At 47.4% G+C, this 72,089-nt stretch overlaps 1 protein-coding gene across 2 annotated transcripts; it reads left to right on the top strand.

Annotated features, from left to right (window-relative positions):
• Positions 1-23,097: 23,097 nt before the first annotated feature.
• On the top strand, positions 23,098-48,324 carry LOC138680702 (uncharacterized). 2 transcript variants are annotated; one of them, XM_069768002.1, is made up of 5 exons: positions 23,098-23,326; positions 27,113-27,271; positions 30,488-30,652; positions 31,872-32,030; positions 48,085-48,324. In XM_069768002.1, exons 1-5 carry the CDS (start codon positions 23,324-23,326, stop codon positions 48,247-48,249), a joined length of 651 nt encoding a protein of 216 aa, XP_069624103.1. In that variant the 5' UTR covers positions 23,098-23,323; the 3' UTR covers positions 48,250-48,324. The 2 variants fall into 2 exon arrangements, with proteins under 2 accessions (XP_069624103.1, XP_069624098.1); XM_069767997.1 differs by having other exon boundaries at positions 23,170-23,326; positions 30,494-30,652.
• The last annotated feature ends 23,765 nt before the right edge of the window (positions 48,325-72,089 follow it).

The raw sequence follows: 72,089 nt of genomic DNA, 5'->3' as shown, positions 1-72,089 counted from the left end.
CCCTAATCCTCTCCAACCACACTAAAGGCAGCCGTGGATTGCGCCTAACGCTCCCTATGCAACTCGGCACGGCCTGAGAAACTAGCTAGCCTGAGGATAGAAAATAAGCCTACCTTTCCTCAGAGAAATACCTCAAAGGAAAAGGCAGCCCCCACATATAATGACTGTGAGTTAAGATGAAAAGACAAACGTAGAGATGAAATAGATTTAGCAAAGTGAGGCCCAACTTTCTGAACAGAGCGAGGATAGGAAAGGTAACTTTGCGGTCAACACAAAACCCTACAAAAACCACGCAAAGGGGGCAAAAAGACCCTCCGTACCGAACTAACGGCACGGAGGTACACCCTCTGCGTCCCAGAGCTTCCAGCAAGCAGAAAAAAACAAATTGACAAGCAGGACAGAAAAAAACAGCAAACAAATAGCAAAGAGGAACTTAGCTATGCAGAGCAGCAGGCCACAGGAACGATCCAGGAGGAAACAGGTCCAATACTAGAACATTGACTGGAGGCCAGGATCAAAGCACTAGGTGGAGTTAAATAGAGCAGCACCTAACGACTTCACCACATCACTTGAGGAAGGAAACTCAGAAGCCGCAGTACCACTTTCCTCCACCAACGGAAGCTCACAGAGAGAACCAGCCGAAGTACCACTTGTGACCACAGGAGGGAGCTCTGCCACAGAATTCACAACAGCTGATACCCCATATGTGGGGGTAAACCACTGTTTGGGTGCATGGCAGAGCTCGGAAGGGAAGGAGCACCATTTGAGATGGAACATCATGTTGCGTTTGGAGAGCCCCTGATGTGCCTAAACATTGAAACCCCCACAAGTGACACCATTTTGGAAAGTAGACCCCCTAAGGATCTTATCTAGATGTGTTGTGAGAGCTTTGAACCTCCAAGTATTTCATTACAGTTTATAACGCAGAGCCGTGAAAATAAAACATCATTTTTGTCCCACAAAAATTTTTTTTAACCCCCTAAATTTTTATTTTCCCAAGGGTAACAAGAGAAATTGGACCCCAGAAGTTGTTGTCCAATTTGTGCAGAGTACGCTGATACCCCATATGTTGGGGTAAACCCCTATTTGGGCGCACGGGAGAGCTTGGAAGGGAAGGAGCACTGTTTTACTTTTTCAACGCAGAATTGGCTGGAATTGAGATCGGATGCCATGTCGCGTTTGGAGAGCTCTGAGGTGCTTAAACAATGGAAACCCCCAATTCTAACTGAAACCCTAATCCAAACACACCCTTAATCCCAATCACATCCCTAACCCCAACCACACCCCTAACTGCAACACACCCCTAACCCTAATCCCAACCATAACCCTAACCACACCCCTAACCCTGACACACCCCTAACCCTAATCCCAACCATAAATGTAATCCAAACCCTAACCCTAGCCCCAACCCTAACCCTAGCCCCAACCCTAGCCTTAACCCTAGCCCTAACCCTAACCCTAATGGGAAAATGGAAATAAATATATTTTTTTATTTTTTTTATTTTTCCCTAACTAAGGCGGTGATGAAGGGGGGTTTGATTTACTTTCATAGAGGTTTTTTAGCGGATTTTTATGATTGGCAGCTGTCACACACTAAAAGACGCTTTTTATTGCAAAAAATATTTTTTGGCGTTACCACATTTTGAGAGCTATAATTTTTCCATATTTTGGTGCACAGAGTCATGTGAGGTCTTGTATTTTGTGGGACGAATTGTCGTTTTTATTATTGACATTTTCGGGCACGTGACATTTTTTGATCGCTTTTTATTCGGATTTCGGTGAGGCAGTATGACCAAAAACCAGCTATTCATGAATTTCTTTTGGGGTGGGGGGGCGTTTATACCGTTCCACGTTTGGTAAACTGTATAAAGCAGTTTTATTCTTCGGGTCAGTACGATTACAGCGATACCTTATGTATCTTTTTTTATGTTTTGGCGCTTTTATACGATAAAAACTATTTTATAGAAAAAAGAATTATTTTTGCATCGCTTTATTCTGATTTTGTATGGTGGCTCATTTTTTGTGGGACAAGATGACGTTTTCAGCTGTTCCATGGTTATTTATATCTGTCTTTTTGATCGCTTGCTATTCCACTTTTTGTATGATAATAAAGGGTTGTTATTTGCCTCAGTTTTTGTTTTTTTTTATTACGGTGTTCACTGAAGGGGTTAACTAGTGGGACAGTTTTATAGGTCGGGTTGTTACGGACTCGGCGATACTAAATATGTGTACTTTTATTGTTTTGGTTTTTTTATTTATGTATTTATGATGTATTTTTGGAACAATATATATATTTTTTTATTTTTAGGAATTCTTTTTTTTACACATTTGAATATTTTTTTTTACTTTTTTACTTTGCCCTGGGGGGGGACATCACAGTAAAGTGACAGATCGCTGATCTGACACTTTGCTGTGCACTGTGTCAGATCAGCAATCTGACATGCACTGCTCCAGGCTTAGGCCGGCGTCACACACAGCGTAAAACAATACGGTCCGTATATTACGGCCGTAATACGCTGAAAAGTCCCGAAAAAAGTGGTCCGTAGCTCCTCCGTAGGCAGGGTGTGTCAGCGTTTTTTGCGCATGGCATCCTCCGTATGTAATCCGTATGGCATCCGTACTGCGTGGTTTTCTCGCAGGCTAGCAAAACCAACATACCGCTATAGAAGTGATCCATGTGTCCCAAAAAGAAAAGAAAATATATATATACTGTCTATATATATATATATATATATATATATATATGTCAGTAGACACATACATTAGAGAGAAAAGCCGGTAATTCAGTGCGGTGTACAGTAAAATCACACTGACAGCTTACAGTAGAATAGGTAGAATAAATGTGTACACGTAGAATAGGTATATATATATATGTCAGTGAGACACATATATGTATATATATTAATATTTTTTCCAGCGCTATACAGCTTGAAAGCCGGTAATTCAATTACCGGCTTTTTCTTTCTCCTTCCTAAAACCCGACATGATTTGAGACATGGTTTACATACAGTAAACCATGTCTTCTCTCCATTTTTTTTGCAGATTCCACACTACTAATGTCAGTAGTGTGTATCTGCAAAATTTGGCCGTTCTAGCTCTTAAAATAAAGGGTTAAATGGCGGAAAAAATTGGCGTGGGCTCCCGCGCAATTTTCTCCGCCAGAGTAGTAAAGCCAGTGACTGAGGGCAGATATTAATAGCCTGGAGAGGGTCCACGGTTATTGGCCCCCCCCTGGCTAAAAATATCTGCCCCCAGCCACCCCAGAACAGGCACATCTGGTATTGTAAGGTGACATTAAGCCAGATTAATAATGGAGAGGCGTCAATTATGACACCTATCCATTATTAATCCAATTGTAGTGAAGGGTTAAATAAAACACAAACACATTATTTAAAATTATTTTAATGAAATAAAAACAATGGTTGTTGCAGTATTTTATTCAACGCCCAATCCAGTCACTGAAGACCCTCGTTCTGTGAGTAAAAAAACATAATAAACCAACAATATACTTACCCTCCGCAGATCTGTAACGTCCAACGATGTAAATCCTTCTGAAGGGGTTAAAACATTTTGCAGCAAGGAGCTGTGCTAATGCAGGCTGCTCCTCGCTGCAAAACCCCAGGGAATGAGGATAAAAATAGATCAATGATCTATATTTAGCTTTATTTGCGGTGAGGCGCCCTCTGCTGGCTGTTCATAGATCGTGGGAAATTACCTAGAAAGCTCCCTGGCTTTCTAGGTAATTTCCCACGATCTATGAACAGCCAGCAGAGGGCGCCTCACCGCAAATAAAGCTAAATATAGATCATTGATCTATTTTTAGCCTCATTCCCTGGGGTTTTGCAGCGAGGAGCAGCCTGCATTAGCACAGCTCCTTGCTGCAAAATGTTTTAACCCCTTCAGAAGGATTTACATCGTTGGACGTTACAGATCTGCGGAGGGTAAGTATATTGTTGGTTTATTATGTTTTTTTACTCACAGAACGAGGGTCTTCAGTGACTGGATTGGGCGTTGAATAAAATACTGCAACAACCATTGTTTTTATTTCATTAAAATAATTTTAAATAATGTGTTTGTGTTTTATTTAACCCTTCACTACAATTGGATTAATAATGGATAGGTGTCATAATTGACGCCTCTCCATTATTAATCTGGCTTAATGTCACCTTACAATAGCAAGGTGGCATTAACCCTTCATTACCCCATATCCCACCGCTACACGGGAATGGGAAGAGAGTGGCCAAGTGCCAGAATAGGCGCATCTTCCAGATGTGCCTGTTCTGGGGTGGCTGGGGGCAGATATTTTTAGCCAGGGGGGGGGCCAATAACCGTGGACCCTCTCCAGGCTATTAATATCTGCCCTCAGTCACTGGCTTTACTACTCTGGCGGAGAAAATTGCGCGGGAGCCCACGCCAATTTTTTCCGCCATTTAACCCTTTATTTTAAGAGCTAGAACGGCCAAATTTTGCAGATACACACTACTGACATTAGTAGTGTGGAATCTGCAAAAAAAATGGAGAGAAGACATGGTTTACTGTATGTAAACCATGTCTCAAATCATGTCGGGTTTTAGGAAGGAGAAAGAAAAAGCCGGTATTGGAATTACCGGCTTTCAAGCTGTATAGCGCTGGAATAAATATTAATATATATACATATATGTGTCTCACTGACATATATATATATATATACCTATTCTACGTGTACACATTTATTCTACCTATTGGACTGTAAGCTGTCAGTGTGATTTTACTGTACACCGCACTGAATTGCCGGCTTTTCTCTCTAACAGCGCTGCGTATTTCTGGCAAGTCACACTGCTTGTCCGTGTGTAATCCGTATTTTTCACACTTCCATAGACTTTCATTGGCGTATTTCTTGCGCAGTACGGTGACAAACGCAGCATGCTGCGATTTTGTACGGCCGTAGAAAGCCGTATAATACTGATCAGTAAAATACGGCAAATAGGAGCAGGGGCATAGAGAATAATTGTGCCGTATTTTTTGCGAGTTTTACGGACGTAGATTCTGCGCTCTTACGTCCGTAAAACTCGCAAGTGTGACGCCGGCCTTACAGGCGCCTGCTTTGAGCAGGCGCTTGTAAGCCACCTCCCTGCAGGACCCGGATGCAGCCCCGCGGCCATTTTGTCTTTTTGATCGCTTGCTATTCCACTTTGTGTATGATAATAAAGGGTTGTTTTTTGCCTTGTTTTTTTTTTTATTTTTACGGTGTTCACTGAAGGGGTTAAACTAGTGGGACAGTTTTATAGGTCGTGTTGTTACGGATGTGGCGATACAAAATATATGTACTTTTATTGTTTTCTTTTTTTATTTAGATAAATTGATGTATGTCTGTGGAACAATATATATATATTTTTTTAGGAATTTTTTTTTTTTCTACACATCTGAATATTTTTTTTAAACTTTTTTACTTTGCCCCAGGAGGGGACATCGGGGGGGACATCACAGTAAAGTGACAGATCGCTGATCTGACACTTTGCTGTGCACTGTGTCAGATCAGCGATCTGACGTGCACTGCTCCAGGCTTACAGGCGCCTGCTCTGAGCAGGCGCTTTTAAGCCACCTCCCTGCAGGGCACGGATGCAGCCCCGCGGCCATTTTGGATCCGGGGCCTGCAGGGAGAAGAAGGTTGGAGACCCTCTGAGCAACGCGATCACATCGCGTTGCTCCGAGGGTCTCAGGGAAGCACGCAAGGAGCCCCCTCCCTGCGCAATGGTTCCCTATACCGCCGGAACACTGTGAGCACGGCCGATCACTATGACGTACTATCCCGTCCCTGGTAATTAAGTCCCAGGTCACCTTGACAGGATAGTGCATCAAATGGGATTAAGGGGTTAATATATTAAAATATGTGCTAGTAAATGGTAATTAGACCTACCGGTAATTGTATTTCCAGGAATCCAAACTGACAGCACCATTGGAGGACGTCCTTCTTACCCTCAGTGGGACAGGAACAACAAGCGGTTAAAAGGACCCTCCCCACTCCACCCACCAGTGATTTTCTAAGTACCACATCTGGATGGATGCAAAAAGAGAGTTTATTAACAGTCATACATCAATGTTACATCACATTAGTCTATAATACAAACTTGCAGTGGGAGGGAACTAGTAGGGCTGTCAGGATAGATTCCTGGAAATACAATTACCGGTAGGTCTAATTACCGTTTTCCAGTTCACCACCTGACAGCACTATTGGAGGAATACCAAAGGATCTTGATCTAGGGTGGGACTACTGCATGTAATACTTTTCTGCCAAAAGCTAACTGATCTGATGAGACATCTAATTTATAGTGTCTGGCAAAGGTAGAAAGACTGGTCCAAGTTGCCACCCTACAAATCTGCTCTGCTGAGGCTCCCCCCTTCTCTGCCAATGATGTAGCAATAGCTCGAGTTGAGTGGGCTCTAAGAATATCCGGAGGATCTTTCCCTTGGTCTGTATACACTAGGTTTATCATGGTTTTAATCCACCTAGCAATGGTTGATTTTTCTGCCTTACCACCTCTATTTGGACCCCCATACTGTATGAGCAAGTTAGTGTCCCGTCTTCAACCTTCCGTCGCCCCCAGGTATATTAGAACAGTCTCTCTAACGTCAAGGTTATGATTGACCCCTTCCTTCATGTTTCTAGGGTGTTGGCAGAATGAGGGAATAATTATCTCCTGATTTATATTTGTTGAGGACACTACTTTGGGGAGGAAGGCTGGGTTAAGTCTTAAGACTATTCTGTCGTCAAAGATCTGAAGATATGGATCTTGAATGGATAGAACCTGCATCTCCCCCAATCTTTTAGCTGACGTGATGGCAATTAGGAAGGCTGTTTTAAAGGAGAGGTTGGCTATGTCCATATCTTCTGATAACAAGTATGGGGTTTTACACAGGGCATTAAGGACCAAGTTTAGGTCCCAAGGAGGAGTTGATTTCCTTACAATTGGTCTCATTCTCTGTGTGGCCCTGGAGAATCTAGCTATCCAAGGATGGGAGGTTAGTGACAAATAGAAAAAGACGCTAAGTGCTGCAATCTGTACTTTTAAAGTACTAGGCCGGAGGCCCTTTGGCCCTTTTCAAAACCGAGTTGTAGTAAGTCGAGGATTCTGGGAATGTCGGGTTTTGAAGTATCCACAGGAACTTCACCTAAGAAAGAACAATACCGCTGCCAGATTTTGTTATAGATTGCTGAGGTCACCGGCTTCCTGCTTGCCTGGAGTGTGGTAATGGCATCCTCTGACAGGAATCTGGATCTTAGGGTTCGCCGTTCAGGATCCAAGCAGATAGGTGTAGAGAGTCTGGATTGCTGTGCAACACCGGTCCTTGGAGAAGAAGGTCCTGCCTTTTCAATAGTAAGATTGGTCTTTCTGTTGACATTCTGGATAGTAGAGAGAACCAGCTCCTTTTTGGCCAAAAAGGAACCACCAGGATTACTGTTGGTCTTTCGTCCCGTATCTTCCTGAGTGTCTTCGGTATCAGAGGAAGAGGCGGAAATGCCTCCCCAATGCTGAGACAAAGCGTCGACTCCTGTGGCTCCATCTAGAAGATTGAGAGAGAAAAAAAGCTCTGGTCTTCACATTTGACTTGGTGGCAAAAAGATCCACCTGAGATGTTTCCCACTGCTGGCACAGACTGCTGAATATTTCTGGATTTAATTCCCATTCTCTGGGATCTACAGGCGTTCTGCTCAAGAAGTCTGCTACTTGATTTTTGGCGCCTTCCAGGTGAACTGCCGAGATGGATTTGACAGATTTCTCCACCCATCTGAAGATCTGGTCTGCTAGGTGTTGCAGCGATGGATGTCTCGGACCTCCTTGGTGTCTTAGAAATGCTATTGCTGTCACATTGTCGGACAGTACGTGTCTGTCTCTGACTTGTGACTGGGCTTGGTATAGCACCTTCCAGATCGCATACAGCTCCCTGAAATTTGATGACTTTGCAGAAATCTGAGGACTCCACTCCCATTGGTAGTATGTCCTTCCTATATGTCCGCCCCATCCGAACTGACTGGCATCTGTGGTAACTGCGACACAGGGATTGGGTACCCATGGAACCCCCACCTTTAGGTTCTCCAGTGTGGTCCACCAGGTTAGGGATTTCTTCCCTGACGGAGAAACAATCATTTTCTTCTCCACAGAATCCTGCCTCCTGTTCCAAGATCTCAAGATTTTTTTCTGTAACCCTCGCGAGTGGAACTAGCTCCATTTCACACAGAGTATACATGCCGTCATTAAGCCCAGAATCCTCATTGCTTTTCTTATGGAGGGAGTACTCTTCCTGAATTGGTGTATGAATTAGATACACAGAGACACTTAAATTACCCAAATATCCAATAAAAAATAAAGAAATAACAAATTTATAAAGAATCTAGTAAAAAGTGCTCTGTGAGAAACGGGTGAGTACTACCCAAGCAAGGAAATAGCCCAACCAACCAGACAATGGATCCCCAGAGAAACACCATACAGGAAATAGATTAAAAAATGCCTTTATTAAATACATATGGCAACAATAAAAATGTAAAAAATATAAAAACAAGCAATAGTGCGCATAATAGAACTTGGAGACACCACATGTACTTGCTCCAATATCAATAGTAGTGGCTGACTCAACCTTACATATAAAATCGGTTTACTCAGAAATCCAAAAAATATATATGTGCAGCTCAAAAAACTGCAACAGTGTGAAAAAAGCCTTAAATGCACAGAATATGCGCCATATATATAACCAACAAAAGTGCCATGTGTCACATCACGATCAATGTAAAAATACACATATACCAACAATGTTTAAAAGTCAAAAATAAAGTGCACAGTGCAGAAAAGGAAGGGTATACCGAGTATAACCTTGAAGAGTTGCCACGTCCTAAATTATGCACCCCTACGCACGTTTCGGACTTTTGTCCTTCATCAGGGTGGTATGCACCTGATCAAGGCCTTTTGTCTGTCTTCTGGTAAAAAAGATACTCTGGCGTTGGAATCTAATATGACCCCCAAAAATTTTGTTCTGGAATTTGGGACTAGGCATGATTTTTTCCAATTCACAATCCACCCCAGGTCCTGTAGAATGGAGAGTGTAAAGCTGCAGTCTATTTTGAGAAGTTTCTCTGATCTTGCCATTATCAGAAAGTCTTCCAGATATGGCACTATGGCAATATTCTGGTTCCATAGATAGGCTACTACCTCTGACATTAGTTTGGTAAATATTCTGGGTGCTAAAGCAAGACCGAAGGGGAGACACGTGAACTGGAATTGATACATTACTCCTTTGTTCATCAGGGTGAATCTCAGAAACTTTTGGTAGGAAGCGTGTATTGGGACATGGTAGTATGCATTGCTTAAATCTAAGGTGCACATCACCATGTCTTTATCTATGAGAGGCGTTGTGGACCTTATAGATTCCATCCTGAATCTTTTGTACGTGATCCTTCTGTTCAGGGGTTTTAAATTTATAATCGTTCGGGAGTCTCCCGAAGGTTTTTTTTATTGAGAACAGGTGAGAATAATGGCCCTTGCTTCTTTCCGAGATGGGTACCGGCATGATTGCCTCTAACTAACAACTCTTGGATGTTTGTCCACATAGGGGAGTTTAAGAGAGGACAGGGTCTGGTTACTACAAATCTTTCTGGGGGACGGTTGGAGAACTCTAGTTTGTACCCCTGACCAATTACCTGCAGAATCCAAGGATTTGGGGATATTTTCTGCCAACCCCCTAGACATTTCTATAACCGACCTCCCACCTTGATGTCATTTACTTGGCTTTCCTGCACCTGTATTTGGGAAGATGGAGTCTCTACCCTTTCCACCCTTGGGATAAGACCACCTCCCCGACTTCCCTTTCCCTTTGTAGTCTGTCTTCTGACTAGGTCGGGATCTACGAAAGGGCTGAAACTTTCTTGTGTTCTCCTCAGGTAACCCTTTCTTTTTGTCCAAGGCTTTTTCTAAAATGTCATCTAGAATAGGCCCAAATGCTTTACTCCCTGAGAATGGGATTCCACACAGTTTATTTTTTGATTGGATATCCCCTGACCAAGTCTTTAGCCACATAGCTCTTCTGGCTGCGTTGGACAAAGACTTGCATCTGGCAGCGAAGCGTACAGATTCTGCTGACGCGTTCGCCATAAAGCCTGCTGCGAGTTTTAGTAACGGAAGGGATTTGAGAATAAATAATAAATAATAATAAATAATAATAATAATAAATAAATAATAAATAAGGGAACTTGGAGGTTGTAACATCATTTTATAGTGCTTATTGTATTGTTTGTTCTTTTTGTTTTTGTTTTTTTGCTACCTGATGAAGGCTGCACTGTAAAAATAGCAGCCGAAACGCGTTGTACTGTTTTTTAAAAATATTTTACAAATATATTTTATTTTTTTATTTTGAGAAAATAAATGAATTTTTATTAACATTTTTTCACTTGAAGTGGATGCATTCAAAAAATCCGAAGGTGCTTAGCGCCACATTTACTTGGAGTTTTTTTTCCCTTTGAAATAGTGATGGAGAAGGCAATGATGGGTGGGGTAACCATGTGTGGCCATTATACTGTACCCAGCATCATGTGGGGCAATAATACTGTACAAAGCATCATGTGAGCCCATTATACTGTATGGACCATCACGTGGGGCCAGTATTCTGTACGCAGCATCATGTGGGACCATTATACAGTATGGAGCATAATGTGGCCATTATACAGTATGGAGCATCATGTGGGGCCAGTATACTGTACGCAGCATCATGTGTGGCCATTATACAGTATGGAGCATCATGTGTGGCCATTATACAGTATGGAGCATCATGTGGAGCCATTATACAGTATGGAGCATCATGTGTGGTCATTATACAGTATGGAGCATCATATGGAGCCATTGTACAGTATGGAGCACTATGTGTGGCCGTTATACAGTATGCAGCATCATGGGGGCCCATTATACTGTATGGAGCATCACGTGGGGTCAGTACACTGTACGCAGCATCATTTGGGGCCACTATACAGTATGGAGCACTATGTGTGGTCATTATACAGTATGGAGCATCATGTGGGGCCATTATACAGTATGGAGCATCATGTGTGGTCATTATACAGTATGGAGCATCATGTGGGGCCATTATACAGTATGGAGCACTGTGTGGCCATATTTTTTTTTGTTTATAATTATTGTTTTTGAAACATTGTGATCAGCTGTGCTAAATGGGTGTGATTAGGGCGTGACTAGTTGTGAAATGGGTGTGGTCAGAGGTGTACCCTAAAATTAGCCATGGCGCGCTGTGCTCGCCACTACCTTTGTCCCTCTTTCCCTTCCTCAAAAGTTGGGAGGCATGGTACTGTGCAATGTATATATACAGGACAGGAGGAGTGGTACTGTGAAGTGTATATATACAGAACAAAAGTGGTACTGAGCACATGTGAGCAGACATTACTGTATTATACAGTATATGGCTCTTTATGTACAAGTTGGTGTTCACTATGGGAAGTTACAGAAGCGGTCCTCCCGCTCCTCTGTTCCTCCTGGGGGTCATTAACCAAGGGCATTGCAGTCTGTATAAACAGTGACATTTCTGAAATGCTGGATAGACTGAGCTTAAAGGTAGTGTATATCAGAGAAGCGAGTGTAGACAGGGAGCTCGATCTCATCCTTGTTGCTCGCCTGTTTGATCGATACCATTGAGTGTGGTATTCTCACTTTTACATCCGCTATTCTTGAATTGTGAAGTGCTCCTTTTTGCACAAATTTTGGAGAAAAAATGACAACAAAATTTCAAAGTTTTAGATGGCAGAAAATTGCCTGAAAAACCTTGAACTCATCTGTATGAAGGAACACTGCCACCTACAGGCCAAATGAGTGTAAAGAATAGCATAGAAAACTAGTGCTGCAAAAATGTGAGAAAAAGAGCGAATATGGTGAAAATTGTGTGGAGCAGGTTCTGCATCTGCAGGGGGCGGGCCCTGAACTGTTATGATTTTTATGGCCTAAGGTGATGAAATTCCTCCTAGATGTGCAATATCGTGTCCCAGAAGATAAATCTCCGGTTAGGACTTCATTAACCCCTTCCCGACCTGTGACGCCTATGGTTAACTCCAATTTCATCCGATCTGCAGGGACAGGGGGAGTGGTACTTTAGCCCAGGGGGGGTGGCTTTGCCCCCACGTGGCTACGATCGCTCCGATTGGCTGTTGAAAGTGCAACAGCCAATCAGAGCAATTTGTAATATTTCACCTATGAAATTTTGTGAAATATTACAATCCAGCCATGGCCGATGCTGTAATATCATCGGCCATGGCTGGAAACTGCGATCTGACCCTCCCACCGACTGACAGCGGTGATCTGCGCAGCTGTCTTTCCTCCCCTCCGTTTTGTGCTCTGCTGCCCTCCGCTGCTTTCCTCTCCCCTCCGGTGCCCTCCTCCCCCCCGCTGTCCGATCCCACCCCCCCCCCCCCCCGTCCGATCACACACCCAACCCCCCCCCCCCCCGTACCACTGGAGTCCCTCCTGGTGTCCGTCCGGCATTTTCGATTCCAAAATGGCGGGCGCATGCGCAGTACTGCCTGGCCCACAGATTCGTTACAGAGACATTTTGATCACTGTGATAGGTTATATTACAGTGATGAAAATAAAAATAATTGTAAATAAAGCCCCCCCTTATCACCCCCATAGGTAGGGAAAATAATGAAATAAATAAAATATATTTATTTTTCCACTAGAGTTAGAGTTAGAACTAGGGTTATGGTTAGGGTTAGGGCTAGGGCTGGGGTTACGGCTAGGGTTGCAATTAGGGTTAGAATTAGGCTATGTGCACACGGTGGACATTGGACGGCGGATTAGCTGCTGCGGATTCGTGGCAGATTTCAATCATGTTTACAGTACCATGTAAACCTATGGAAAACTAAATCCGCTGTGCCCATGGTGCGTAAAATACCATGTGGAAACGCTGCATTGTATTTTCTGCAAAATGTCAATTCTTTGTGCGGATTCCGCAACGTTTTACACCTGTTCCTCAATAGGAATCCGCAGGTGAAATCCGCACAAAAAACACTGGAAATCCACAGTAAATCCGCAAGCAAAACGCAGTGCATTTTACCTGTGGATTTTTCAAAAAACGGTACGGAAAAATCCGCACACGAATCCGCAACGTGGGCACATAGCCTTAGGGTTAGGGCTGGAACAAGAATTAGGGTTGGAATTAGGGTTAGGGCTGGAATTAGGGTTAAGATTAGGGTTAGGGCTGTGTTGAGGTTGGGGTTAGGCTTGTGGTTAGGGTTATGGTTAGGGTTGGGATTAGGGTTGGGATTAGGGTTGGTTGTGTGTTGGGGTTGGGATTAGGGTTGGGAATAGGATTAGGGGTGTGTTGGGGTTAGGGTTGTGGTTAGAGGTGTGTTGAGGTTAGGGTTGTGATTACGGTTATAGTTAGAGTTGGGATTAGAGTTAGGGGTGTGTTGGAGTTAGAATTGAGGGGTTTCCATTGTTTAGGCACATCAGGGGGTCTCCAATCACGACATGGTGCCACCATTGATTCCAGCCAATCTTGCATTTAAAAACTCAAATGGTGCTCCCTCCCTTCCGAGCCCCGACGTGTGCCCAAACAGTGGTTTACCCAAACATATAGGGCATAAGCGTACTCAGGAAAAATTGTACAACAACTTTGGGGTCTAATTTCTCCTGTTACCCTTGGAAAAATAGAAAAACGGGGGCAAAAAATTATTTTTGTGGGAAAAAAAGGATTTTTTATTTTCACGGCTCTGCGTTATAAAATTCTGTGAAGCACTTGGGGGTCCAAAGTGCTCACCACAAATCTAGTTAATTTCCTTGGGGGGTCTAGTTTCCAAAATGGGGTCACTTGTGGTGGGTTTCTACTGTTTAGGTAGACTTTCCATCAAAGTCTGCATTTCAAAACGTCACTACTTCCTTTCCGAGCCTCGACGTGTGCACAAACTGTGGTTTACCCCCACATATTGGGCATCAGCGTACTCAGGACCAACTGGACAACAACTATTGGGGTTCAGTTTCTCGTGTTACCCTTGTGAAAATAAAAAATTGCGGGCTAAAAAATAATTTTGGAGGAAAGAAAAATGATTTTTTATTTTCACGGCTCTGCGTTATAAACTTCTGTGAAGCACTTGGGGGCTCAAAGTGCTCACCACACATCTAGATAAGTTCCTTGGGGGCTCTAGTTTCCAAAATGGGGTCAATTGTGGGGGGTTTCTACTGTTTAGGCACATCAGGGGCTCTGCAAACGTAACATGACGCCCGCAGACCATTCCATCAAAGTCTGCATTCCAAACCATCACTACTTCCCTTTTGAGCTCTGCCATGCGCCCAAATAGTGGTTTACCCCCACATATGGGGTATGAGCGTACTCAAGACAAACTGGACAACAACTTTTGGAAAAGAAAAATGATTTTTTATTTTCATGGCTCTGCGTTATAAACTTCTGTGAACCACTTTGGGGTTCAAAGTGCTTGTCACGCACGCGCCCAGACTGGTTGGCGCGGGCATACGGGGGTGTGGCCCCACTGGACCACAGACCAAACTTCCCAGGAAGGGGCGTAACTAAGTAGCTTCCTAGGTGTTCGCTGGAGCCTCTGATGGTGAGGTCAGACTTGTGCAATAGGAAGCTACCAGGTGCCACTCCAGGGTGATGTCTGGCTGTGGCTGCTGATCCCACTAAGGAACGGAGCGGGCATGGCTGGCACTCTGGCTGACAGGCATGCACGGCTGGGACACAGGCAGGCAGACGGGTACAACAGAGACACTGGCGGGCAGGCGGACACGGCTGGCTTTCTGGTAGGCAGGCGGGTACGGCTGGAACATAGGAAGAACCGGTAGGGACCGGTCTGCAGGCAGGTATGTGAAACAGGTTGGAACCTGTTCAGACAGGAGGACTAAGTAACAAGTAGAGAAAGACCGCAAGAGCGGATGCAGAGCGAAAGCACAAGAGCTAGAACCAAGAACAGAAACGCAGGAGGCTGAGTACGAGTAGAAGGTGGAACTAAGAGAAGAGAAGGAGAAGGCAGAGCCAAGGGCGGAGACGCAAGAGGCGGAGCCAAGGGCGGAGACGCTGGAGGCGGAGCCAAGAGCGGAGACGCTGGAGGCGGAGCCAAGAGCGGAGACGCTGGAGGCGGAGCCAAGAGCGGAGACGCTGGAGGCGGAGCCAAGAGCGGAGATGCTGGAGGCGGAGCCAAGAGCGGAGACGCTGGAGGCGGAACCAAGAGCGGAGACGCTGGAGGCGGAACCAAAAGCGGAGACGCTGGAGGCGGAGCCAAGAGCAGAGACGGAGCCAAGTGCAGAAACACAGGAGGCGGAGCCAGATAGAACCGCAAAGAGCGGAGCCAGATAGAACCGCAAAGAGCGGAGCCACAGAGCAAAGCCAGAGAGTGCGAAGCAAGGTCTGAGTGCAGAGCCGCAAGAGTGCGGAGTGTAAGCAGACTGAGAACACAAGGAAAGACAAAGTAGGGAAGGAAGCCACAGACAAGGAGACCGAGAAAGACAAAGTACAGACAAGGCAATGGAACAAGACACAGGGACAAAGACACAGGGACCAGGATATTTTGCCTCCTGGAGGGCGGACTACAAGATCAAGGCAATAGCACAGAGAAAAGCCTCCAGAGAGGGAGTTACTCAGAGCAAGGCCAGGCAAACTCAGCAGCTAAACACTAACTGAGCTAACACATTACACAGGACCAGACCACAGGGTGGAGCTGCACTATATACAGGAGGCCTCTTGATAATTGGTCAGGAACTGATTAGACAGATGCACCTGATTCCTATAAGAACCAGAGAGCTCAGGCGCCGGCCCCCTATACACATAACCATGAAGCATGCACAGAGCAGAGACACAGAACATGGAGCTGGCATGAAACAGAAACCACATCATGGCCTGGAGCAGTGGGTAAGATTGTGTGAGAGATGTGAGGCCATGCTGTGATGCCAGCAGAGTTGTTACAGTAACCCCCCCTTTACGGCCCCTCTTCTTCAAGCCCACCAGAATAACTTGTAGAAGAAGGATAGGAGCACACATAGTCCAGGCCAACATGACATCTTCAGGGTAGAATAAGGCAGGCGGGTCACCAGGAATCTCATAAAACAAAGTCTCTTGGTGCTCAACAGGGTTAGCTTCCACAATGAGCTGGACCACCTCCTTCAGGTAGACAGGTAACAGGGAATTGAATGCTGCTGTCTTAACATCTTCACCAGCCGGACACATGGAAACTGGAAGCCTTCTCATAGGATTCAACTTTTGCCCGACAGGTAGCAGAGATGTTCTTAGATACGGAACACAAGAAAAGTCATTAGAGATGAGAGAGGAGAACCGGGTCAGAGAAAAATTGAGGTGAACAAACTTCTGTTTTGAAATCTTCACCAGCCAGCCACAAGGACGCTGAAGGTATCCACATAGGAACCATCTTCTGCCCATTATCCAGAAGAAATCGTCCAAACGGCGGGGATGTTCCTAGGAACAGATTACAGGAATAGTCGTGGGAGATGTGTGGAGAGATAGTAACCGCTTCCCCATCTTCAGTGACGTTAGCACACCTTGACTTGACGACTAACTGTTTACTGGTATAGTCGCTGGAGATGTGTGGAGACATCGTCACCGTTTCCCCATCTTCAGTGACGTCAGCACACCTTGACTCGACGACTAACTGTTTACTGGTATAGTCATTGGAGATGTGTGGAGACTTCGTCACCATTTCCCCATCTTCGGTGACGTCAGCACACCTTGACTCGACGACTAGCAGACCAGCTGAAGAAGATGACACTGCTGAGTGTCTTTGACGCATGGGAACCAGACACTTCTCAAGACTGGGTAAGTTCAAACGAAGCACTTTACTGGAACTCTTGACCAGAGCGGGTGGTAGAGTCCTTGGCTCAGAATGACCCATGGGCATAACAGACAGCATACGGAAAACAAACTTCTTCGTGCATAAGGCTCCAACTTGGAGCTGTAGTTGTCCTTGCAGGACTAGACTGCTCTTTAGCAGGGCTCGGCCATTATCAGGCAACGCCCACACCGGGTTCTGGAGCTGTAGAACGTAGACCATACACTGACTCCGAATGATAGGCAGCTCAAACACACCAAAGCTCCCAGAAGGCAGAGAAACAGTCATTAACTTTGACGGAGAGGAAGTACTCTCGCCAGGGGCAGCCTCTCCTACTAACCCAGGGTTTTGGAGTACAGGCTTCACAGGGCAAAGACCATCTGAATGTTCTTTACAACCACAGGGATACCGTATTTCAATCTCAGCACCAGATTCAGGCTGCAGATTTACCAGACCCCTTTTATTAGACCTCTTGGATCTTGCTCGGGTAGCCGTTTTGGCGGGTTGTGGAACAGATGAGTCTTGGACGGTCATGGACGGAAGTGACGGTTTACCTACAGGTTTCTTTCGTCTGGACCATCTCTGTGAGCTTGAAGGGGAAGACTTTTCAGGAGATGCAGTACTTGGCTCATCGAAGGCTTTACAGAAGGCCACCAGGAAGGCCGGCAGATTCGAGATGATGGGGTCCCCTGCTTCCCAAAGGGGGTCGCACCACATCAAAGCATCTCCTCTAAGGTAGGCCATTAAGAAACCTACTTTCAACCAGTCAGTGGGGAATTGGGTAGCATGCCACTTGAAATAACGCAGGCACCGCTCCAGGACCACACGACATTGCTTTGGGTCCCCATAGTAGCATGGAGGATCTGCTGGCTTGGATTCGTCATTAGGAGCGCAGGCTTGAAGTCAATCAAACAGCTTATTAGAGATGACAATTGGGGATGGAGCAGTGAAGAACTGGCTTTCAGACTGGGTAAACATCTTCCTCGGAGGCCAATACTGGCAAGAAGAGAGTTCATCTTGCTCCGAGAGCGAAGGCACATGGGACTCAGCGGGGACCATGGCCTGTGCAAACTGTCACGCACGCGCCCAGACTGGTTGGCGCGGGCATACGGGGGGTGGCCCCACTGGACCACAGACCAAACTTCCCTGGAAGGGGCGTAACTAAGTAGCTTCCTAGGTGTTCGCTGGAGCCTCTGATGGTGAGGTCAGACTTGTGCAATAGGAAGCTACCAGGTGCCACTCCAGGGTGATGTCTGGCTGTGGCTGCTGATCCCACTAAGGAACGGAGCGGGCATGGCTGGCACTCTGGCTGACAGGCGGGCACGGCTGGGACACAGGCAGGCAGACGGGTACAACAGAGACACTGGCGGGCAGGCGGACACGGCTGGCTTTCTGGTAGGCAGGCGGGTACGGCTGGAACATAGGAAGAACCGGTAGGGACCGGTCTGCAGGCTGGTATGTGAAACAGGTTGGAACCTGTTCAGACAGGAGGACTAAGTAACAAGTAGAGAAAGACCGCAAGAGCGGATGCAGAGCGAAAGCACAAGAGCTAGAACCAAGAACAGAAACGCAGGAGGCTGAGTATGAGTAGAAGGTGGAACTAAGAGAAGAGAAGGAGAAGGCAGAGCCAAGGGCGGAGACGCAAGAGGCGGAGCCAAGGGCGGAGACGCTGGAGGCGGAACCAAGAGCGGAGAAGCTGGAGGCGGAGCCAAGAGCGGAGAAGCTGGAGGCGGAGCCAAGAGCGGAGACGCTGGAGGCGGAGCCAAGAGCGGAGAAGCTGGAGGCGGAGCCAAGAGCGGAGACGCTGGAGGCGGAGCCAAGAGCGGAGACGCTGGAGGCGGAGCCAAGAGCAGAGACGGAGCCAAGTGCAGAAACACAGGAGGCAGAGCCAGATAGAACCGCAAAGAGCGGAGCCACAGAGCAAAGCCAGAGAGTGCGAAGCAAGGTCTGAGTGCAGAGCCGCAAGAGTGCGGAGTGTAAGCAGACAGAAAACACAAGGAAAGACAAAGCAGGGAAGGAAGCCACAGACAAGGAGACCGAGAAAAGACAAAGTACAGACAAGGCAATGGAACAAGACACAGGGACAAAGACACAGGGACCAGGATATTCTGCCTCCTGGAGGGCGGACTACAAGATCAAGGCAATAGCACAGAGAAAAGCCTCCAGAGAGGAAGTAACTCAGAGCAAGGCCTGGCAAACTCAGAAACAAGACACAAACTGAGCTAACACATTGCACAGGCCCAGACCACAGGGTGGAGCTGCACTATATACAGGAGGCCTCTTGATAATTGGTCAGGAACTGATTAGACAGATGCACCTGATTCTTATAAGAACCAGAGAGCTCAGGCGCCGGCCCCCTATGCACATAGCCATGAAGCATGCACAGAGCAGAGACACAGAACATGGAGCTGGCATGAAACAGAAACCACATCATGGCCTGGAGCAGTGGGTAAGATTGTGTGAGAGATGTGAGACCATGCTGTGATGCTAGCAGAGTTGTTACAGTGCTCATCACACATCTAGATGAGTTCCTTGGGGGGTCTAGTTTCCAAAATGGTGTCACTTGTGGGGGAGTTCAAATGTTTAGGCACACAGGGGCTCTCCAAACGCGACATGGTGACCGCTAACGATTGGAGCAAATTTTTCATTCAAAAAGTCAAATGGCACTTCTTCCCTTCCGAGCCTTGCCGTGTGCCCAAACAGTGGTTTACCTCCACATGTGAGGTATTGTTGTACTTAGGAGAAATTGCCCAACACATTTTAAGATCCATTTTATCCTGTAGCCCATGAGAAAATGAAAAAATTGAGGCTAAAGGAATTTTTTTGTGAAAAAAAAGTACTTTTTCATTTTTACAGATCAATTTGTGAAGCACCTGGGGGTTTAAAGTGCTCACTATGCATCTAGATAAGTTCCATGGGGGTCTAATTTCCAAAATGGGGTCACTTGTGGGGGAGTTCCAATGTTTAGGCACACAGGGGCTCTCTAAACACGACATGGTGTCCGCTAACAATTGGAGCTAATTTTTCATTCAAAAAGTCAAATGGCGCTCCTTCCCTTCTGAGCCTTGCCGTGTGCCCAAACAGTGGTTTACCCCCACGTATGAGGTATCTGTGTACTCAGGAGAAGTTGCCCAACAAATTTTAGGATCCATTTTATCCTGTTACCCATGTGAAAACAGAAAAATTGAGGCTAAAAAAATTTTTCTGTGAAAAAAAAGTACTTTTTCATTTTTACAGATCAATTTGTGAAGCACCTGGGGGTCGAAAGTGCGCTCTATGCATCTAGATAAGTTCCTTGGGGGCGTCTAGTTTCCAAAATGGGGTTAGTTGTGGGGGAGCTCCAATCTTTAGGCACACAGGGGCTCTCCAAATGCGACATGGTGTCCGCTAAAGATTGGAGCCAATTTCTCATTCAAAAAGTAAAATGGTGCTCCTTCCCTTCCGAGCCCAAACAGTGATTCCCCCCCCACACGTGGGGTATCGGCGTATTCAGGACAAATTGTAATACAACTTTCGGGGTCCAGTTTATCCATTTACCCTTGGGAAAATAAAAACAATTGTTGCTAAAAGTTAATTTTTGTGACTAAAAAGTTAAATGTTAATTTTTTCCTTCCATGTTTCTTCTGCTGCAGTGAAGCACCTGAAGGGTTAATAAACTTCTTGAATGTGGTTTTGAGTACCTTTAGGGGTGCAGTTTTTAGAATGGTGTCACTTTTGGGTATTTTCAGCCATATAGACCCCTCAAAGTGACTTCAAATGTGAGGTGGTCCCTAAAAAAATGGTTTTGTAAATTTCGTTGTAAAAATGAGAAATCGCTGGTCAAATTTTAACCCTTATAACTTCCTAACAAAAAAAAATTATGCTGATGTAAAGTAGACGTGTGGGAAATGTTATTTATTAACTATTTTGTATCACATAACTCTCTGGTTTAACAGAATAAAAATTCAAAATTTGAAAATTGCTAAATTTTGTAAATTTTTGCCAAATTTCCATTTTTTTCACAAATAAACGCAAAAATTATCGACCTAAATTTATCACTACCATGAAGCCCAATATGTCACGAAAAAAGATTCTTAGAATCGCTAGGATTCGTTGAAGCGTTCTTGAGTTATTAACTCATAAAGGGACACTGGTCAGAATTGCAAAAAATGGCCAGGTCATTAATGTCAAAATAGGCTGGGTCATGAAGGGGTTAATAGCTCCAATTAGTATTAGGCTATGTGCACACTTTGCAGATTCCACTGCGGAATTTTCCGCAGTGGATTTCCAAAATCCGCAGTGAAAACCCATTGCGGTTTTTACTGCGGATTTATCGCGGTTTTTATTGCGGATTCTTATGCGGATTTTCATCTGAAGTTTCCTATTGGAGCAGGTGAAAATCCACAGAAAAGAAGTGACATGCTGCGGAATGTAATCCACAGCGTTTCCGCGCGTTTTTTTCCGCAGCATGTGCACAGCGTTTTTTGTTTCCCATAGGTTTACATTGTACTGTAAACTCATGGGAAACTGCTGCGGATCCGCAGCGGTCAAATCCGCTGCGGATCCGCAGCAAAATCTGCAAAGTGTGAACATAGCCAGGGAGCTTTCCTAGAAAGCTCCCTGGCTCGAGATCATAAGAGGGCGCCCTCTGCTGGTTGTCCTCATATGAACTCGAGCCAGGGAGATTTCTAGGAAAGTTCCCACGATCTAGGAACAGCCAGCAGAGGGCGCTTCACCGCAAATGCAGGTAAATATAGGTCACATTGACCTACTTTACCTACATTCTCCGGGGTTTTGCAGACATGAGCAACGTTGCATTAACAAAGCTCGTGCCTGCAAAATATATAACCCCTTCAGATGGATTTACATCGTTGGACTTTACAGATCTGCGGAAGGTAAGGATATTGTTGGGTTATTATGTTTTTTTTGTTACAGAACGAGGGTCTTCAGTCATTGGATTGGGCGTTCAATAAAATATTAAACGACCTTTGTTTTTATTTCATTAAAATAATTTTTAATAATGTGTTTGTGTATTTTTTTAACCCTTTACTAGTATTGGATTAATAATGGATAGGTGTCATAATTGACGCCTCTCCATTATTAATTTGGCTTAATGTCACCTTACAATAGCAAGGTGGCATTAACCCTTCATTACCCCATATCCCACCGCTACACGGGAATGGGAAGAGAGTGGCCAAGTGCCAGAATAGGCGCATCTTCCAGATGTGCCTTTTCTGGGGTGGCTGGGGGCAGATGTTTTTAGCCAGGTGGGGGCCAATAACCATGGACCCTCTCCAGGCTATTAATATCTGCCCTCAGTCACTGGCTTTACTACTCTGGCGGAGAAAATTGAGCGGGAGCCCACGCCAATTTTTTCCGCCATTTAACCCCTTAATTTACTAGCTAGAATGGCCAAATTTTGCATATACACACTACTAACATTAGTAGTGTGGAATATGCAAAAAAATGGGGATATGAGATGGTTTACTGTATGTAAACCAGGTCTCATATCATGTCGGGTTTAGGAAGGAGAAAGCAAAAGTCGGTAATTGAATTACCGGCTTTAAAGCTATCTAGCGCTGGAAGAAATATTAATATATATATATATATATGTGTCTCACTGACATATATATATATATATATATATATATATATTCTATGTGTACACATTTATTCTACTGTAAGCTGTCAGTGTGATTTTACTGTACACCGCACTGAATTGCCGGCTTTTCTCTCTAACAGCGCTGCGTATTTCTCGCAAGTCACACTGCTGGTCTGTGTGTGATCCGTATTTTTGGGGCTTCCATAGACTTTCATTGACGTTTTATTTGCGCAATACGGTGACAAACGCAGCATGCTGCGATTTTCTACGGCCGTAGAAAGCCGTATAATACTGATCAGTTTAATACGGCAGATAGGAGCTGGGGCATAGAGAATAATTGTGCCGTTTGTTTTGCGAGTTTTACGGACGTAGTTTCTGCGCTCTTACGTCCGTAAAACTCGCAAGTGTGACGCCGGCCTTAATGTAGTTGAATTGGGTCAGGAAGCCACACCCAATTCTCACTCTACAAAGTATTATTTCTATTAAGGTGGCTTGGGATTTTTACTTGTTGTCAGTGAAAATAAAATTCCTATTTAAGTCCAGTGCTGAAAACTGTTTTGTAATACTGTACTCGGGGTTCCAGACTGAGTCCAGACCGGATGCAATTGTAGCAAACCCTCAGCTGTGGAAATATTGCATTTAAATCGTGCAAGCAGTGGTCTTAGAAATAGTGAGGAAGTGAATCACAAAGTTGCAGTCTGATTACTCATCGTCATCAGTTCAGACCCTTTTTTTTTTTTCTCCAAGGGAGAGAGGAATGTAGAAATTGGGCAGGGTGTTGGCTGGCGGCCTCTGGGTGCGGCTGTCTGCTCACAGAGTCTCTGTTTCCCTTAGTGCTGAGAGTTCTTCCTCCTCTGTAGCACAGGGGTCTCTGCTCTACGACGCTTTCCTCCTCCGCAGCACCATCGCTAGGGTCTCTGTTCACCATGGTGAGTGTACAGCTTCACAGTGGGGGACGTTTTTTAGGAAGTTTCACACATCCAGTCAGGGATATGGAGTTAACTTCTTTTTGAGTAGTTCTTTTGGCTGGTTTTGTGTTGTGTATCTGCACCTTTTAATGCTCTGCAGCAAACTTTCCGAGTATTTGGGTGGGCAAATGGGATCTCTGCGAAATTACCGTGTTCTGTGGTCTACAACCTGTGCTTTTGCAAGTCTAAAAACTCCCAGCATGTAACGACAGCCTCACAATATCATCATTTATTTTTAGTGATCTCATTATGATGTTGTACATGGATTATGTGCACTGTTATGTCACCATATAGTGTCTGATGTCCCATGAATCATGTGATGTCCCCAGAGTCAGTTTTGTGATTTCCTTACACTGTTTTGTTCAGGGGTCCTTCCGTCTCCTGATCTCCGCTGCTGTAATCGGTCATGGATGGATATATATATATATATATATATATATATATATATATATATATATATATATATATTCTATCCACTCTTATCTGTCTTTGTGTACAATGGAGGGGAAGGGTGTGACTTATAACTGTCACTATGGAATGAGTCTAGTAGCGCTGTGGGGTGGGGCCGCTGATAACCTCTGGGTCATGTTTTTGTTATTGGAGCGAATATTTATTAGGGTTAAGTTATAAACTGTTTACTTAAATAATGGACTATTGCTGCGGATCGTACAAGGGAATGAAATTTATTGTCACCTGTTATCAGCTATGCTAGATGACTGTAGTGCCCACTATGCAGAAGAATACCTATGTGTTGCAATATTCTAATCTTTATGTTACTGGCTCTTTAATGCCTGGGGGTGCAGTAGCTCAGAGTGACTCCCTAGAAATATTTCCTTTTTTTGATTTTCAAAGAAATATTTACTGGTTGTCATAACTTCCTGTGACTAATCCTTTGTGATTGATCAAAACCGAATAGCAGGGATCGATTCGTTTCTGTGTCACAGTAAAGTTACTGATGGATCCGTTGACTGTCCTAACACTGGGCCAAGTGCCATAATAATAATTGTGGTTGTTGTTTTCTGGGGGGTTAATCAACAGAGATGATCTTAAGCCGGGCCATCTCAATAATCATATAGGACTCTTCTTGAGATCAAGTAAAGGTTTGTTTATCAGGTTCATCACCTGGGTAGGACACAATACTCTTATGGTACTCTTCCTGTGAGCTTGTGGTCATCATTTTCATCACTCCAATCCTTACCAACCACTCTGAGCCCAAGACTATTCTGTGGCGCCCCAGGGTCCTGGTCGTCACAGTAACATTGCTTTCCTCAAGGTTAGAGTGATGTTATGTTTGGAAGCGATGAAGGATATCTTTTATCAGGTAACCACCATACACACAACATGTTCACACTCCACGCCACAAGGGGGAGCTTTTGATCCTCTTCCTAGGTGACTCCCCTGCATATGCATATGTCGGGATCACACTCAGTCGGAGCAGCCTTTGGAAGTGGGGAATCACCAGAAATAATACACAAGACACGTCTTGTATAGTGTATCACTGGGAAGTCTCTGAAGCACGCCTGCCTTCAAGGTGCTATCCCTTCTTTATATAGTTGTTTCAGTAGGTTTAGTGGTTATACAAGTTTTGCATGTTTAAACAAAGAGACAAAACAGGAAAGAAAGAAAAGAAAAGAAAACCGTTTCGTGGGCGGCAGTTTCACAACAAACAGTACAAAGGCAATTCCACAGACAAGAAAAACAGGATTTCATACTATAGCTAAAATGTCCTTGAATGGACAGGTCAATATTTATCACAAATTCTTTTTTTTTATTTTTGTTCATTGAGGTAATCATTTTTGTTCTGCTCTTCACACATATATAGTGTGGTTTTGGAGGGAAAGTTAGTCAAAGTGCCAGAGAGCAGACTGGAGCAGTCTGAGGCAGGAAGAACGTATGAGGGGCCGTGCAGCCAAGAGAAAGTGCTGCAGCTCCTGGATAGAGATACAGAAGGAAAGGACATCGATCAGGGAGAGTGAAGGAGAGCAAGGCACAGGCGAGGACACCAGGGGGAGGACAGCAGTGAGCAGACTGTCTCCCAGGCAAAGCGCAGATAACCGGTAGCCGGCACACCGAGGTTGTAAGGGACTCTAGGACTTACATCAGAGAACGGCAGGACAGCTGAACTGCAAGTTTCCTGTCCGCCACACACACCTGAAGACACAGTAACACATAGAGCCTGGGGTGTGATAGAGTCCCTGTAAAAAAAGCTCGAGTTACCTGTCATACAGGTATTGTCCTATCCTATATGGGGGACAGAGAGAAGAACTGTGAGGACCTTATAAGAAGCCATAGGCAGTAAGGGACTACAACACCACCATGCTAGAGGAAGGCTTTTAACTCCACCTGGTAAAGGGACTCTGGATTCACTTCCAAACTGGCCGGACCTTGCCTGCCCTGTGATCTGGTACCCTGGACTGTGGCTGCCTGAAGTCTTCAGTAAACCAGGTAAAGAGACTGCAAACCTGTGTCCTCATTCTTAACTTCACAATCTTCCATCTACACACCTGGAGCCCTGGGGATATACTTCACCTTTGGGAAGTTATACCATCTAGCTGCCATAACATCACCCCAGAAGACCTCTTAAAGCAGCGTTGGTCCCCACTGACCGAATACCACAGGTGGCATCACGAACATAAACTTTATTCAACTTCCCCTTTTACATGGGCACCCAGGGCCACAGACCAGGTCGCTACCGTGACATTCCCCTTGCGACCGGACCTGGTACCGATTACCCCACGGCCCTGGCGGGCGACTCAATTCCACTGGTAGTTATCTTGGTCGAAGCCTCGATGGATATCTCACAGGCCTCTGGGAGTGAGATGTTGGTCACTAACCTGGGTAGGAGTCTCTAGTTGAAGAATGAGGAACTTCTGAGGCCACATCTTCAGGCTTCTATAAGCTGTACTGAGCATTGTCCAGTATGGGGGTCCTTTTACGTCAAACCGAGCAGTGGGCAGAGCACACTGTTTGTTAGAAGGAGACTTTGCCCCTCCATGAGTCTACTCTCTTCTCTGGATGACAGCCTGAGGTGCATAAGAGGCCCTGTTGGGTACAATAATTTAATGAAACTCTTCTTAAGAGCTAGTGAAGTTACGGTCATTAGATTTACTACTGTAACCCTATCACACCAACACTAATTCAGCCTCAGAGTTATCTGAGCTGAAGACTCAGAAGTGATCTTAGGGGGCCTCCTGGAGTGAAATATTGGTCTCTAGCCTTGTCAAGACCTTCTAGTTCAAAGATTAGGGAAAGTCTGGGACCACATTTTCCGGGTGCTTTAAAGCTGCAGTGACTAGTGAACATTGTCCAGTTTGTGTAGACCTGATATGGTGATTTTTAAAAAAAAGACTGCCTCTCTGTGTCAAGTATGCGACTAGGCATGTGTCTGCATGTCCCCCCCCCCCCCCCCCCCCCCCCGGTAGTCCTGACATTCCTGTGATTCACAGACCATCAGTATGGGAGACAGCATGATGTAGCCACCGCCCCATGGAACCTGTAAAAGATCAGAGAGAAACAGATGCCTCTAAAGGATACCACCTGAAAGTGAAATTTCCAGTGTCAGATGGGCGAGCAGCAAAATGACCACTGCTGCCTCTTAACATGCAAACCTTCATACTAAACATAGATCTAAGGGGTCCGCAGTTAGTTGTCAAACATTAGTCCTGGGTACATGCATCCAGGAGCTTGGGCTATTCATCTGCATGAAAAAGTGTTAAAAAAAAGCTCTGAAATGTGTTCCACTCTTAGGCACAAAACAGGCAGAATCCTCCAACCGAAATGGAGCGCTCCATGGAGAAGATCATCACCATCTTCCAGAGATATGCTGGCAAAGAGGGGAGCGCAGCCTCAATGAGCTATAAAGAGTTCGAGAATTTCATGAACAGTGAGCTGTCCTCCTTCACCAAAGTAAGTTACCCACAAGTCCCATCCATTTCGTTTAACCCCTTCATGACCATGGGATTATTCGTTTTTCCGTGTTCGTTTTTCACTCCCCTCCTTCCCAGAGCCATAACTTATTTATTTTTCCGTCAATTTGGCCATGTGAGGGCTTATTTTTTGCGGGACGAGTTGTACTTTTGAACGACAGCATTGGTTTTAGCATGTCGTGTACTAGAAAACGGGAAAAAAATTCCAAGTGCGGTGAAATTGCAAAAAAAGTGCAGTCCCACACTTTTTTTTTGTTTGGCTTTTTTGCTAGGTTCACTAAATGCTAAAACTGACTTGACATTATGATTCTCCAGGTCAGTATGAGTTCATAGACACCTAACATGACTAGGTTATTTTTTATCTAAGTGGTGAAAAAAAATTCCAAACTTTGCTAAAAAAAAAAAAATTGCGCCATTTTCCGATACTCGTAGTGTCTCCATTTTTCCTGATCTGGGGTCGGTTGAGGGCTTATTTTTTGCGTGCCGAGATGACGTTTTTAATGATAGCCTTTCGGTGCAGATACGTTCTTTTGATCGCCCGTTATTGCATTTTAATGCAATGTCGCGGCGACCAAAAAAACGTAATTCTGGCATTTCGCATTTTTTTCTCGCTACGCCGTTTAGTGATCAGGTTAATGCTTTTTTTTAATTTATCGGGCGATTCTGAGCGCGGCGATACCAAATATGTGTAGATTTGATTTTTTTTTTTTTTTATTGATTTATTTTGATTGGGGCGAAAGGGGGGTGATTTAAACTTTTATATATTTTTTATTTTTTTAACATTTTTTTTCAACTTTTTTTTTTTTACTTTTGCCATGCTTCAATAGCCTCCATGGGAGGCTAGAAGCAGGCACAGCACGATCGCCTCTGCTACATAGCAGCGATCTGCTGATTGCTGCTATGTAGCAGAAATGGAGGTGTGCTGTGAGTGCCGACCACAGGGTGGCGCTCACAGCCACCGGCGATCAGTAACCATAGAGGTCTCAAGGACCTCTATGGTTACAATGGAGATGCATCGCCGACCCCCGATCATGTGACGGGGGTCGGCGATGACGTCATTTCCGGCCGCCCGGCCGGAAGCGGTAGTTAAATGCCGCTGTCTGCGTTTGACAGCGGCATTTAACTAGTTAATAGGTGCGGGCAGATCGCGATTCTGCCCGCGCCTATTACGGGCACATGCCAGCTGTTCAAAACAGCTGACATGTCCCGGCTTTGATGCGGGCTCACCGCGGAGCCCTGCATCAAAGCAGGGGATCTGACCTTGAACGTACTATCCCGTCCAAGGTCAGATAGGGGTTAAGCAGCGGATGTACGTCATAAAACAGCTTCTCATGGGTGATCCAATAGCCTGGAAGAACCTCTGACTGTGCAGAATCAGGAAGCATCTGCACAAAATACTAAAGGTACCGTCACATTTACCGACGCTGCAGCGATATAGACAACGATGCCGATCGCTGCAGCGTCGCTGTTTAGTCGCTGGAGAGCTGTCACACAGACAGCTCTCCAGCGACCAATGATGCCGAAGTCCCCGGGTAACCAGGGTAAACATCGGGTTACTAAGTGCAGGGCCGCGCTTAGTAACCCGATGTTTACCCTGGTTACCATTGTAAATGTAAAAAAAACACTACATACTTACATTCCGGTGTCTGTCACGTCCCCCGCCTTCAGCTTCCCGCACTGACTGTGAGGTCCGGCCGGCCATAAAGCAGAGCACAGCGGTGATGTCACCGCTGTGCTTTACGGCCGGCGCTCACAGTCTGTGCGGGAAGCTGAAGGCGAAGGACGTGACAGACACCGGAATGTAAGTATGTAGTGTTTTTTTTACATTTACAATGGTAACCAGGGTAAATATCGGGTTACTAAGCGCGGCCCTGCACTTAGTAACCCGATATTTACCCTGGTTACCAGTGAACACATTGCTGGATCGGCGTCACACACGCCAATTCAGCGATGTCAGCGGGTGATCCAGCGACGAAATAAAGTTCTGGACTTTCAGCGACGACCAGCGATGTCACAGCAGAATCCAGATCGCTGCTGCGTGTCACACAACGAGATCACTATCCAGGACGCTGCAACGTCACGGATCGCTATAGTTATCGTTCAAAAGTTGCTGAGTGTGACGGTACCTTAAGCCTGGTGCTGTCCCTGACAGGTATGCAGCTGCTATTCCTTAGCACTAGAGCCCCAATCATTCCTGTGATCTAGAATCTTCTTGTCCCCATTAAGGTACCGTCACACTTAGCGACGCTGCAGCGATACCGACAACGATCCGGATCGCTGCAGCGTCGCTGTTTGGTCGCTGGAGAGCTGTCACACAGACCGCTCTCCAGCGACCAACGATGCCGGTAACCAGGGTAAACATCGGGTAACTAAGCGCAGGGCCGTGCTTAGTAACCCGATGTTTACCCTGGTTACCATCCTAAAAGTAAAAAAAACAAACAGTACATACTTACCTACCGCTGTCTGTCCCCCGGCGCTGTGCTCTGCACTCCTCCTGTACTTAACGATATCGTTAACAATATCGTTATGTGTGAAGGTACCTTTTCTTCCCCGACCAGCGACAGCACAGCAGGGGCCTGATCGCTGCTGCCTGTCACACTGGACGATATCGCTAGCGAGGACGCTGCAACGTCAAGGATCGCTAGCGATATCGTCTAGTGTGACGGTACCTTTAGTTCCTGTAACTGAGACAGGAAGCAGTGGCCATTATTGGACATATCACAATGACTAATCCAATTATTTATTTACCTAGTTACCATTTCTAGTGGTGCATATCAAGACACTCCACTAAGGCTAGGTTCACACTAGCGTTGCGCCGCCCTGCGTCGGCGACGCAACGCGCGACGCACGTAAAAACGCGCGCAAAAACGCGCGCGTTTTGCGACGCGTGCGTCGTTTTTGACGAAAATCGGACGCACAGAAAATGCTACAATGTAGCGTTTTCTTGCGTCCGACGCTAGCGTCGGAAACGACGCACGTGGCGAAAAACGCCACCAAAACGACGCACGCGTCCCCTATGTTAAACATAGGGGCGCGTCGCCGCTGCGTCGCCGCTGCGTCGCCGGCGCGTCGCCGGCGCAACAGCGACGCACATTGGCGGAACGCCAATGTGAACGTAGCCTAAAAAGTGCACATAATAGACCACAAGAACAAAGTAAGAGTAAGCTGTTGTTCATGTAATTTTCTGTTCCATGAGGGCCAGAAGGACCCAAACATCCTACAGAAGATGATGAAATCAGTAGATGGCTCTGCTGATGGAAAAAAGGACCAAGAATTGGATTTCCAGGAGTTCCTCAACCTCATTGGGGGGATGATGGTAGCTTGTAATGATGCCTTGGCCAAGTGCCCTCCAGAAAAGAAGGTACAAAGTGCAATGTTAGTGCCAGACCACCTTTATATACCCATTGCTCATTAACCTCTGTATATCTGTTTATCTCAGACCTGATGAGTCTGTTGTACATACTGAGAAAATCTAAAACCATGTCAGGATTGTTATACAATCCTTTTTGAATGTTAAAACTAAAACCCGTCCACTCAACCTGATGACACCACTTCATTGTTCCTCCTCATTGCTGCTGAATTCTCCCCACCTAGTCTGATTGACAGCCCTTCAGTGTCCCTCCTAAGGCCTCTTTCACACTTCAGTTGTTTGGCATCAGTCTAAAACCGCCATTTTCCTCAAATAACGGATCCGTCAATTTTTTTTGACGGATCCGTTATTTTCCTAGAGACTTGCATTAGCAACGGATTGTGACGGATGGTCGTCCGTTCCATCCGCCATGCGACGGACCCGTCGAAATTTGGCGGACGTTTTCTGAAAATAGACGGACATTGAAACGTTTTTTGTCAACGCTGAAATGGCGGATCACGACGGATCCGTCGCGTCCGCCATTCCATAGAATGGCCGCCTATGGGCGACGGATCCGCTGCAACCGTTTTATCGGCGGAGCCGTCGCCCCAATCCGTTTTTTCAATTGCGCATGCTCCAAAAAGTAGATACTTTTCCCAGACAACCCCCAAGTAACGGATCCGTCAAAAAAACGGATCCGTTAGAACCGTTTTCTCAACAATTGTGACGGATCCGTCAATCCGTCACTGTCGGTAGTGACTGACGCCAAACAACTGAAGTGTGAAAGAGGCCTAAGCAATTCAATCCCCCCCCCCACACCTAGTCTAATTGACAGCTCTTCATTGTCCCTCATTGCTGCTGAATCCTCCCCCACCTAGTCAGATTCACAGCTCTTCATTGTCCCTCCTAAGCTATTGAATCTCTGCCTGTGTACCCTGATTGACAGTCCCCAAGTGTCCCTCCTCATGCTAAGTTTCTGCTCAATGGCTCCTACCTGTTGACCTCTCCCCAGTGTCCATCCTTCCTTCAGTGTCACTCTGTCCCACCTAATTTAATTGACAGGTAAATTTTGTCCCTTGTCTCCTGCTGAAATTCCACCAATCTAGTCTGACTTGCTCCTCCTTGCTGCTGATTCTTTGTCCACCTAGCCTAATAGTAAGTACCCCAGTCTCATCAGGTCTAAGATCTATGTAATAATATATTCCAATTTAATGTCTTTTCTTCTTCCTAGAATCCAGTTTCTTCCACCAAACCATCAGAGATGGAGTCCACCATGGAAACCATCATCCACATTTTCCAACACTACGCTGGCAAGAAAGGAGACACAAATCAGATGAATTACACAGAGTTTGAGGCTTTCATGAACACTGAGCTGAAATCCTTCATACAGGTAAGGCACCTTCACATGTCCATTTTTCATGTCTATGCAATCTGTCTAAGGACAGCAAATACGGACATGCACACCCTTTGGGTAAGTTCACACAGGGCGTTTTTGCTGCGATTTTTTTTTTTTTTTTTTTTTTTTTTTTTGTGCTTTTTTATGCTAATTTTCAGCTGCTTTTTACATTAACAGCAAAGCCTATGAGATTTCAGAAATCTCATGCACACACATGGTTTTTTTGTTTGAACAGTATTTTGTGCTTTGCTGCGTTTTTTGGACATAGAGCATGTCACTTCTTTCACCGTTTTTGCTGTTTTTTCACCCATTGACTTAAATAGGTGTTGAAAAAACGCGGCAAGAACGCAGGTATTATTTGCTGTGTTTTTGCTGCTGAAAATCCAAGGACATTAGCATGTGTAAAGGGGAAAAAAACGCACCAAATACGCAACAAAAACCCACCTAAACCTGCGTTTTCGATGCAGCTTCTTTCCTGCCAAGAACATCAGGTTTTGCTGCAGGATAAAAAAGCAACAAAATCGCCCTGTGTGAACTTACCCTTTGAATTCAATGGTGGTGCGCACATGTCAGATCTTTCACAAGGACCATATGTCCATGTAAAAAACCCACAAACGTGTCCATTTTATTCACCATTGATGAAATGCATGTGGCACAGGTGCACACTGATGACACATGGAAAGTTCACGCTTTTGCCGGGTGCTGAAGATCGCTCTGATCGTTGTTGCCTGATCTATCTAAGCTCAGTGCGACCAGGTTACAATGATGGGAGTTGTATTCAGCAGCAGCTGTGTAACTCCTGAGTAAAGTAAAGAGATAAAAAAAAGAAAACTGGGTAGGCTCCCACACAATTCTCTGAACCGACAGCGGGAAAGATGGCTGATGTTAATAAAGTGGGACTAGGGACTATACCCCATAAGGATATTAATAACAGCTCACCACTGCTTGCTAAGCCTTTCTTGGTGAATTTTTGGGGACCCCAGAAAAAAATGGGTACCGCCGGTCACTGCCAGCTATTCCCACACTTAGTTCAGTGTAAGCCGGCCAATGAACTGCGGTAACCTTCATGATTTCACTGCTAGCGCTGTGAGAATTTTCTCATGGTGCTAGCAGTGATCTCACTGAGGTCACCGCTGTTCATCGGGCTGCTCACAATGAGCAGCGCATGGGAACCGCAGCTTCAGTTACCCAAAGTAACCTCAATGACGTCCGCGCAGGTCACTGAAGCTGCGCTCTCACGCTCAGTGTCTCCTGGATGCCATGCTGAACAATCAACTCATATCACCATTCTTCAGGGCCTCCAGATGAAGCAGAGATGGATTACGGCAGGGAACAAATAATTGTTGTCGGACAGGTGAGGAATATGGTGTGTTTATTTAGTCGCCATGACAGCACCACGAGAGAGGGGATCTGCCCTTCAGGGACAGGAAACCTACAGACATAAAAAGGGCAGCACCTCTCTCCCTTGTCAGTTGGTTTTCTGTCCCTAACAGGCGAACCTCTTCAGACAGACCTTGTCAAGAAAAGTTGAAGAAAAGACTATCCAGCCCTGGCGGTCCGACGCAGGTAGCGAAACGGCCCCTACCTCGGACTGTCCGGGGCGCAGGATGCACCACACAGCAGAGGGACTGCCTTGTGTCCGTTGTCAACAGAGGGAAGCAGCCTTCAGTACGGCTTGCTTCCTAGTGAACCTTCGCCGCAGGTGCCGGGTAAGTATGTGGTACCTACTCCTGGGGCCGTGTCTGGAGGGTCTTTTCTGGGTCTGGTCGCGTCCTGCAGATGTGAGCGCTTCGGTCTGGGCAGCAGCTGGCATGTTCGGGTGTCTTTAGACACGTCGCGATCGGAAGGGGCGTTCCCTGGCGAGACCAGCGGCGCACCCTGATGATGCAGCCGGGGGAGCAGTCTGGTGATGCGGCCGGGCATGCGCGGTAGAGCCGCGCCGGGTGGAGGTGTATCCCTCTGGTACGATGGAGTAGCGGGTGCGGCGGAGCCTGGGGGGACCCTGAGGCCAATCCACACGATGGTACAATTGGCACTAGAATCAGAAGTCTGGGAACTTCAGCAAAAAGGAGTGCTGATTAATGTACCCACAGTACAGAGAGGTAAGGGGTTTTATTCCTCTCTCTTCCTTATTAAAAAGCCTGAAGGATCCGTACCATTAATTTGAAAGGCCTAAATACATTTTTGCTGGTTCCTTCCTTCAAGATGGAGTCTGTAAAAACAGCAATAAAGCTTATGTTTAACAATTGCTTCATGGTTTTCTTAGATTTGAAAGACGCCTATTATCACGTCCAGATACACGCAGACCACCAACAATTTCTAAGAGTGGCAGTTTCAATTAATGGTTCAATAGAACACTTCCAATAACAAGCACTTCCCTTTGGTGTTGCGGTTGCACCCCGGGTATTCACTAAAATAATGATAGAAGTCATGGCGCACCTTCACGAACAAGACATCTTAAAAAATTAAATTCTGTAAAAAGCAAATCAAGGCAGCAAAGATTGAGACAGAGAGACTCATTGCCAGAGAGAGTAAAAATAATCCTAAAATATTCTTTAACTACATAAATAGTAAGAAACTAAAAAATGATAGTGTTGGCCCCCTTTTAAAAATAGTCTGGGTGAAATGGTGGATGAGGATGAGGAAAAAGCCAATATGCTAAATGACTTTTTTTCATCAGTATTTACACAAGAAAATCCCATGGCAGACAAAATGACTAGTGATAAAAATTCCCAATTAAATGTCACCGGCTTAACCCAGCAGGAAGTGTGGCGGCGTCTAAAAATCACTAAAATTGACAAATCTCCGGGCCCGGATGGGATACACCCTCGAGTACTGCAGGAATTAAGAAGTACAGTCATTGATAGACCATTATTTTTAATCTTTAGAGACTCCATAATAACAGGGTCTGTACCACAGGACTGGCGTATAGCAAATGTGGTGCCAATATTCAAAAAGGTGACAAAAACTGAACTCGGAAATTATCGGCCAGTAAGCTTAACCTCTACTGTGGGTAAAATCCTGGAGGGAATTCTAAGTGATGCTATACTGGAGTATTTGAAGAGGAATAACCTCATGACCCAGTATCAGCACGGGTTTACTAGGGACCGTTCATGTCAGACTAATTTGATCAGTTTCTATGAAGAGGTAAGTTCCGGATTGGACCAAGGGAACCCAGTGGATGTAGTGTATATGGACTTTTCAAAAGCTTTTGATACGGTGCCACACAAAAGGTTGATACATAAAATGAGAATAATGGGGATAGGGGAAAATATGTGCAAGTGGGTTGAGAGCTGGCTCAGGGATAGGAAACAAAGGGTGGTTATTAATGGAGCACACTCGGACTGGGTAGCGGTTAGCAGTGGGGTACCACAGGGGTCAGTATTGGGCCCTCTTCTTTTTAATGGGATACTGTCACCTGGATTTGGAGGGAACAATCTTCAGCCATGGAGGCGGGGTTTTGGGGTTTTTGATTCACCCTTTCCTTACCCGCTGGCTGCATGCTGGCTGCAATATTGGATTGAAGTTCATTCTCTGTCCTCCATAGTACACACCTGCGCTGTGCAAGATTGCCTTGTGCAGGCATGTACTATGGAGGACAGAGAATGAACTTCAATCCAATATTGCAGCCAGCATGCAGCCAGCGGGTAAGGAAAGGGTGAATCAAAAACCCAAAAACCCCGCCTCCATGGCTGAAGATTGCTCCCTCCAAATCTATGTGACAGTGTCCCTTTAACATATTTATTAATGACCTTGTAGGGGGCATTCAGAGTAGAATTTCAATATTTGCACATGACACTAAACTCTGCAGGGTAATCAATACAGGGGAGGACAATTTTATATTACAGGATGATTTATGTAAACTAGAAGCTTGGGCTGATGAATGGAAAATGAGCTTTAATGGGGATAAATGTAAGGTCATGCACTTGGGTAGAAGTAATAAGATGTATAATTATGTGCTTAATTCTAAAACCCTGGGCAAAACCGTCAATGAAAAAGACCTGGGTGTATGGGTGGATGACAAACTCATATTCAGTGGCCAGTGTCAGGCAGCTGCTACAAAGGCAAATAAAATAATGGGATGCATTAAAAGAGGCATAGATGCTCATGAGGAGAACATAATTTTACCTCTATACAAGTCACTAGTTCGACCACACTTAGAATACTGTGCACAGTTCTGGTCTCTGGTGTATAAGAAAGACATAGCTGAACTAGAACGGGTGCAGAGAAGAGCGACCAAGGTTATTAAAGGACTGGGGGGTCTGCAATACCAAGATAGGTTATTACACTTGGGGCTATTTAGTTTGGAAAAACGAAGACTAAGGGGTGATCTTATTTTAATGTATAAATATGAGGGGACAGTACAAAGACCTTTCTGATGATCTTTTTAATCATAGACCTGAAACAGGGAAAAGGGGGCATCCTCTGCGTTTGGAGGAAAAAAGGTTTAAGCATAATAACAGACGTGGATTCTTTACTGTAAGAGCAGTGAGACTATGGAACTCTCTGCCCTATGATGTTGCAATGAGTGATTCATTACTTAAATTTAAGAAGGGACTGGATACCTTTCAGGAAAAGTATAATGTTACAGGGTATATACACTAGATTCCTTGATAGGGCGTTGATCCAGGGAACTAGTCTGATTGCCGTATGTGGAGTCGGGAAGGAATTTTTTTCCCCAATGTGGAGCTTACTCTTTGCCACATGGGTTTTTTTTGCCTTCCTCTGGATCAACATGTTAGGGCATGTTAGGTTAGGCTATGGGTTGAACTAGATGGACTTATAGTCTTCCTTCAACCTTAATAACTATGTAACTATGTTAATAGTACCCTATTTAGATGATTTATTAATCGTGGTGTTACAGAACCCCCAGCACCAAGAATATGTTATGCTATATATATATTCTGTATCATAGTTTCCATGTGAAATGCATCAGTCCACAGGCTGCACCACTGGACAAGATATTCTCTTTCTGACCTCCCCCACCTTTGTAATTCCCACAGTAAATACCAGCAGGCTCCGGCCTCCTGCGGCTATTGTAATGTATGTCTGGCCTGTTTTTTTCTATTGACCTGCCCTGTGTTTGTGGGTTATATATTCTGTGTTGTAAATAAAGTGGGTTCTTTTAGACTGGGAATACCTGGAGTAGCAGTTAGCTTTTATATCCTCCCATGTAATCAAGAAATTCTAGCCAGTGTCCTTCCTTCAGCGTCCAGCAGAAGCGGAGTGGACCTCCTGAAACACGGGGGGTGCTGTAAGAGGTACTACAGCACAGTAGACCCCATTGCACTGGTGGCAGACAGCGGGATGTGATACCCCTTCTACAGGAGGAAAGGAATGAATGGAAAACAACTACCAGAAGTTAAAGAAGACTACATTAAAAGATCTGGTGGAAGCCCGAGGGTTAATCGCCAGCAACAAAACAAAAGTGGATTTGATAGCAGCCATCATGGAACACGAAAGTGCAGCGCCCCCCAATGTGAACGTGGAGGAGACTGAATTCCAGAGGGAGGTAAAGAACAGAATGGCGTTCTATGGCCCAAACCATGTGCGTACTGATCTTAAGGAAGAGATGGCCGAGCGGACCAGGATAGAGCTAACCAAGATAGAGATGGCAGAGCGGAGAGAGGAGAGTCAGCGAGCAAGAGGAGCTCTGGCCTCAGCCCAGGTACCTTCAACAGTAAGCCACAAAAAGATCCAGTATAATGCCTTCCGACAGTTGGGGGAGGCAGAGGAAGACATTGATGGCTTTCTGCAGGACTTTAAGCGGCAGTGTGCCCTTCATCAAGTGAAGCCGGAGGAACGGGTTCAAATTCTGGCCAGCAAGCTGACAGGCCGGGCAGCGGACGCCTATCGCACGATACCTGATGATGACTGTATGGACTATGAGCGGATCAAAGAAGTGATCTTGGCCCGGTATGCGCTGACACCAGAGGCATACCACCAAAAGTTCTGCGGACTTATAGAACGAGTAACCGATACCCACGCTGAATGGGCCTGTAAATTACGGCGGTCACTGCTACAGTGGGTGCAAGGGAGCCAAGCAACCACTAAGGAGGACGTCCTCCAGCTCTTCTTGTTAGAGCAATTCTTTAATAGACTAAACCCCGAGACACAGGAATGGCTTCAGGACAGGCGGCCAATGACTCTTGAGGAAGCCGCAAGTCTGGCCGATGAACATCATGACGCCAGGAGGCCTCAGTTGTCTGGATCAAAGATGATCACTAGGGGTCCGCCCATGGACCTGGAGGGCCCCAAACCACCGAAGATTGTAGGGGGACCAGCTAGAAACCCGGCCTACCAAAGTTCCCCTGGGGCGCGATGCCACACCTGCCGTCAGCTGGGCCACCTGCAAAGACAATGTCCCAACCGGACTCAGCATACCCAGTGGCCAAAGGCGGGAACAGCTACCTTCAGCCGGGCTGCTGTACACTGCTACCAAGGCGAAGCTGACCCGGCATTTGGGGCTACAACTAACCAAAGGGTGGAAGACATGGAGGAAGTGCTGCATGAAGTAGACCCCGTGCATGCAGCCCGGGTAGATAATTGACAACAGCATTGACAGGTCGTGTGGGTTAATGGGAAACGCATGCAGGGACTAAGAGATTCTGAAGCAACTTTGACCCTTGTGAAGCCTCATCTTGTCCGGGACCAAGAGAAGACGGACCGGACAGTGGCAGTCCGTGTAGCAGGGGGAGCCATACATCGACTGCCCACTGCCAGGATTCACCTGAACTGGGGAGTTGGGGATGGCCTTGTTGAGGTCGGCTTGATGGAGGATTTACCTGCAGACGTTTTGCTGGGAAATGACTTGGGGCCCATGTTGCCTGCCTTCTCGGTTGCCCCTCTGGCTGAGACATATCCTGTGACCACCCGGAGACCAGCTCAAGCTGCGGAGGCGTAATCAGACTCAGAGGAGGCCCAGGTAAGACATCCCAGCCCTACACACATTCCCATAGCCAGACACTTTTTTTGTGCCACCCCAGATGAATTTAAGAGGGGGTTACTTGAGGATCCTTCATTGGAGGGATATCGGGGGAAGGCACAGGAGGGGAAAGGGGTACTGGAAGGAGAAAAGTTTATATGGAAGCAGGGACTCCTCTACCGGATCACAGACCAGCACCACACAGGGACAAGCCCCACTATAAAACAGCTGGTAGTTCCCAAGAAGTATAGGCGGGAGTTACTGCGAATCTCTCATGACATACCCTTGGCCGGGCACTTCGGTGTCAGTCGCACCAGGCATCGTCTGACACAACTTCTTTTGGCCGGGGGTAACCTATGATGTTCGTTAATACTGCCAGACCTGAGACAGTTGCCAGCGCATTGGCAAGAGGGGAGATCGATGCAAGGCCAAATTACGCCCCCTCCCATTTGTGGAGGAACCATTTAGCCGAGTAGCGGTCGATCTGATAGGGCCATTAGCCAAACCCAGTCTGTCAGGGAAAAGGTATATATTGACAGTGGTAGATTATGCCACACAGTATCCAGAGGCGGTTGAGTTACCTAACATACTGGCAGAGACGGTGGTGGCTGCCCTGCTCCAGGTTTTCTCATGGGTTGGATTTCCCCGGGAGATTATCTCAGACCAGGGTACCCAGTTTACAGCAGAGGTGACCAACCAACTGTGGAAGCTGTGCGGCGTAAAGTCCATTAGAAGCACCCCGTACCACCCGCAAACCAGTGGGTTGTGTGAACGCTTTAACGGGACGTTAAAACAACTCATTGAGACTTTTACCAGGACCTACAGGGACTGGGAGAAATTCTTGCCTCACCTCCTGTTTGCCTATCGAGAGGTGCCCCAAGAATCCACGGGGTTCTCCCCATTCGAACTGGTATACGGGAGACTGGTAAGGGGACCCCTAGACTTAGTGCTAGAACACTGGGAAGGGGAGGGCATCATAGAAAGGGTACCTATTGTACCCTATGTGCTGGAATTCTGGGACCGCCTACAGGAGCTGACCCAGGCTGTACGTGGGAACATGCAGGTGGCTCAGCGGCGCCAGCGCGTATGGTACGATCGGAGGGCCAGAGAGCGTACCTTGAAAATAGGGCAGAAGGTCCTGGTGTTAGAGCCCACAAGGCAGAACAAGTTCCAAGCTGCTTGGCAGGGGCCCTACCAGGTAGTGGGGAAAATAGCCGACACCACCTATAATGTCGCCGATTGTGACGACCCCAGGGTTATCCGCATGTTCCACGTGAATATGCTGAAGCCCTATCGGGAGCACCCTGAAGAGGTAGTGGCCATCTGTGCACCTGAAGCAGAGGATTTAGCCGGACTTCCCTTGCCTGATATCTTAGGGGAGAGGACTCAGTCTAAAACATGGGACCAGGTACACTGGGGTGAAGACTTAGGTCCCCGGGAGAGACAGCAGGCGAAGGAGTTGTTGAGGCAGCGACAGAGGATGTTTTCAGGGAAACCTGGGTACACTCACCTGGCACAACACAAGGTTGAGACCCAGGATCAGACCCCCCTATGACAACCCCCCTTCCACGTCCCTGAGTCTGTACGAGAAGGGATGCGACAAGAGATACAAGAGATGTTGCGTTAAGGGGTCAATGAAGAGTCAGATAGTCCCTGGGCATCCCCCGTAGTGTTAGTGCCCAAGAAGGATGGGACTACACGGTTTTGTGTAGACTATCGTAAGCTCAAAGAGAAAACAGTGACTGATGCATATCCCATGCAGCGTATGGATGAGTTGTTAGACCGGCTGGCGGGGGCAAAGTATTTGACCACCATCGATCTATGCAAAGGCTACTGGCAGATTCCCCTTAGTCCTGATGCTATTCCCAAGTCGGCATTTGTCACCCCGTTTGGCTTATTCCAGTTTCGAGTTATGCCATTCGGGATGAAGACTTCCCCGGCGACCTTCCAGAGGCTGGCTGACTGGCTTCTAGATGGTCTCCAGGACTATGCGTGTGCCTACCTGGATGACATCGCCATCTACAGCGCGACATGGGAAGAGCATCTAAATCACCTAGAGACAGTATTAGACAGGATCCACAAGGCCGGAATCACCCTGAACCCAAACAAGTGTCACGTGGGCAAAGCAGAGGTTCAGTATTTAGGGCATTGGGTGGGAAGTTGGAAACAGAGACCAGAACCAGCCAAGATTGAGGCCATAGCCAAATGGCCCACCCCACGCACTAAAACCCAGGTCATGGCGTTTCTAGGGACAGCGGGGTATTACAGGAAATTTGTTCCCAATTACAGCAGCGTGGCCAAGCCCCTCACTGATCTGACCCATAAGAACCAACCCCGCCAGGTAACCTGGACCCCAGAGTGTGAGGAAGCCTTCCGCCAGCTAAAGGACGCCCTCACCAATACCCCTGTATTGGCCGCACCCGATCCAACTAAACGTTTCCTTGTTCACACAGAAGCTTCTGTGTTTGGATTGGGGGCAGTACTAAGCCAAGTCGGGCCGGATAGCCAAGAACACCCGGTAGCTTACCTGAGTTGGAAACTACTGCCCCGTGAAGTAAGCTATGCGGCCATCGAGAAGGAGTGCCTGGCAATAGTATGGGCACTCAAAAAGTTACAACAATATTTGTATGGACGACAGTTTTCCCTCCTAATGGACCATAATCCCCTAGTCTGGCTTAATCGGGTCTCCGGAGACAACGCCAGATTACTGCGGTGGAGTTTAGCCCTACAACCTCTGGACTTCACAATCCACTACAGGCCCGGCAAACAAAACGGTAATGCCTATGGACTAAGTCGACAAACGGAACTTGTTCCAACCCCATAAACTTCGGTCATCCCCAAACCGATCCGTTAAGGATCAGACTGTGTATGCCGATCGCGTCGCTGAAAAGGGGAGCCGTGTTACAGAACTCCCAGCACCAAGAATATGTTATGCTATATATATATTCTGTATAATAGTTTCCATGTGAAATGCATCAGTTCACAGGCTGCGCCCCTGGACAAGATATTCTCTTTCTGACCTCCCCCACTTTTGTAATTCCCACAGTAAATACCAGCAGGCTCCGGCCCCCTGCGGCTATTGTAATGTATGTCTGGCCTGTTTTTTCTATTGGCCTGCCCTGTGTATCTGGGTTATGTATTCTGTGTGTAGTAAATAAAGTGGGTTCTTTTAGACTGGAAATACCTGGAGTAGCAGTCAGCTTTTATATGCTCCCATGTAATCAAGAAATTTTAGCCAGCGTCCTTCCTTCAGAGTCCAGCAGAAACGGAGTGGACCTCCTGAAACACGGGGGGTGCTGTAAGAGGTACTACAGCACAGTAGACCATGTTACACGTGGGTCATTTGGAATCACACTGCACTAACCAGTTAGGAAAGGTGACTTCAACGTTGCAGGAATTGGGTTGGCTCATTAATTTTAAAAAATCCCGTTTACAACCCTCTAAAGTACAGAAGTTTTTTGGTCTTCTCATAGATTCTTGTAGGCAGGAATGTCGCCTTCCAGATGCAAAAGTGAATAGGATCCAACAACTAGTAACTAAAGTGATTAAAAAACCTTCAGTCTCTATAAGAAGAGCAATGTCAATTTCTTTGGCTTAGGCCGCCGTCACACATGCGAGTTTTACGGACGTAAGAGCGCAGAATCTACGTCCGTAAAACTCGCAAAAAATACGGCACAATTATTCTCTATGCCCCTGCTCCTATTTGCCGTATTTTACTGATCAGTATTATACGGCTTTCTACGGCCGTACAAAATCGCAGCATGCTGCGTTTGTCACCGTACTGCGCAAGAAATACGCCAATGAAAGTCTATGGAAGCGTGAAAAATACGGATTACACACGGACAAGCAGTGTGACTTGCGAGAAATACGCAGCGCTGTTAGAGAGAAAAGCCGGTAATTCAGTGCGGTGTACAGTAAAATCACACTGACAGCTTCCAGTCCAATAGATATAATAAATGTGTACACATAGAATAGATATATATATATATATATATATATATATATGTCAGTGAGACACATATATGTATATATATTAATATTTATTCCAGCGCTATACAGCTTGAAAGCCGGTAATTCAATTACCGGCTTTTTCTTTCTCCTTCATAAAACCCGACATGATTTGAGACATGGTTTACATACAGTAAACCATGTCTTCTCTCCATTTTTTTTGCAGATTCCACACTACTAATGTCAGTAGTGTGTATCTGCAAAATTTGGCCGTTCTAGCTCTTAAAATAAAGGGTTAACTGGCGGAAAAAATTGGCGTGGGCTCCCGCGCAATTTTCTCCGCCAGAGTAGTAAAGCCAGTGACTGAGGGCAGATATTAATAGCCTGGAGAGGGTCCACGGTTATTGGCCCCCCCCTGGCTAAAAATATCTGCCCCCAGCCACCCCAGAACAGGCACATCTGGAAGATGCGCCTATTCTGGCACTTGGCCACTCTCTTCCCATTCCCGTGTAGCGGTGGGATATGGGGTAATGAAGGGTTAATGCCACCTTGCTATTGTAAGGTGACATTAAGCCTAATTAATAATGGAGAGGCGTCAATTATGACACCTATCCATTATTAATCCAATTGTAGTGAAGGGTTAAATAAAACACAAACACATTCTTTAAAATTATTTTAATGAAATAAAAACAATGGTTGTTGTAGTATTTTATTCAACGCCCAATCCAGTCACTGAAGACCCTCGTTCTGTGAGTAAAGAAACATAATAAACCAACAATATACTTACCCTCCGCAGATCTGTAACGTCCAACGATGTAAATCCTTCTGAAGGGGTTAAAACATTTTGCAGCAAGGAGCTGTGCTAATGCAGGCTGCTCCTCGCTGCAAAACCCCAGGGAATGAGGCTAAAAATAGATCAATGATCTATATTTAGCATCATTTGCGGTGAGGCGCCCTCTGCTGGCTGTTCATAGATCGTGGGAAATTACCTAGAAAGCTCCCTGGCTCCCTGGCTTTCTAGGTAATTTCCCACGATCTATGAACAGCCAGCAGAGGGCGCCTCACCGCAAATGATGCTAAATATAGATCATTGATCTATTTTTAGCCTCATTCCCTGGGGTTTTGCAGCGAGGAGCAGCCTGCATTAGCACAGCTCCTTGCTGCAAAATGTTTTAACCCCTTCAGAAGGATTTACATCGTTGGACGTTACAGATCTGCGGAGGGTAAGTATATTGTTGGTTTATTATGTTTCTTTACTCACAGAACGAGGGTCTTCAGTGACTGGATTGGGCGTTGAATAAAATACTACAACAACCATTGTTTTTATTTCATTAAAATAATTTTAAAGAATGTGTTTGTGTTTTATTTAACCCTTCACTACAATTGGATTAATAATGGATAGGTGTCATAATTGACGCCTCTCCATTATTAATTAGGCTTAATGTCACCTTACAATAGCAAGGTGGCATTAACCCTTCATTACCCCATATCCCACCGCTACACGGGAATGGGAAGAGAGTGGCCAAGTGCCAGAATAGGCGCATCTTCCAGATGTGCCTGTTCTGGGGTGGCTGGGGGCAGATATTTTTAGCCAGGGGGGGGCCAATAACCGTGGACCCTCTCCAGGCTATTAATATCTGCCCTCAGTCACTGGCTTTACTACTCTGGCGGAGAAAATTGCGCGGGAGCCCACGCCAATTTTTTCCGCCAGTTAACCCTTTATTTTAAGAGCTAGAACGGCCAAATTTTGCAGATACACACTACTGACATTAGTAGTGTGGAATCTGCAAAAAAAATGGAGAGAAGACATGGTTTACTGTATGTAAACCATGTCTCAAATCATGTCGGGTTTTATGAAGGAGAAAGAAAAAGCCGGTAATTGAATTACCGGCTTTCAAGCTGTATAGCGCTGGAATAAGTATGAATATATATACATATATGTGTCTACTGACATATATATATATATATATATATATATATATATATATATATATATATATATATATATATATATATATATATATATATATATTTTCATTCTTTTCGGGACACATGGATCACTTCTATAGCGGTATGTTGGTTTTGCAAGCCTGCGAGAAAACCACGCAGTACGGATGCCATACGGATTACATACGGAGGATGCCATGCGCAAAAAACGCTGACACAGCCTGCCTACGGAGGAGCAACGGACCATTTTTTTGGGGACTTTTCAGCGTATTACGGCCGTAATATACGGACCGTATTGTTTTACGCTGTGTGTGACGCCGGCCTTATTCAGCAAGTGGCGTGCAGATCCCGAAAGGTATAAAAAGCTCACTCCACTCGAGCCATGGCTACTTCCTGGGCAGAGAGATCAGAGGTGTTGATTGACAACATTTGTAAGGCGGCCACATGGTCTTCTCCATCTACTTTTCTTAAGCACTATAGACTAGATTTGGATAGCTCCTCCGATCTCACGTTTGGGAGAAGGGTGCTTGAAGCAGTTGTCCCTCCCTAGTCTCTTTTACTTCTCTGAAAGTCTCTCATGGTGCTGTCACGGCGACTGAATAAATACGTTAGCTACTTACCGATAGCTGTGTTTTTCAGGAGCCCATGACGGCACCCTTATATTCCCTACCCTCTCTTCTTGTGTGGGTCAACACCTTTCCATTAAGTACTAAGTTTATTCACTGGGTGAACTGTACCATGTTTTAAAATTGTTTATATGCTGCTAGCCTAGGAGGTCCTCTCATGCTCTGTAAACCAACTGACGAGGGAGAGAGGTGCCGCCCTTTTTATGTCTGTAGGTTTCCTGTCCATGAAGGGCGGATCCCCTCTCTCGTGGTGCTGTCATGGGCTCCTGAAAAACACCGCTACCGGTAAGTAGCTTACGTATTTTTGTGTTTTTAAAATTGTACACAAATAGGTAAAAGAGGGTGGGGAGTGTTTTATTTCCAATGAAAGGATTTTTTTCTGGCTGTGTCTTTTCACAATATGACTATGGGGTTAGTAATGGGGGCGTCTTATAGAGCTCAACCTTATTGGGTGAAGGTTGATGTCAGCTGTTTTATATCTGCTGACATCTAGCCCAGGAATTAGCAATGGAGATGCATCTATTAGATGCCCCATTGCTAACTCCATAGTCATATTGTATGAACACTCAGCCAGAATGAAATCCTTTTATTTGAAATAACCACTCCCAACCCTCTTGAACCTATTCATTAGTTTAAATAATCCCACTTTCCCCCACACCAGGGCAAGTGGGAAGAGCAAGGCCAAGTACCAGAAATGGTGCATTGAAGGGGGGCAATATCCATGGTCTTTTCCTTAACAATTAAAATCCACAGCTCTATTTAGCCTTTGCTGGTTAGAATTTATAGGGGGACCCTTTTTTCTGGGGTACCCCGTAAACTAACTATTAAAGGCTAAACAAACAGCTGTGAGCTGTTAATAGTCTTGGAACCTTTTGGGATATTAGCTCCTGTGCAGGAAACCCCGCTTCCTCCCACGTCACCAATCCGTGACGTAACTACACAGGCACAGCTCTCTGGTGCCCCCTTTGTGTCTCAGGTCAATAAGGGAATTGCACCTAGAGCAAATGGCCGCAGGGGAGACTGCCCTGTTACCCAAGCTGGGTATTCTAAGATTCGCAATCAGAGTAAAAGGATCAGCCCAAAATTAACTTGATTTAATTGCCTTAAGGGCGCACTAGGTAATTACAGGTAATATACAGACAAAATATATCAAGAATTAGAGTAAAATATAACAATCATAAGACAAGGCTTAAAGGTATACAGCTGGCGGTCAATTTACCAGCTTGAAGGTCGCTTGTGGAAGCCGCGGGGCTCAGCGTTCCGCAGGTCCAAGACTTAGTTGCCAGGCAGCCCCAGAAAGCGTGTGCTTGCTCCCCTCTGGCTGGCATACCCTGTTCCTTAGTTTATCATCATCTTCTTCTGTAGAGTGAGTCCCACTCTCCAAGTGTCCTCAGCTCTTAAACCTTCTATGCCCCCCCTGTAACTGGCTAGCAATCTCCACCCCTCAGCTTAACTGCAAAATCTGTGCCCAATATCTAATATATGGATTAACTGCTCTCAGGGTGGTCGGATCAGTACATGGGCGGTACCAGCGCACCCCATGTTGGTTCTGCTGGTCGCCCAGGGACCAAACTCGGACCCATTCGGTCGCTATGTGAGGCTGATCTTCATATCTCAGGTTTGAGAACTCTCACGGACTCGGGAATTGCACTGACAGATGCGCAATCTCTTTAGGGCGAGGGGGATATTTTTTGAGCCTGTACCTCGGACGATGCGTCCATAATTCACGATTCCATGTTGGAGATGTTTCGACTGGGAGGCCACAATAGACGTATATCCTGTGGCCACTTGACATGCGTGCTTTAATTAAGCCCCCAAGCACCTCCTAGTCCCCTGCTGGTGTGGCTTCCTCATTGGCTTTGAAGTACCTTCTGCCTGCTACACTGAGCTTGACTTAATTACCATGCTAAAAGGAACTTTATTCATGAGGATAGGTGGGGGCCAGGAGCACTCATCTCTGCAAACCTGTGACCAGGAGACAAAATGGAGTCACTCCAATCTCTGTTAATATGCCCTTCCAAGATGGTGGCGGCTCCCTCATCACAGCCCCTTTCCCAGAATAGTAACATCAGCCCCCAGCGGTCAGCTTTCCCTCTGCTGGTTATGAAAATTAGGTAGGAGTTCAAAACTTGTTTTTTATTTTTTTTATTAAATGAAATAAAAAAAGTACAGAAAAAATTCTATACTTATATAAAATATGCTGCATTTCATTCCATAAATGATACACGGATAATATGTATATATATGTATCTGTAAGTGTGTGTATGTATATATATATATATATATATATACATACATACATACATACATACATACATACATACATACATACATACATACATACATACAACACACCATGGATCTGACAAGTACTGCTTTTTCCAGTACCAAAATCAACAGGATGTGTGAAGGGGGGCCTAAGTGTAAGAGAGCTTCCAGCAGCACAGAACATGTCATGATGGACTTGGGCTTACCTTGTGGGGTTAGTGAGATTGGGGCAGTGTCATAGTGTGAGGTCAGTGTGACTCCAGTCTTTTACCCTGCATTTTGGTAGGCCTTTTCTCTGTGACCCCCTTTGTCTTTTTTCCCCTCTTGCCCTCAGAACCAGAAGGACCCAGACATCGTTCGTAAGTTGATGAAATCGGTGGATGGAGCAGTGGACTTTAAGCAGGATGGAGAGCTAAATTTCCAGGAGTTCATGAACCTGATCGGAGGGATGATGGTGGCTTGTCATCAAGCTCTATTGAGACATCTGAATAGGGTGTGAGAAGCCTGGGGCTCCCCAACCAATGTCTGTTTTTGTCACTTTTCTTGTAATAAAATGATAAAATCATCACTACAAGTCTTGTACGGTCCAGAGATGTCTGAGGGTAAATGACACTACATCAATGACCTCTTGCCGAACAAAGGACAAAATGGGCAGGGATTAGATAAAACGAGCCCAAAAGTTGACACTCCTGAGGTGTCCCCTTTACCTATTAAAATGCTGGTAAACGATCCTGGATTGTAACATAGGGTACTGTTACTTTCAAAATGGATGCTGTCTCCTACCATCGTCTTTGCCATACAGACCCTATAGCAATAAAATGTCCAGACTCCAGCACAGGCCTCTCCTTTGTCACCTCAATCTAGTATCTTTCTCCATAAGGAGATACTGTGTATGTCACATGACTCAAAACTATATCCACAGTCCACTTACCAGGCCAATTGGGTAATCAAAGGGGTTGTGTCTAGAGATGAGCAAATATTTCAATGTTCGGATTACGGTCGCCGAATTTGCAATATTTGCTGAACATAACCGAATGCCATACAAGTCAATGGGAGGCAAAAACAAACGGATGCACAACACCTTATAATGGCCCTAAAATCTGCTAAAACAAATCAAATGAGGGGCAGACACCAGGAAAGTGGCCTCAATTCACCCACAGTGCAAATTGTAGCATGGCACTACAGCAATCAGCCAGGCATGAGGTATGGGGTCTGGGACAGCATTTACAGGTTTCAGTTAAACGTCTCAGTAAGATGAGGTGGGTAAGGAATCAGTGTTGGGCGCTTTTGATGGAAGCCCTGATACCACATACAATAGCTCAACCTGCTTTCATGCTCATCCACACTCAGGTAGCACAAATATTATCTACATTTTGTAGACTGATAATGTCAGAATAATCTAAAGATAATAAAATGGGTAGTTGACTCCAAGGAAGTGAAGGCCTGCTGGTCTTGGAGGCCTACTGGTACAGGCAACACGCAAGAAGGAGACCCAACCAGAAGTCTACACATTTACAAAAATTAGCGGCAAACACCAACAAAGTGGCATCTATCATTATTAATTTATTATTATAGTGCCATTTATTCCATGGCGCTTTACATGTGAGGAGGAGTATACCTCATAAAAACAAGTACAATAATCTTAAACAATACAAGTCACAACTGGTACAGGAGGAGAGAGGACCCTGCCCGCGAGGGCTCACAATTTACAAGGGATGGGTGAGGATGCAATAGGTGAGTGTAGAGCTGGTCGTGCAGCGGTTTGGTCGATCGGCGGTTACTGCAGGTTGTAGGCTTGTCGGAAGAGGTCGGTCTTCAGGTTCTTTTTGATGGTAGGCGAAAGGCTGATATGTTGTGGTAGAAAGTTCCAGAGTAGTCGTGATGCACGAGAGAAATCTTGTATGCGATTATGGGAAGAGGAGATAAGAGGAGAGTAGAGAAAGATCTTGTGAGGATCAGAGGTTGCGTGCAGGTAAGTACCGGAAGACTAGGTCACAGATGTATGGAGGAGACAGGTTGTGGATGGCTTTGTATGTCATGGTTAGGGTTTTGTACTTGAGTCTCTGGGCAATGGGGAGCCAGTGAAGGGATTGACAGAGGGGAGAGGCCGGGGAATAGTGGGGGGACATGTGGATTAGTCAGGCAGCATAGTTTAGAATAGATTGGAGGGGTGCAAGAGTGTTCAAGGGGAGGCCACAGAGCAGGAGGTTGCAGTAGTGAAGGCGGGAGATGATGAGGGCATGGACTAAGGTTTTTGCAGATTCTTGGTTTAGGAATGTATGGATCCGTGAAATATTTTTGAGTGGAAAGCGGCAGGAAGTGGAAAGGGCTTGGATATGTGGTTTGAAGGAGAGATCAGTGTCAAGGATTACCCCGAGGCAGTGAGCTTGTGGGACTGGGGAGAGTGGGCAGCCATTTACTGTAATGGATAGGTTCGTTGGGGGAGTTACGAGAGATGGGGGGTAAAGATGATGAATTCTGTTTTGTCCATATTAAGTTTTAGAAATCTAGCGGACAGACATTGAGGGATTCTGGTTAGTAGGGAGGTGATATCTGGTCCAGAGATGTAGATCTGTGTGTCATCAGCATAGAGATGACACTGAAAGCCGTGAGATTCTATAAGCTGTCCCAGGCCAAAGGTGTAAATGGAGAAGAGCAGGGGCCCTAGGACTGAACCTTGCGGGACTCGACAGATAGAGGGCGAGGTGAGGTCTGTTAGGTATGATGAGATCCAGGATAGGGCCAAGACTGTGATTGCAATAGAGTAGAAATAGAACTAGTATAGCGGGGACAGACACTTCCACTACAGCCAACCCAGCAGATGGAGACTAACGGACAAGGTGATGTATCCCTCTGAAAACCTGAAAGGGGCGTAACTAGGTGGCCTACTAAATCCCTACTTGGACAAGTGACAGTAGGCAAAACTGTGACCCAAGGAGAGACAAGGAGAAGGCACCAGGTGCTACTCCATGGCTGGCCTACAGAAAGTAGCAGCTGACCTTCTACAGTGGGTAAGTTGCTACAGCCCAAAGGAGGGATGAAAAATGCAGTAGACTGTGTAGGGACTCTGGAACCCTGGGTGCAGATGGGACCGGTTGAGGAACAGAAAAGCACTGGCAAGTGCGGCTGGACTTGGTGTTAGACAAATGGGCCCTGGCAGGGGCGATCTGGACTGGCTGATGGACAGAAGAGGGCAGACCAGGGGAACCTGACAATTAGCAAGCATGCGAGGAAAACTAACAACGTAGCTCAGGCACCTCCATGTTGGATGAGAAGCCTTAAATAAACATAGAAGAGGATTCTTTACTGTTAGGGCAGTGAGAATCTGGAATTGCTTGCCTGAGGAGGTGGTGATGGCGAACTCAGTCGAGGGGTTCAAGATAGGCCTGGATGTCTTCCTGGAGCAGAACAATATTGTATCATACAATTATTAGGTTCTGTAGAAGGACGTAGATCTGGGGATATATTATGATGGAATATAGGCTGAACTGGATGGACAAATGTCTTTTTTCGGCCTTACTAACTATGTTACTATGTAAATAGAAGGTGTTGTAGAGGAGGTGACTGGGCTGTGGATGCTGACAGGGCACTGGGTCCGGAACTGCAAGGGCTGAATCCAATGTTGCAGGGGGAAGGAGATTGGAAATGGAGCAGAGTTTGTATAGAAGGGACGTGTTGAGCCAGGGAGGAATAAAAGCGTTTGTGCAGGGAAAAGATGGGGGCTTCTCAACCGAGAGAGAAGTCAGGGCAGACCGGCGCTAGGCTGTGGAAAAAGATAGGCCGCATAGCAGCAATTACGGCCATGTGTGGCAAGGACTCTCAGGCTTCAGCGGGTGTGCAAAGGAACGCATACCGAATAAAGGATTGCAGTGGATTCCCCTTTGCTGCGCTGCAGCATAACGGAAGAAGGGGCTCAGCAGGTTAGGCTACTTTCACACTGGCGTTTTTTGGCAGACGTCGCAATGCATTTGCCCCATAGATTAACATTAGCGACGCATTGCGACGCTTTGCCACACGTCGCAACCATCGTGCGATGGTTGCGCCGTGTTGTGGCGGACCGCCGGGAGCAAAAACGTTACATGTAACGTTTTTTGCTCCTGACGGACCACTTTTTCCGACCGCGCATGCGCGGCCGGAACTCCGCCCCCACCTCACAATGGGGCAGCGGATGCGCCGGAGAAATGCATCTGCTGCCTCCTTTGTGCAGTGCGTTAAATGCTAGCGTCAGAATCTCTGCCCGACGCATTGCGACGGGGAGATTCCGACGCTAGTGTGAAAGTAGCCTAAGCCTGGTGACGGCCCACTGCCACCAGAGGTGAGAGACTTGTTAGGCGGGGAAGCCAGAAGAACTTAGCACCAGCCTCAGCCGGCAAACAATCATCCAATGCAGAAACACAGAAGGACAACCAAGTCACGCTAAGTGAAGTTGATATTTTCAAACTGCAATTTGAGTTATTCTTTCCCTTTGTACCCCTCAGCCTTTACATGTTTATTCCTTGTTGCTCCCTGCAAGGAGGTTACCCCTGTACTTATAAAGTGAGTAATTGTTAACCCCTACTCTGTGCTTCTGTGTCACTAAATCCGAATACCTGTGTTACACGATAATGGTACATACCTGGTTGGTGGCCCTACGCCAGGCCACCCTTACACACGTGCCTTGCATGGCTCGCATCCTCAACCTGATGGTACAGCAATTTCTTCGCCACTGTCCCAGCCTGAATGCACTGCTGCAGAAACCACTGTTGTTGTGTGCTGACTTCCACCATTCCACTTCAGTTGGTATAGAGATTTTTCAAACTACCTGTTAACCGGTTGATATGTGATATGAACCTACAATGGAATTAAACTCTGCACATATTGCAGTGACTCTGGCAGCAACGCTGAGACCTGGTGCAGTATGACATTTTTCATAGCCTGGCGCAACGCAGTACGGACGTGGTGCAATTCACACTTGCGTAGTGGACACAGATGAAGGAGCTCTGCACCCTTCTGCATGTTTTCTTAATGGCTACTAGGATGGTTAGTGGTGACGATGCCGTCATCCGCACCCCTATTACTGTCTTCTACATGCTGGAGCACACTTTAACCCCTTAAGCCCCAAGGGTGGTTTGCACGTTAATGACCGCGCCAATTTTTACAGTTCTGACCACTGTCCCTTTATGAGGTTATAACTCTCGAACGCTTCAACGGATCTTGGCGATTCTGACAATGTTTTCTCATGACATATTGTACTTCATGATAGTGGTAAAATTTTCTTAGATATAATGTGTGTTTATTTGTGAAAAAAAAACGGAAATTTGGCGAAAATTTTGCAACTTTCCAACTTTAAATTTTTATGCCCTTAAATTACAGAGATATGTCACACAAAATAATAAGTAACATTTCCCACATGTTTACTTTACATCAGCACAATTTTGGAACCAAATTTTTTTTTTGTTAGGGAGTTATAAGGGTTAAGATGAACAGCAATTTCTCATTTTTACACCAATATTTTTTAGGGACCACATCACATTTGAAGTCATTTTGAGGGGTCTATATGATAGAAAATACCCAAGTGTGACACCATTCTAAAAACTGCACCCCTCAAGGTGCTCAAAACCACATTCAAAAAGTTTATTAACCCTTCAGGTGATTTACAGGAATTTTTGGAATGTTTAAAAAAAAAAATGAACATTTAACTTTTTTTCACAAAAAAATTACTTTAGCTCCAATTTGTTTTATTTTACCAAGGGTAACAGGAGAAAGTGGATGCCAAAATTTGTTGTACAATTTGTTCGGAGTACGCCGATACCACACATGTGGGGGTAGACCACTGTTTGGGTGCATGGCAGAGCTCGGAAGGGAAGGAGCGCCGTTTGACTTTTAAATGCAAAATTGACTGGAATTGAGATGGGACGCCATGTTGCGTTTGGAGAGCCCCTGATGTGCCTAAACATTGAAACCCCCCACAAGTGACCCCGTTTTGGAAAGTAGACCCCCTAAGGAACTTATCTAGATGTGTGGTGAGCACTTTGACCCAACAAGTGCTTCACAAAAGTTTATAATGCAGAGCCGTCAAAATAAAAAATATTTTTCACAAATGATTTTTTTCGCCCCAATTTTTTATTTTCTCAAGGGTAAGAGAAGAAATTGACCCCAAAAGTTGTTGTGCCATTTGTCCTGAGTATGCCGATACCCCATATGTAGGGGTAAACTGCTGTTTGCAGAGCTCAGAAGGGAAGGAGCGCCATTTGAAATGCAGACTTAGGCCGGTTTCACACGTCAGTGGCTCCGGTACATGAGGTGACCGTTTCCTCACGTACCGGAGCCACTGACACACGTAGACACATAAAAATCAATGCATCTGTTCAGATGTCACTGATTTTTTGCGGACCGTGTCTCCGTGTGCCAAACACGGAGACATGTCAGTGTTCATGGGAGTGCACGTATTACACGGACCCATTGTCCGTGTGCAGTCCATGTGCCATGCAGGAGACAGCGCTAAATTAATCGCTGTCCCCCCCACTGGTGCTGAAGCCGCGATTCATATGTTCCCTGCAGCAGCATTTGCTGCAGGGAAGATATGAATAATAGTGTTTAAAATAAAGATCTATGTGCCCCCCACCCTCCCACCCCTTGTGCGCCCCCCCGCTGTTCTGAAAATACTCACCCGGCTCGCTCCCTCGCCGGCGCTGCTTCCTCTTCTGGCCGCATCTTCTCCTGTATGTGGTCACGTGGGGCCGCCGATTACAGTAATGAATATGCGGCTCCACCTCCCATAGGGACGCAGCGGTTTTGAAGCGTTTTTCAACTTTAACATTGCTTTCAACCACTACAAATGCATTCACTGGGAAATGTCATTGTAACATTTAACACCCCTAGCTGGCCATGTGGTGTTTGACACATAAGCAGACCCATCTTGTTTCATTTATGAAGGAGGGACTCAAAGTCACAGAGCCTATTTTTACTGGTGCATCAGGCGGCATTAATCTTCTTAATGGGCCATTATTAAACAGTGGGTCTCCTAAACTGTTGTAGCCTATGCTGTGAGTGGATGGGCTGCCAAGAATTACGACGCACCACAATACCCCTTTCATAAGATGTCCAGGAGGGCCTCCTGATAAAATGTTGCATTGAATGCAAGGCCTGCCCTGCTACCAATTCATATGCACCCCAATAAGCCTTTAAACCCACATACTGGATGGGCCCATGAAAATCCACTTCACAATATTCATTTTGTACTCCCTATTCTTTTGTTTACACAGTGACAGCAATGTCTGCCCTGCTGCCTAGTCCCTCATATGTACCCCATTACGTCTTGGAACCCACATACTAGATGGGCCCATGAAGATCCACTTCACAATATGCATTTTGTGCTCCATACTCCTTTGTTTCACACATTGGCAGCAAGGCCAGCTCTGCAGCATAGTCATATCCACCCCATTATGACATGGAACCCACATACTGGATGGGCCCATGAAAATCCACTTCACAACATGCATTTTCTACATCCACAGCCAATGATAGACATAAAAGGTCCAAGTGATTATTGATGAGGCTTTAGTGCAAGATTTCCAACATATCAAAGTAAATGGCATTTCTACACCCAAAAAATTAATTACACCTCCATGCAAAGTGTGTGTTTTCTCCACAGAAACACTAGAAGATCATTATTTTTTGGTTTCGACTGTTATTGTGTCAGATAAAGATCTTGCTCCCCTGAAATAGTCTTCTGATGGAAAAGAAAAGCATTCAGTGAACTGTTAAACTGTAGGCAAAGATCGTACATTGCAAGATGGTGGACGTTAAACAAGGCATGGTTCCAAAATATTTTTTTCAAATGTCAGAAAAGTGCGTTCTTCCCCTACTAAATCCATTTCTCAATGTTCAAATAAAAAATCACATATAAAATCACTAGTGTTGAGCATTCCGATACCGCAAGTATCGGGTATCAGCCGATATTTGCGGTATCGGAATTCCGATACCGAATTCCGATATTTCCCGCGTATCGGATACCGGAATCGGAAGTTCCCAGAATTCTAAACTTCACGCAGCAGCCAATGAGGAATGAATGGAAGTGTGGGCACATCCTGTTTAGCATGGTGGGCATGTAACTACTGGCAAGGCTGTGATTGGCTGCTGAAATGATGTCACGATGCACTATAAAAAACGCTGCCGCCATTTTGCGCTCACTCTGCTGTGATTTCAGTTAGGGACAGGATGCTGTGTTCTAACTGAGGGCCAGTTGAGATAGCGAATTGCTTCATTGCGCTTTTCCCAGGCTAATTTAGCAAACGCTGTGTGTTCACCTTGCTCTTGCCTTGCAGCGCTGTTTTAACAGCGTTCTGCAAGGTCTCTGTGTGTGTGTGTGTGTGTGCAGCTCGCCCTGTAGTCTGTGTGCAGCCCACAGCAGGTTGTATTCAGCTCAGGGTGCGTCACTGCCTCATACCGTTAAATAACTTGTCCTATTTTTTGCAAATAGTGCAGCCTGCTGCAAATTTTTTCTAAAATTTCCTATTAGTGTCTTTCCACCCGTCTCCAGCTAAATTGTGGAAAAACACTACATAGGATAACCTAGAGGAGGGTTTTTGGGCCTTGAAGCGCCGTTTACGGCTGTCTGCACGGTCCCCGTGTGAGTTAAACTCGCTCTGTAGCCCGATCTGCAGAAAAAAAAAAGTAAAGTCCACCAAACACCACTTAACACTTGTGTAGGCCACATTTTATCAATAACAAAGTCTAGTTCACACTTTACAAAATTAGTGTTTCTTACACCTGTTAGGAGGAGCATTTCAGGAATAAGCACACTAAGGCCTTAGTACTTTTCTGCTTATATCTTTATCTGTCAACCAAGATGAAGAGGGCAGGGAGTAAGGCACGTGGGTGTGGGCGCGGAGCAGGGAGAGGAGCAGGGAGAGGACGTGGTGATTCTGTGCCTGCTGCGGGCACCAGTGACTCATCATCACTCAGTTTCAGCAGGGAACAGTCCTTCATGCGCAGCTTTGTCGGAGAGCGCCGTGCACCGCTGCTGCGTGAAGATCAAATTGAAGCCGTTGTCGGATGGATGGCAGCTAACGCATCGGCATCGACTTCAATTAGTGCCACATCCTCTCAGGCACAGACCACTGGAAAGCAGCCATCTGTCTCTTCACCACCTGCCAAATTGGCCAGGCAGTCAGAGAGCCCAGGACAGGAGCAGTCTCTACTTCTGTTCTCTGAATCTCTTGGCTTGGAAACAGGGGGCCAGCCAAGCAGCATTGGAGAAATGGAAGAAGAGGCAGTGTGCAGTGATGCCCAACAGCTTTGTCTCTCTGACTCTGAATAGGCGGGTGGGCCAGTGCCTCCGGTGACCACAGCACAGTACGCATCTGATGATGAAACTCAGGTTCCGCTTTCTGGTGCGTACTGTGCTGCCGAGACTACCCAGGAGGAGCAGTTGGTGGCAGAGGGTATTGGAGATGATGAGGTCCTTGACCCATCGTGGTGTGAGGAACAGGAAGGTGGTGGGAGCAGCTCTGAGGAAGAGATTCCCCTAACGGGCCAAAGAGGGAGAGGGAGGGGGAAGACTGCGGAGCCTGTAGCCTCCACTTTGGCACCCGTTAGGAGCCTGTCTCTTCCAAAAGCCAAAAAGGGCGCTCCCAAGACTTGCAGTGCCTGGTCCTTTTTTGACACAGTTGCAGATGACATTTGTTTTGTCAAATGCAAGCTGTGTCATCAGAAAGTCAAAAGAGGTAAAAGTGTCAGCAACCTCAATACCATAAATATGTGGAAACATGTGCGGACCAGGCACGCGGTGGAGTTACAAAAACACACTGAAGATCTAGGCCAACCAACAGCGGCAGCTACCACCTCTTCAGCTCATGTTGCCTCTTCCTCCAGCTCACACACAGCTGGTTCGGCTTCCTCCCAGGATCGCCATGGAAGAACCTCTGGCACTGTTGTCCAGAGACCTAGTGTAATTCCACCCACAGCACCACGTTCCCAGTCATCCTCACACTCCCAGCCTAGTCTACAGCCATCGGTAGTAAAGGCATGGGAGAAAAGGCGGGCATTCTCGGCCAACCACCCCCGAGCACAGGCTCTGAATGCAGGCATTGCCAAACTTCTGTCACTGTAAATGGTCTCATTCAGGCTGGTGGAGACTGACAGCTTCCGTGACTTGATGGCATTGGCAGTCCCACAGTACAAGGTGCCCAGCTGCTTTTACTTCAGCAGGCAAGCTGTCCCTGCCCTGCACAAGCATGTGGAGGGACACATAAAACACATGCTACTGAACGCCGTCAGTAGCAAGGTCCACCTCACCACCGATGCGTGGACCAGTCAACATGGACAGGGGCGATACCTTTCCCTCACTGCCCATTGGGTTAATGTTGTTGAGCCAGGTACAGATCGTGCGAGTGGCGCAGGATGCCCACTCCAAGGATTGCAGGAATCCAGTCTGTACGCATTGACTCCTCCTCATACACAAGTTCCTCAGAATCATCGCTGCAGGAGCCGTCACAGTCCACCTCCACATGGACCCGTGAACGTTTACCTGTTACGACCGACATGAGCACAGCCGTGGCCAAACGTCAACAGGCCGTCTTGAAACTAGTTTCTTTGGGGAATCGAAGCCACACAGGGCAGGAGCTCTGGAATGCCATCAAGCAGGAGAGTGATGTGTGGTTTGTGCCAGCGAATCTCCAGCCAGGCATGGTAGTGTGTGACAATGACCGAAATCTGGTGGCAGCTTTGGCCATTGGCAACCTCACTCACATCCCATGTCTGGCACATGTGCTCAATTTGGTTGTGCAGAGTTTTCTGAGGGACTATCCGGATCTTGATGCACTGCTGCACAAGGTCCGCCTAGAGTGTGCTCACTTGCGGCGTTCCAGCTTGGCAAGATCCCGCATTGCCGCCGATTCCGCCTTCCGGAACACCGCATCATATGTGACCTACCTACAAGGTGGAATTCCACGTTACATATGTTGGAGCGGTTGTGTGAGCAGCAGCAAGCAGTAATGGAGTACCAGCTGCATCAGGCGCAAAGAAGTCGCAGTCAGCGCCGATCAGACTTCACAACCACAGAGTGGGCCACTATGAAGGACGTCTGCCAGGTTTTGCATCCTTTCGATTATTCCACGCGGATGGCAAGTGCAGATGATGCACTAGTCAGCATGACTGTCCCCCTTATCTGCCTGCTTCAACAAACACTGCAAGCGTTAAGGGATGATGTTGTGGAAGAGGTGGAGGATGAGGAGTCACCTTTTCCATCAGCTTCTGGAGTGTCAGCGCCACGTGGTTCCTCACAAAGGGGTAGGCAGGGGCCACTTTGTGAGGAGGATGAGGAGGAGTCAATGGAGGAGGAAGAGCTCCGTCCAGAGGAAGGAGTTACACAATTGTCCAGTGGTCAGTGTGTACAGCGAGGGTGGGGTGATGACGAGCGGGCAGAGATCATGTCTCAAGCAGGGGACAGCGTTTCTGGGCCAGGTGGCAGTCTGCAGCACATGGTTGATTTCATGCTGCAGTGCCTGAGAAACGACCGCCGCATCGACCACATTCTCAACATGCCTGATTATTGGGTGTTCACCCTCCTCGATCCTCGCTACCAGGACAACGTCCAAAACCTCATCCCAGCGTTGACCCGGGAGCGTAAAATGCGGGAGTACCACGACACACTGGTGAATTCCATCATCTTCTCCAGTCCAACTGAGAGGAGTGCTGCGAGTGCTTTACAAAGCAGCTCAGTGCGTCGAGGCAGTGGTGGAGGCTCTGCACAAAGAGGGAGCAGAAGCAGTGCCTCTGCCCAAGGCAAGACCAGTATGGCACAACTGTGGCAAACTTTTGTGTGCCCGCCCCAAATGTCTACACCATCACCGGCGGCTCCAGTCAGCAGGAGGCAACGGTTCTGTCAGATGGTGACAGACTACATGTCTTGCCCTCTTACTGTACTCCCAGACGGCTCTTCCCCTTTCAAGTTTTGGGTCTCTAAGCTGGATACATGGCCAGAGCTAAGCCAGTATGCATTGGAGGTGCTGGCTTGCCCTGCGTCTAGTGTCTTATCGGAACGTGTCTTTAGTGCCGCAGGTGGTGTACTAGCAGACCGTCGCATGCGACTATCCTCCGATAACGTTGACCGGCTTACTTTTCTGAAAATGAACCAGGCCTGGATCTCGCAGGAATTTGCCACTCCTCTGCCTGATTAAGTAATTGGGTGTCATCCAGGTCTCCTGATGTGTTCATCTTTCTACCACCTGAACTGCTATTCCTGGGCTCCAACACCGCCAGTTGCGGCTCAGAAGTGCAGGCTGCACAGTCAAAACATACGACCGTGTTATTGGGATCCAGTAACGTCAGCTGATCCCCAGCTGTGTAGCCGGCAATGTGTCCTGCGACCGCCACATTGGCACAACAACCTAAATGTAAGGGAACCTGACTCCTCCCCCCCCCCCAGCGTTTGTTACTGAAAGAGCCATCTTGTGCAGCAGTGATGCTGCACAAGGAAAAGGTAGCTCTTTTAGTTTAGCTCCTTGCACACGCAGAACTTAACACTTATAAAATGTGTTCACTGATACCGTTATACCGTCCCGGAGCTGGGACTTTCCTTCGTAATGTGATGCAGCACAGCCGTCATTCCTACCTCCTTGGTGCCGTGAGCTGCCTCCTCAGCGTTGTTTTAAGCTGTCACGGACCCTGCGCTGTTCTGTTATCCCTTGGCCTTGCCCAATTTGCGCTGCCTGTCTTCTGACATAATTTGGTGTCAGGCTGGCTGCGCCTGTGCGAGATCCCGCCTCGCAGTGTCTTCTGAATGAATCACACTGCGGGCCTGGGATCCATGGGCATGCGCAGTGCATATCTTCCCCTCAGGCTCTCGCTCATCTTCCTCCGCCTTCTTCAGACTGTGCGCCGTCAGCTGATCCCTAAAAGCATGCCACGGCCGTGACGCCGCACAGTCTGAAAAAGAGGGAAGGAGGGGAGTGAGAGTCGAGGATATGCACTGTGCATGCCCATCAATCCAAGGCCCGCAGTGGGATTACATTAGACGACACTGCGAGGTGGGATCTCGGGCAGCGTGGACGCACAGGCGCTGACAGCCTGACACCAAAATGATGTCAGAAGACGGGCACCGCTAAGTGTGCATGGCCAAGGGATAACATAACAGCGCAGGCTCAGTGACAGCTTAAAACAACGCTGATGAGGCAGCGCACGGCACCAAGGGGATAGGAATGACAGCTGTGCTGCGTCCCATTACGAAGGAAATTCCCACCTCCGGGACGGTTTTACGGTATCAGGGGACACATTTTAAGTGTTTACTTCTGTGTTCGCAAGGAGCATAATTAAAAGAGCAACCTTTTCCTTTTGCATCCTTAGTGCTGCACAAGATGGCTCTTTCAGCTACAAACGTCTTGGGGGGGGTTAAAGGTTCCCTTTCAACTTGCTCCAATCAGGCTTTGGCCTACACTCTGTTCCTCTGCTACTCGTGCTGTCCCTGGGCTCTAACACTGCCAGATGGTGCCTGTAAGTGCTGTCTGCACAGTCAACAGTCGCTCCTCTGTTATTGGGGTTCAGTAACGTCAGCTGATCCCCAGCTGTGTGTGCGGCAATACCTCCAATCTGCTCCTCCTGCTGTCCCTGGGCTCTAACACCGCCAGTTGGTGCCTGGAAGTGCTGTCTGCACAGTCAACAGTCGCTCCTCTGTTATTGGGGTTCAGTAACGTCAGCTGATCCCCAGCTGTGTGTGCGGCAATACCTCCAATCTGCTCCTCCTGCTGTCCCTGGGCTCTAACACCGCCAGTTGGTGCCTGGAAGTGCTGTCTGCACAGTCAACAGTCGCTCCTCTGTCATTGGGGTTCATGTTATGTTTGCTAATGACAGGTGTTATGAAGGCAATCCAGAAACACAGTGTGCTTAGCGATCAGAGCGCACACAGTGATCTGACAAATACCCAAAAATACAAGAACGAGCTCTGAGACGTGGAAACTCTGTAGACTGCACACCTGATCCTATCCTAAACACAACTAAAAGCGGCTGTGGATTGCGCCTAACAACTACCTAGGCAACTCGGCACAGCCTAAGAAACTAGCTAGCCTGAAGATAGAAAAATAGGCCTGACTTGCCCCAGAGAAATTCCCCAAAGGAAAAGGCAGCCCCCCACATATAATGACTGTGAGTAAGATGAAAAGACAAAACGTAGGGATGAAATAGATTCAGCAAAGTGGGGCCCGATATTCTAGGACAGAGCGAGGACAGTAAAGCGAACTTTGCAGTCTACAAAAAACCCTAAAGCAAAACCACGCAAAGGGGGCAAAAAAAAAACCCACCGTGCCGAACTAACGGCACGGCGGTACACCCTTTGCGTCTCAGAGCTTCCAGCAAAACAAAAGACAAGCTGGACAGAAAAAAAGCAACAAAAAAGCAAAAAGCACTTAGCTATACAGAGCAGCAGGTCACAGGAACAATCAGGAGAAGCTCAGATCCAACACTGAAACATTGACAAGGAGCAAGGATAGCAGCATCAGGCGGAGTTAAGTAATGAAGCAGTTAACGAGCTCACCAGAACACCTGAGGGAGGAAGCTCAGAAGCTGCAGTACCACTTGTGACCACAGGAGTGAATTCAGCCACAGAATTCACAACAGGTTCAGTAACGTCAGCTGATCCCCAGCTGTGTATCCGGCAACGTGTCATGCGACCGCCACGCTGGCACAACTAAAATGTAAAGGAACCTGTCCCCCCCCCCCTAGGTGTTTGTTACTGAAAGAGCCACCTTGTGCAGCACTAATACTGCACAAGGAAAAGGTCGCTGTTTAAATTATGCTCCTTGGAAACGCTGAACTACACACTCATGTAATGTGTCCCCTCACACCGTCAAACCGTCCCGGAGGTGGGACTTTCCTTTGTAATGTGACGCAGCACAGCCGTCATTCCTACCCCCTTGGCTTCGTGCGCTGCCTCCTTAGCATTGTTTGATTCTGTCACGGACCCTGCGCTGTTATGTTATCCCTTGGCCATGCACAGTTTGCGCTGCCCGTCCTCTGACATCATTTGTTGTCATCCTGGCTGCGCCTGTGCGTCCTCGCTGCCCGAAATCCCACCTCGCAGTGTCGTCTAATGTGATCCCACAGTGGGCCTGGGATCTATGGCCATGCGCAGTGCATATACTAGCCTCTCACTCCCCTTCTTCACGCTTCTTCAGACTAGGCGGCGTCAGCTGATCCCTAATAGCATGCCATGGCAGTGACACCGCACAGTCTGAAGAAGCAGGAAGGAGGGGAGTGAGAGGCGATGATATGCACTGTGCATGCCCATGGATCCCAGGCCCGCAGTGGGATTACATTAGATGACACTGCGAGGTTGGATCTCGGGCAGCTTGGACGCACAGGCACTGCCAGCCTGACACCTAAATGATGTCAGAAGACGGGCACCGCTAAGTGTGCATGGCCAAGGGATAACATTACAGCGCGGGCTCCGTGACAGAATCAAACAACGTTGAGGAGGTGGCGCACGGCACCAAGGGGGTTGGAATGACGGCTGTGCTGTGTCACATTACAAAGGAAAGTCCCACCTCCGGGACGGTTTAACGGTGTGAGGGGACACATTATATGAGTGTGTACTTCAGCGTTTGCAAGGAGCATAATTTAAAGAGCCACCATTTTCCATGTGCAGTATTACTGCTGTACAAGATGACTCTTTCAGCAACAAATGCCTGGGGGGGGGGTTAAAGGTTCCCTTTCAACTTGCTCCACTGCAGGCTTCGGCTTACACTCTGCTCCTACTGCAGACCCTGGGCTCTAACACCGCCAGTTGTTGCCCGGAAGTGCTAGCTGCACAGAGAAAAACACCTGCCAATGTGTCAGTGGGGTTCAGCAACGCCAGCTGTTCCTCTGCTGTGTAGCTGGCAACGTGTCCAGCACAAGCCACGCTGGCACAATAACAGACATTTTCCTGCCTCCAGTGCAGGCTTCGGCCTACACTTTGCTCGTCTTTGATTTCCTGGGTTTCAACACGGTCATTTGTCACCTGGAAGTGTTGTCTACACAGAAAAAACGCTCGCTGATGTGTCAGTGGGGTTCCGCAACGCCAGCTGTTCCCCTGCTGTGTAGTCGGCAACGTGTCCAGCACAAGCCACGCTGGCACAACAGAACAAAAGCTGCCACCAGTGCAGGCTTCGGCCTACACTCTCCTCCTCTCCTCCTCCTGCTGACCCTGGGCTCTAACACCGCCACTTTTTGCCCGGAAGTGCTAGCTGCACAGAGAAAAACACCCGCCAATGTGTCAGTGGGATTCAGCAACGCCAGCTGTTCCCCTGCTGTGTAGCCGGCAACGTGTCCTGCAAATGCCATGCAGGCACCTGAACTGAAATTAAAGGGAACCTGCCCCCCCAGGTGTTTCTATGTATAACAGCCACCTTGTACAGCAGTAATGCTGCATTTGTACAAGGTGGCTAACTTTTTCTCCTTGCCCACGTGGAACGCAACACTTACAAAATGTGTCTCATTACAGACCATTACATTGTCCCTGAGGTGTGACTTTCCTTTTTAATGACACGCAGCACCCCCCTTGGTAGCGCTGCCCGTCTTCTGACATCATTGGTTGGCTGGCTGTGCCTGTGCGCCCGCCCTGCCCGACACAACGACCCTCGTTGTCTGATATATTTTGACTGCGAGGGTGTGATTGATGGGCATGTGCAGTGCATATGTTCGCCTGACTTGACTCATCTCCTTCCGCCTTCTTCAGACTGTGCGGCCTCATGGCCGCGGCATGCGATAAGGGATCAGCGGAGGCCGCCCAGTCTGAAGCAGGTGTAAGGACATGTGCGAGCGGCAAACATATTTACTGCACAAGGCCATGAATCCAAGGCCCGCAGTGTGAGTTTTTTAAAAGACACTGCGGGTCTGGGATCCATGGGCATCGCTAACCGCAACGGTCAACATGAAATGAGGTCAGAAGACGGGCAGCGCTAACAGGGCATTGCCAAGGGATAACACAAGAGCGCAGACTCCTGTACAGCAAATTACGACGCTTATGAGTCTGCGCCCACCACCTAGGTGTAAACTTTGACACCTCTGCTGCGTCTCCTTAAAAAGGCAAGTCAGTCACACCTCCAATACAGTTTGAATGTATAATGGGCAAAATTGTGCACGTGTTTCATTCAGCGTGTGCAAGTAGAAAAATTCATAGAGCAACCTTTGACTTGTGCAGCATTAATGCTGCACAAGGTGTGGCTCTTGTACTTTGCAACACCTGAGGGGGGGTTAAAGATTACCTTTGAAATTGGTTCTACTAGGCTTAGGCCTACACTCTGCTCCTCCTGCAGACCCTGGGCTCTAACTACGCCAGTTGGGGCCCAGAAGTGCTGGCTGCACAGAGAAAAACACCCGCCATTGTGTCAGTGGGGTTCAGCAACGCCAGCTGTTCCCCTGCTGTGTAGTCGGCAACGTGTCCAGCACAAGCCACGCTGGCACAACAGAACAAAAGCTGCCACCAGTGCAGGCTTCGGCCTACACTCTGCTCCTCTCCTCCTCCTGCTGACCCTGGGCTCTAACACCGCCAGTTTTTGCCCGGAAGTGCTAGCTGCACAGAGAAAAACACCCGCCAATGTGTCAGTGGGGTTCAGCAACGCCAGCTGTTCCCCTGCTGTGTAGCCGGCAACGTGTCCTGCAAACGCCATGCAGGCACCTGAACTGAAAGTAAAGGGAACCTGCCCCCCCCAGGTGTTTCTATGTATAACAGCCACCTTGTACAGCAGTAATGCTGCATTTGTACAAGGTGGCTAACTTTTTCTCCTTGCCCACATGGAACGCAACACTTACAAAATGTGTCTCATTAGAGACCATTACATTGTCCCTGAGGTGTAACTTTCCTTTTTAATGACACGCATCACCCCCCTTGGTAGCGCTGCCCATCTTCTGACATCATTGGTTGGCTGGCTGTGCCTGTGCGTCCGCCCTGCCCGACACAACGACCCTCGTTGTCTGATATATTTTGACTGCGAGGGTGTGATTGATGGGCATGAGCAGTGCATATGTTCGCCTGTCTTCACTCATCTCCTTCCGCCTTCTTCAGACTGTGCGGCCTCATGGCCGCGGCATGCGATAAGGGATCAGCGGAGGCCGCCCAGTCTGAAGCAGGTGTAAGGACATGAGTGAGCGGCAAACATATTTACTGCGCAAGGTCATAAATCCCAGCTCTGCAGTGTGACTTTATGAAAAGACACTGCGGGTCTGGGATTCATGGCCATCGCTAACCGCACTGGCCGACATGAAATGAGGTGAGAAGACAGGCAGCGCTCACAGCGCATGGCCAAGGGATAACAAGAGCGCAGACTCCTGTACAGCAAATAACAACGCTCAGGAGGCTGCGCCCAGCACCAAGTCGTTATTTTGGACATCTGTGCTGCGTCTCCTTAAAAAGACAAGTCACGCCTCCAATACAGTTTTACTGTACAATGGGCAAAATTGTGTACGTCTTTTAAAGAGCAACCTTTCACTTGTGGAGCATTACTGCTGCACAAGGTGTGGCTCTTCCACATTGTAACACCTGAGGGTGGGTTAAAGGTTACCTTTGAAATTGGTTCAATTAGGCTTCGTCCTACCAGGGCCGGCTCCAGGTTTTTGAGGGCCCCGGGCGAACGAGTCTCAGTGGGCCCCCCCTTTAACACATACCACAATTCATGATCGCATATAAACACAGCCTTGTAGTATATAACACACAGCCCACGCAGACGCAGTATATAACACACAGCCGGTGAGTCTGTGACGCAGTATATAACACACAGCCCACGCAGGATATAGCGCACAGCCCATGCAGTATATAACGCACAGCCCACGCAGGATATAACGCACAGCCCACGCAGTATATAACGCACAGCCCACGCAGTATATAACACACAGCCCACGCAGTATATAACACACAGCCCGTGAGTCTACACTGTCAGCGAACCATGATGTATATGTGCACAGATGTGACTTTCAGTTCACGATTTAAATCTGTTACAAAAACAAACAAACATGAATGCTGCAGACTGTACGAGTATCACAGGTGGCTGAATACATTAGATTCACTGCTTAGTCATAACTTCCACCCAGAGGCGTAGCTAGAGCTTTTGCCGCCCGGGGCTGTTCCCGAGTTTGGCGCCCCCCCCCCCCCCCCCGGCTCAATACCAATACACACAAAGGTTACCAAAAATGGTTTTCCTGTTTTGTAGAACTTAAACTGGGCCTAATGGTGTCACCCCCACATGCCAAACCTGTGACTTAATACCACCACACCATGACCAGACCACATAGTGACCGAATAATACTACATACAAGGGACAAATACCACAACACCATTTCCAGACCACATATTACCACCACATAGTGACTGAATACTACAATACTGATCAGTAATAAAAAAAAAAACACAATACTATCACCATAAGTGCCAGTATTCACAGGAGATCTGTACTTAGTATGCAGTGTCTGTGTAGAGGTAATACAGAGATCACTGGTGACATTATACACAGGACCTCTATATAGTATACAGTGTATAGTGTCAGTGTTTAGGTAACACTGACTCACCAGTGACGTCTCTAGGTGAAGTCCTTCATCTTTCATCCAGCACAGACCGCCATCATTCCTTCCAGCCAGGACTCGTCTCTGCAGGAAATAACACAGTTATCTCGAGCTCCGCTTGCAGAACACATTACTTAATTTTTCACAACTTCTACATTACACCACATGAAGACAAAAAGGCGATATAGTGTCACTCTGCACAATAACAGTACCGCTCCCCCATTTAAAACAGTATACTCAAAAAATAAAATAAATACATCACTGCAGTAATAATATCCCTTAATTAGCCCCTATGGTAACACTATTCCCCACCCTGGCCCCGTTTATCTCATTCCTGGCTCCAGCCATATGTTCTCGTATCCTGCACTCATGACTATCCATTCTACCCCATATGATCTCCCCATCCTGCCCCACCAGCCTCCATCGTATCCGTCCTGCCCCATGATCCAATCCTGCCCCATGTCTCCAATCATGCCCCAAGTCCTGCCCCCAGTGTGTCCAGCAATCTGCCCCAGTGTCCAGCATTGCCCCAGTGTGTCCAGCAGTCTGCCCCAGTGTGTCCAGCATATTACCCCCAGTGTGTCCAGCATATTACCCCCAGTGTGTCCAGCATATTACCCCCAGTGTGTCCAGCAATCTGCCCCAGTGTGTCCAGCAATCTGCCCCATGGTCTCCTGTATTGCCCCAGTGTGTCCAGCATTCTGCCCCATGGTCTCCAGTATTGCCCCATTGTGTCCAGCATTCTGCCCCATGGTCTTCAGTATTGCCCCAGTGTGTCCAGCATTCTGCCCCATGGTCTCCAGTATTGCCCCAGTGTGTCCAGCAATCTGCCCCATGGTCTCCAGTACTGCCCCAGTGTGTCCAGCAATCTGCCCCATGGTCTCCAGTATTGCCCCGGTGTGTCCAGCATTCTGCCCCATGGTCTCCAGTATTGCCCCATTGTGTCCAGCATTCTGCCCCATGGTCTTCAGTATTGCCCCAGTGTGTCCAGCATTCTGCCCCATGGTCTCCAGTATTGCCCCAGTGTGTCCAGCAATCTGCCCCATGGTCTCCAGTACTGCCCCAGTGTGTCCAGCAATCTGCCCCATGGTCTCCAGTATTGCCCCGGTGTGTCCAGCATTCTGCCCCATGGTCTTCAGTATTGCCCCAGTGTGTCCAGCATTCTGCCCCATGGTCTTCAGTATTGCCCCAGTGTGTCCAGCATTCTGCCCCATGGTCTCCAGTATTGCCCCAGTGTGTCCAGCAATCTGCCCCATGGTCTCCAGTACTGCCCCAGTGTGTCCAGCAATCTGCCCCATGGTCTCCAGTATTGCCCCGGTGTGTCCAGCATTCTGCCCCATGGTCTCCAGTATTGCCCCATTGTGTCCAGCATTCTGCCCCATGGTCTTCAGTATTGCCCCAGTGTGTCCAGCATTCTGCCCCATGGTCTCCAGTATTGCCCCAGTGTGTCCAGCAATCTGCCCCATGGTCTCCAGTACTGCCCCAGTGTGTCCAGCAATCTGCCCCATGGTCTCCAGTATTGCCCCGGTGTGTCCAGCATTCTGCCCCATGGTCTCCAGTATTGCCCCAGTGTGTCCAGCAATCTGCCCCATGGTCTCCTGTATTGCCCCAGTGTGTCCAGCATTCTGCCCCATGGTCTCCAGTATTGCCCCATTGTGTCCAGCATTCTGCCCCATGGTCTTCAGTATTGCCCCAGTGTGTCCAGCATTCTGCCCCATGGTCTCCAGTATTGCCCCGATGTGTCCAGCAATCTGCCCAATGGTCTCCAGCATTGCCCCCAGAGTCAGACATAAAGAAAAAAAAAAAAAAGTAAAATCCTCACCTCTCCCGCTCCTAGCGCAGGTCCGGTGCAGTCAGCGTCTCTCCGGCTCTGCGACGCTCAGGACAGAGAGGCGCGCACAGTAGTGACGTCATCGCGCCCTCTGCTCTGAGACGTCGCAGAGTCAGAGGACGCTGTAGCTGCCGGCGCCGCAGGAACCAGGAGAGGTGAGTATAGAGCGGGGGGCGGGGGCCCCGGGGGTGGGGGGAGCCTGGTCGTGGCGGCGGACGGCGCCGCCCGAAGATTTAAAGGGGCGTCTTTTTTTTTTTTTTTTTCTTTCTCCTGCAGCGCCGGCCGCCCCCCGCATTGTGCCGCCCGGGGCGGACCGCCCCCCCCGCACCCCCCTTCCTACGCCACTGCTTCCACCACTGACTCAGTAGTTATAGCGCTTACTTCCACTCCCCCGGCCGGTCCCCCCCCCCCCTTTCCCCCGCAAAGTGCAGCGTTGGGAGTTGAGACGGACCCTCACCCTCTTTTAACCTCACCGAAGATGATTCACTGACAGTGACAGACTCACACAGAGACAGTACTCACTGCTTCGCCGGCTCCCTCGTTGTGGACACAGCAGGAGAGGGTGCACCGTCCTCACTGCAGGCTGCAGCTGCTGCTCGTCCTCTTCTCCTCCTGCTTGGTGCTGCCGGTCCAGATCTGTCCTCTCCTGTGCTGGATCATCTGGACTCGGATGGTGGACGCAGCCTGGACGGATAGATTCTGGACCAGTGCCTGGAATGGGAAGGCTTCAGGCGGCGCGGTCCAACTCCAAACCGCAGCTCTCTCTCTCTCTGTCCTCTCTGCCCGCCGACTGGATGTAAGGAGAGATGACCCAGCGTCGCGACCCGGAAGTGTCTTCTCTCTTCTGTATCCATGGTGAGGGCCGGGCGGCGGTGAGTATTGCAGCTGCGCAGCGCCAGGCACCAGCGAAATGGCCTCAGAGACACAGCTGACTGTGCCCCCTGCAGCCAAGGCGCCGCCGGGGGACGTGTGGATGTAGTGAGTGACGCGCGCTGGCGGCTGACGTGTACTACCAAATGGGCCCCCCCGTCTTGCCAGGGCCCCGGCATTTGCCCGGGTGCGCCGGGTGCTGACGCCGGCCCTGCGGCCTACACTCTGCTCCTCTCCTCCTCCTGCTGACCCTGGGCTCTAACACCGCCAGTTTTTGCCCGGAAGTGCTAGCTGCACAGAGAAAGACACCAGCCAATGTGTCAGTGGGGTTCAGCAACGCCAGCTGTTCCCCTGCTGTGTAGTCGGCAACGTGTCCAGCACAAGCCACGCTGGCACAACAGAACAAAAGCTGCCACCAGTGCAGGCCTCGGCCTACACTCTGCTCCTCTCCTCCTCCTGCTGACCCTGGGCTCTTACACCGCCAGTTTTTGCCCGGAAGTGCTAGCTGCACAGAGAAAAACACCCGCCATTGTGTCAGTGGGGTTCAGCAACGCCAGCTGTTCCCCTGCTGTGTAGTCGGCAACGTGTCCAGCACAAGCCACGCTGGCACAACAGAACAAAAGCTGCCACCAGTGCAGGCTTCGGCCTACACTCTGCTCCTCTCCTCCTCCTGCTGACCCTGGGCTCTAACACCGCCAGTTTTTGCCCAGACGTGCTAGCTGCACAGAGAAAAACACCAGCCAATGTGTTAGTGGGGCTCAGCACCGCCAGCTGTTCCCCTGCTGTGTAGCCGGCAACGTGTCCTGCAAACACCACGCAGGCACCTGAACTGAAATTAAAGGGACCCTGCCCCCACCCAGGTGTTTCTATGTATAACAGCCACCTTGTACAGCAGTAATGCTGCATTTGTACAAGGTGGCTGACTTTTTCTCATTGCCCACGTCGAACTCAACAAACACGTACAAAATGTGTCTCATTAGAGACAATTACAGTGTCCCTGAGGTGTGACTTTCCTTTTTAATGGCACGCAGCACCCTCATTGGTAACGCTGGCCGTCTTCTGACATCGTTGGTTGGCTGCCTGTGCCTGTGCGTCCGCCCTGCCCGACACAACGCCCCTCGTTGTCTTACTTATTTTGACTGCGAGGGTGTGATTGATGGGCATGAGCAGTGCATGTGTTCGCCTGTCTTCACTCCCCTCCTTCCGCCTTCTTCAGACTGTGCGGCCTCATGGCCGTTGCATGCGATAAGGGATCAGCTGAGGCCGCCCAGTCTGAAGCAGGTGTAAGGACATGAGTGAGCGGCGAACATATTTACTGCGCAAGGCCATGAATCCCAGCCCTGCAGTGTGACTTTACGAAAAGACACTGCGGGTCTGGGATTCCTGGCCATCGTTAACCGCACCGGCCGACATGAAATGAGGTGAGAAGACAGGCAGCGCTCACAGCGCATGGCCAAGGGATAACAAGAGCGCAGACTCCTGTACAGCAAATAACAACGCTCAGGAGGCTGCGCCCAGCACCAAGTCGTTATTTTGGATACCTGTGCTGCGTCTCCTTAAAAAGACAAGTCACGCCTCCAATACAGTTTTACTGTACAATGGGCAAAATTGTGTACGTCTTTCATTCAGCGTGTGCAATGAGCAAAATTTAAAGAGCAACCTTTCACTTGTGGAGCATTACTGCTGCACAAGGTGTGGCTCTTCTACATTGTAACACCTGAGGATGGGTTAAAGGTTACCTTTGAAATTGGTTCAATTAGGCTTCGGCCTACACTCTGCTCCTCTCCTCCTCCTGCTGACCCTGGGCTCTAACACCGCCAGTTTTTGCCCGGAAGTGCTAGCTGCACAGAGAAAAACACCAGCCAATGTGTTAGTGGGGTTCAGCACCGCCAGCTGTTCCCCTGCTGTGTAGCCAGCAACGCGTCCTGCAAACGCCACGCAGGCACCTGAACTGAAATTAAAGGGACCCTGCCCCCCCCCCAGGTTTTTCAATGTATAACAGCCACCTTGTACAGCAGTAATGCTGCATTTGTACAAGGTGGCTGACTTTTTCTCATTGCCCACGTCGAACTCAACAAACACGTACAAAATGTGTCTCATTAGAGACAATTACAGTGTCCCTGAGGTGT

The sequence above is a fragment of the Ranitomeya imitator genome, chromosome 1 (assembly GCF_032444005.1).
Source record: "Ranitomeya imitator isolate aRanImi1 chromosome 1, aRanImi1.pri, whole genome shotgun sequence".
In the NCBI taxonomy this organism is placed as follows: Eukaryota; Metazoa; Chordata; class Amphibia; order Anura; family Dendrobatidae; genus Ranitomeya; species Ranitomeya imitator.
Note: the sequence above shows the minus strand (reverse complement) of the source record. Positions and strands in the feature narration are given on the sequence as shown.

Coding starts and splice junctions, on each gene's coding strand:
- LOC138680702 (XM_069768002.1), top strand. Junction 27,272..30,487: donor AGCTGTCCTCCTTCACCAAA/GTAAGTTACCCA, acceptor CTGTTCCATGAG/GGCCAGAAGGACCCAAACAT. Junction 30,653..31,871: donor AGTGCCCTCCAGAAAAGAAG/GTACAAAGTGCA, acceptor TCTTCTTCCTAG/AATCCAGTTTCTTCCACCAA.